The 62479-nt window shown below is 42.2% G+C and overlaps 1 protein-coding gene across 1 annotated transcript; it reads left to right on the top strand.

Moving 5' to 3' along the window:
• The first annotated feature begins 3185 nt into the window (after positions 1-3185).
• On the top strand, positions 3186-47660 carry LOC109204793 (ABC transporter G family member 23-like). The gene is made up of 8 exons (XM_019366596.2): positions 3186-3741; positions 3835-3917; positions 12068-12159; positions 12336-12401; positions 13368-13510; positions 39133-39292; positions 42687-42841; positions 47284-47660. Exons 3-8 carry the CDS (start codon positions 12118-12120, stop codon positions 47399-47401), a joined length of 684 nt encoding a protein of 227 aa, XP_019222141.1. The 5' UTR covers positions 3186-3741; positions 3835-3917; positions 12068-12117; the 3' UTR covers positions 47402-47660.
• Positions 47661-62479: the final 14819 nt, after the last annotated feature.

Raw genomic sequence — 62479 nt, 5'->3', positions numbered from 1 at the left:
TTGAAAATGAATTCATTTGCTTTGAAACTGCATTTTATCCTTTAAAAATTCAGCTCTCGAATAATTTCAGTTTCACTCTCACCATTCAGTTTCAGTTCTACAATTCAATTTCAGTTCCAAAATTCAGTTTTTTGGAACTTACATCCGGTCTGTCAGGGCCTTTCTGTTCTGATAGCAGAAAAACAAGGAGCCGAGGTCATAACTTAGGCGCCGTGTGAGAGGAAGAATGTGAATGTTTAGGCTTTTACGACTAGGTGGGGGTCACTAGAGGCTATAAGAGTTTGAGTAACCCTCCACCAGTTTGAGATTTGCTGTGACCCTCTGCATGTATGTCTCCCCATCCGGATGGTTTAAGCTCATAAAGTGTTGAATTGTATGGAAATAAATGATTGTTGATTGAGCATTTATACACCGAGTATTGTCCTTCCTTCAGCCCAAAGATTAAAAGAATTGGGAGAATTTAACACCTGTCAGAGCCCTGTATGCTTGCAGAGACCCCTACAGTAGGGAAACATGCAAAACAGTGTCCAAACCTTTGTATTTTAGCTTTATTTATGTCTTACACAGCATCCCAACTCTTTAGCTAACTTAATAACTTTAGCTAAAGTGAATAGTTAGTCTAATTCATTAGTGCAGCATTACTGGATCACCTCTGTTTGAAGTGATATGATATGATATACAACTATCACTGAAACAGCAAACTTTGTAAATAAAAACACTTCTCATTCTCTAAACGTTTGGCCACAGCTGTAGATTACACTATCAGTGCTTTTTCACTCTTGACAATAATTGCATTTCTAAATTCTCTTTGTGCATTTACAGGTAAACAATATCTAATATTTTATCTAAATGACTGCTTTGTCTTTGAAAAGGTGAAGAGCCTGAGGCCGGTGACAGTCCAGTTTTACTCTAAGTCGCGGCTCGCAAAATTTCAAAATCTCTGGTAGCCCTTCGGGCAGGCACTCTTCAGTTTTTGGTAGCCCAAAATAAATGTAAGTAGCCCGAATAAAAAAGAGAACAATTTTTTGATTGATGTTTTTTTTCCTTTACAATATTATATATTAAAGTATAATATTGTGAAGGGAACAAAACATCAATCAAAATATTGTTAAAATAGAAATTACAACAATTGTACAAAAATTACAATCATCACCTCAAATACTTGGTTCTAATTGAACAGAAATTTCTATGAACTTGTCAGAACTGTGTAGAACATGAATCAGTCTGTGTCAGATCCTCAGGTAAACAATATCTAATATTTTATCTAAATGACTGCTTTGTCTTTGAAAAGGTGAAGAGCCTGAGGTCGGTGACAGTCCAGTTCTACTCCAAGTACATCCTTACGGTGGCTCACAGGACAAGGCTACATTCCTGTCCTGCCAGAAGGGAAGAGAAACTTCAGAGTCTTCATGCAGTTCAACCACACCTGTCATATTCCATATGGTGTTCATGCAGTTTTCTACCCCACAGTTACAGCATGTCTGACTGCCTATATGAGTTTAAGCATGTGATGACAAAGGCCTTCCATTATGGTGTTTGTCATCACATGTCACAGACATCCGGATGATCATTTGGAATAAACTAAAAACTAAAAACTTGTTACTTCATCTTTTATCTTTATTATTATTATTGTTCTTATTTTACATTTTTCATTGTTAGGCATTAGGTTTATTTATAGTAGTCCTTTCCAACTTCTTTCCCTCTTCCATGTTACTGTGTCAGCATCTATTTGGGGTTGGGAGTGGAACAGAAAGTAAGGAAATCCAAAGTGCCATCAAAACCAGGAGAGGTTCTTATATTTCAGAAGAAGGGATTAATTCAAACGAAATGACCTCAATGCCATATTTTATTTAGGAACCCTAGAGAGCACTTTGCAAAATAACACATTCTTATAATTTCACCCTTAGATGAGCCAAGCTACGACTGTCAGGGAACGTGATGTAGGTACAGAGCATGTGAGAGTGGTTAAGTTGATGTCTCTTGTCTAGATGAAGGCACAAGAGGGATCAATGGCAAGGCGTAGAGATTCAGTATCTTCAGTCTTCAGTGGACACTCCATTTCTGGCACAAAACACCTGTAAAAGATGGTCGATTTAGGAGGTGACCCGACAACTTCAGCCTGTCAAACATAGCAATGGAGCAGTATGTTTAAAAAAACAACAACTAATTGAGCATGCACTCAGTACCCTAAGAATTAAACACAGTGATAGTCACATATCATATTACTTCAAACGGAGGTGATCCAGTAATGCTGCACTAATGAATTAGACAAACTATTCACTTTAGCTAAAGTTATTAAGTTAGCTAAAGAGTTGGGATGCTGTGTAAGACATAAATAAAGCTAAAATACAAAGGTTTGGACACTGTTTTGCATGTTTCCCTACTGTAGGGGTCTCTGCAAGCATACAGGGCTCTGACAGGGTACAAGATAACAACTTTGGAATTCTACTAGAAACAGTCGATCATGTTTGTTTGTCAAAGCTAAATCCAGGGCAAACTAGGCTAAATTAGCATTTTTAGCTAACAGCTACAATAAGCATAAAAGTTACTGTACGGCTATCAATTGTTAACATGACGCTTGTTCTTATACATGTAATACATTTATTACCAACCTGAGAGTTTATCCGCTGGTCATTCGACATGACGAATGACTTCTGAAGTCTTAATTCAGCTCAAGACGCTGTAGATTCCCGTCAGTAACACTTTTGGTCCGCTAGTAAAATGTAGTTCCATTAATCTGCGCTTGAACCGGAACCGGAAGTTCCAAAAAACTGAATTTTGGAACTGAAATTGAATTGTAGAACTGAAACTGAATGGTGAGAGTGAAACTGAAATTATTCGAGAGCTGAATTTTTAAAGGATAAAATGCAGTTTCAAAGCAAATGAATTCATTGTCAATATATAAAATTCAATTTCAATTTAGTGATGATCATTTTCAAACCATAAATTCAATTTCAAATTAGGCTAATTCAAATTCAGTTTTCAAAAGCATTTATTCAAGTTACAATTCAGATTCAATCTGAGCAATTCAAATTCAACTTATTCAAATTCAATCTGAGCAATTCAAATTCAAATTTGACTTATTCAAATTCAGTTTCTGATGGCACAGATTTCTGCCCATACTGACGTTCCTGCTTGAAAATGAAATGCGCCAAATGAATAGAGTACTTCTCTGCAATTACAAACTCTGTGTAAACAGCTTTATTTTGACACCCAGATTAACACTTGTGAGATTCCATCAGAGGTGTAAATATTACAGCAGATGTTACTGTCACGGTTGGAGGGTCCTCCCTGGACGACCTTGCTTGATTCTGTGTGTGTATGTTTGTTTGTTTCTCTCTCTCTCCCCTGCCCACGAAGCCATGTTTATGGAAGTGCGCGCCGTGGGGAAGGCGGAACCTGACTGCCTTCGTCAACGGAGGTCAACGGAGGTCGCTCCTCGCTGTCGCCTACCCACCTGCGTCTGATCACTTGACCAGCTGTTGTCAATCAACCTTCTCTGCTGGTCGGAGGTATTTAACCTGGGCTCACGGTGACAGTCGATGTGGGATTATTACTCCAAACTGGTAGAGTCTGCGTGAGAAGTGTGCATTCTGATATTCGGCTAGTGAGCTCGCTAATTGTGGACCTTTTGTGGAATTACTTCTTTCTCCTGGAGAGTCGGGTGGAGAGGAGAGTTGGGGAGCACACGCACGCACGGAGTCTCAGCACGGAGCCCACGGGGAGCAAAGGACAAGCACTGTTTGTAAACTGCACTCATTTATTGAATTGTTGGACTTGGACCTGTTGGACCTGTTTTTCTCACTGTAAATAAACACACTTTTGCCTTTGAAGAGAACCACGCCTGGATCCTCTTTTCACCTTCGTTTCCATGACAGTTACTATGTAAAAGTGACTTTTTCTGTGTTCCAGCCTCAGTAAGTAGATTTACTCCTCGCCTAATTTATTTTTTTTCAGCATATAATCCCTTTAAAAATATTCTTTAGTTCATATTTTAATCCAGAAAATTACTAATCAACACATAACATCATCTGTGAAAAGATTTATGCTTCTGAAGTAAAATAGTGAAAAATGACTGCACTTTTAACAAATAAATATTCAGGTGTTGTGCATTGCATCCAAATTTGGCACATATTTGACACCATTTCAGGGCTCTAGACTAACTTTTTGCCACAGTTGCACTAGTGCGACTAAGAAAGGCTTTTTCTCAGGTGCACCAGCACCAAAGTTAGGTGCACCCAAATTTTTCAACTGCATCGCTTAACACCGCAGCTTTACATGTTCACTTAAAAAAAAAAAAATTCTGTCCATGAAGACAGTATCGATTTGTAAATGAACAACTAACAATCTTGTCAACACAAAGTTCTTATTTGGAGCACAGTTCTACAAGAAAGATAAGTTACCATATTTTTTGGACCATAAAGATTACTTTTTTTTTTCTGGGAGCCACAGTTACAAAAGCTCTATCACCTATTGTTTTCAGCCTCGTGTGCTGGACAACCAGAAAGCCCTGATCACAGGACCTCAGGGACCTGCTGGGGATGTATGGATGTAAGAGATCTCTGATGTATGTTGGTGCTTGTCCATGCAGAGCCCTAAATGTCAGAGTCATAATCTTAAAGTGGATTCTGAATTTAATGGGGAGCCAATGCACCTGGATTACCACCTAACTAATAGGGTTGCAAACTCCCAGCAAAAAAAAAAAGCGAACCACCCCCCACCCTCCACCTCATGATGCTTAATCGACGTAATCAACTTTAATTTGATGCAGTGTGAAAAAAAAAAAATCCACAGAAATAAATTATTTTTCAAGAATAATTAAATAATTCCATCCATCCATCTTCATCCGCTTTATCCGAGGCCGGGTCGCGGGGGCAGCAGCCTAAGCAGAGAAGCCCACACCTCCCTCTCCCCAGCCACCTCCTCCAGCTTATCCGGGGGAACACCAAGGCGTTCCCAGGCCAGCCGAGAGATATAATCTCTCCAGCGTGTCCTGGGTCTGCCCCGGGGCCTCCTCCCGGTGGGACATGCCCGGAACACCTCACCCAGGAGGCGCCCAGGAGGCATCCTTGTCAGATGCCCGAACCACCTCAACTGGCTCCTTTCGATGTGGAGGAGCAGCGGCTCTACTCTGAGCCCCTCCCGGATGGCCGAACTTCTCACCCTATCTCTAAGGGAGAGGCCAGCCACCCTTCGGAGGAAGCTCATTTCTGCCGCTTGTATCCGCGATCTCGTTCTTTCGGTCACTACCCACAGCTCGTGGCCATAGGTGAGGGTAGGGACGTAGATCGACCGGTAAATTGAGAGCTTCGCTTTTACACTCAGCTCCCTCTTCACCACGACGGACCGGTGCAGCGTCCGCATCACTGCAGCTGCAGCACCAATCCGTCTGTCGATCTCCGGCTCCCTTCTCCCATCACTCGCGAACAAGACCCCGAGATACTTGAACTCCTCCATTTGGGGCAGGAACTCATCCCCGACCCGGAGTGGGCACTCCACCCTTTTCCGGCTGAGAACCATGGCCTCAGATTTGGAGGTGCTGATCCTCATTCCCGCTGCTTCACACTCGGCTGCGAACCGCTCCAGTGTGAGCTGGAGGCCTTCACCTGATGAAGCCAAGAGAACCACATCATCCGCTTTTTGCGGATGATGTGGTTAATTAAATAATTAAATAATTAAATAGATTCATCTTTCTTCAACAGAATTGCAGACTGCACAGATGGTATCTTTCCAAAGGAAAAAGTACTATAGCTTACTAGGGTATATTAGACTTAACAGTTACTATATACAGTAATGGACTTCTATACATTTTACATCAGATTAAAACTTTGGGTTTAAGATTCAGATAATTATTTATTAAAAGCTAGACATTTTAAATGAGAATAAGAAAGAAAAGTATGTCTTTGTGCCCCCTTTTCCCTGTTCATGCCCTATCGGCCCCCCTGGCTAAACTTTGCTAGATCCGCCCCTGCACAGTTACCAGCCGTCAGCTACGTAGAAAACGATCCTGGTGTAGAAAGTAATATTAAATACATTCTAACAACAGCTTATCAAGCTTAAACGTGCTGCTGTTGTTCAACCGCTGGTTTCCTCTTTCTGGTGCAAAGTGGGCCAAAAACAAAGAAGAGAGACGGACTCGTGACAGAAAAGCCAATCAGCTGATCAGTTTCACGATTGAAGTAGCAGCAGGAGAGGGAGAGAGAGAGAAGAGGGACTCGCTCCATATATCGGTTGTTAAGCTTAACGTGGGTGTGCTTTACAAACATTCAGAGATGAACTTACACACTTGCTTTACTTCTCGAGGCTAGCGAGGCTACAAATACACACAGCCGCTCTATCACGTGAGCACACTGCTCCGACGTGCTATGGTTATGAGCCGAGTTACGCCGTGTTGCAAGTTTTGTGAGGTGCTTTTTTGATATTTAATGGATCGGATCACATTTTTTATTTCTCTCCGATATCCGATCCAGTAATTTACTCCAGACAGCTGGGAAGCACAGCAACTGAGGGCCCTGGGACTGACACCATCAGGGCCAGCAGCTTTGCTGGAGTGAAATCTGCACAGTTCCCTTTTGATGTCATCTGCTGAGAGGGACAGAGTGAGGCAGGCTGAGGGGGCAGGAGAGGGGGGAGGAAAATGGAGAAGATGGGAAGAGCTAAGTGTGGGGACAGGAGACGCAGGACGGTTGAACCTATTGAAGTGCAAATTTAGGTTGTTTGCATATTGGACGTCCCCATCCATCCCAACACCTCTCTTTTGTCTCAGGCCAGTAATGGCTCGCATTCTCTTCCACACCTCCCTCCCACATAGCAAAACTAGTATGACCTGGATCTGGCCTACACAATGTGCTTACACATGGCCCTGCTAAGCCATCAATCATGGCCCACATACTGGTTTGCCAGATCTGGTTTGCCAGATCTGGGTCACCTTATGCTCTTCACCATATGCTCTTCCAGTATTGTTCCGTCTCCAGCCTTGGTGGTGCTGTTCTCATATTGTTCCCCTGCCAATGAGAGTACACCTTGGCTGGTTCTGTGGAGAACAGCTGGTTTATTCTCCTGCCTTCGATCTCTCTGGTGTATCTCTTCAAGCGGCTGGCCTCTCAGTGAGATGCTTGTCTACAAGTTGAACAGGCACAAGGGGCAGTACCCTCGTGGAGAAGGAGGCTAGAGGCTAAGATCAAGGTAGCACGGAGGGAGGTTAGCCAACTATCGGAGTTGCAGAAAGGTGCAATGAATAAGGTACCTAAGAAGTACAGCAAGCTGTCCATACCTGAGGCCTTGGAAACTGCCAAGCAACGACTCACGAGCCTTGGCCAGCCACTTGAAGAGATACACCAGAGAGATCGAAGGCAGGAGAATAAACCAGCTGTTCTCCACAAAACCAGTGGCAGGGAAACATTATGAGAATAGCACCACCAAGGCTGGAGACGCACCTTGAGGCTGTACACTAAGCGGAAGGAAGGCGGCCGGGGACTGGTGAGTGTCAGCGCCACGGTCCAGGATGAGACAACGAACATCCACGAATACATCATGAAGATGGCCCCAACTGACAGCATGCTCAGTGAATACCTCAGGCAGCAGAAACCCAAGAAAGAGGAGGAAGGCAAGGAACCATCATGGAAGGGCAGGCCCCTGCACGGTATGTACCATCGGCAGATAGCGGACGTGGCTGATATCCAGAAATCCTACCAGTGGCTGGACAAAGCTGGACTGAAAGACAGCACAGAGGCACTAATCATGGCAGCACAGGAACAAGCTCTGAGCACAAGATCCACAGAGGATGGGGTCTATCACACCAGGCAAGACCCCAGGTGCAGGCTGTGTAAAGATGCCCCTGAGACAATCCAGCACATAACAGCAGGGTGTAAGATGCTAGCAGGCAAGGCATACATGGAACGCCATAACCAAGTGGCCGGCATAGTATACAGGAACATCTGTGCCACATAACCTGGAAGTCCCGAGGTCAAAATGGGAGATGCCCCCAAGGGTGGTGGAGAATGACCGAGCTAAGATCCTGTGGAACTTCCAGACACAGATGGACAATATCAATTCTGCTTAGCGTTTATTAAAGGGTTAGGATCCGTTGATCGGCGGACAGAGGCGGTTTCTCGCAGCTTAAGTACAGTTTTTTGTTTTACGGCGGTTTTTCCCGAAGTCGCAAAAGTATTAAACAGTGACCAAACATTCTGATTGGTCATTTGCAATGTTGATCCTGGAACAACATTTACTATGTTGATCTGGGAACAACACCAACACGACGATATCAGATCGTGCCTCCAGCAGATCCCAGGAACAACATCGGAGATCTCTGTCCAGAAGAGCACAATCCTAGGAACAGCTAAGATACTGCACAGGACCCTCAAGCTCCCAGGCCTCTGGTAGAGGACCCGAGCTTGAAGGATAGACCGCCGCAGAGGCGAGCAGGGGATTTTTTTTTTTTTTATGTTGTATGTATTATGTTTTTTAAAATTTTCCCACTGAAATCATTGTGTCCAGTTGAATTCAATCACTTTTTTAAGGAGAGTTGTTAGATGCTGTGCTCATGAGGACAATGAGTTTTGACATCACAACACAAAGCTGCCATATTTGATCAAAGATCAAAACACCTAATTGAGCAGAATCAAGTCAAAATGTAATATCATCATATGATGACCAGTGTTGATCAAGTTACTTTAAAAAAGTAATCAGTAACTAATTACTGATTACTTCCCCCCAGAAGTAATCCTGTTACTTTACTGATTACTTATTTTCAAAATTAGTTACTTGGTTACTTTTTAAAAACATGATTTACAACCGGAATAGGTAATAAAGCAATAGATCTTTCAGCCCAATTCTACTTTTTCTGCATAATCCATCATATAAAATGTAATCAAATGAAAAAGTCTCTTTTTAAAACTAGTTTTATTAGTTTTAATCGTTTAACTTTATGCATCAAGCAAAAATTTAATTATATACAACATTCTCTGACTGGAAGAAATTTGTTTAACATTTAACCTATTTTCTGCATATTCCAGCATATAAAATAAAATATTTTTTTGCGTTTACACTCACTCTTTCAAATAGATGCAAGTAAAGCACAGCAGAAAATAAATCAAATCAAAGACTCAGCGGTCCTTTTGCTATATTTTCACCTGTTTAGCAAGAGTGGGGCAGGCGGAGGATTACCCTGGTGCAGGTGTGCCGCAGTGGTCATGTCAGTGGTGGAAGGATCCGGGAGTTTCTCTGTGAATTTCACATTCCCATACTCGGTGCTTACTCAGAAGATAAGGGGTTTTTTCACACTCGTTATATTATCCATTTTTGATCTGCACACAGCTGTTGCCACGAACATCGCACTCGCTTACGTCATTGTCATGAGACACTCTCGCAAACGAAATCACAGTTTAGTAACGCAGTAACGTATGGAGGACCACAAGAGCCACGCGCAGCGAAATAAAAAATTCTGTGTAACAGGCCTGTACAAAACGTAACAGGCCTCAGTGATGGTTCTAACAGTCTGAGCTGCTTCCAGCTTTATTTGTGAAGAGCACAGCAGCTTCCAAAACACGTAGCTAGCTCGTACAGCTGCGACATAAAATTTTCATAAGCTAAGATGACCTTAAAATAACGGGGCTACGTGCGGTGATGCTAGCGTTAGCCATGTTAGCACGTTACCTTCACAGGTGGTCAGACTGCGTAAACGGGCACTCAGTCAGAGGTTGCGCTCTCCGTTTCGCTGCAGGGTCCCTTCATTCTTCACATATCCGTGTCGAGCCGAGTGTAAATCCCGAGGCTGAACGGCCTTTGTACAAGCACACACACTTCTTAGCAGGGCGAAGCTATGAGCTAGAAAAATCCAGGCTGGCAGACAGCCTGTGTCTGACCAACCAATCAGAGAGCTCCTTACATCCCACGGTGTGGCTAATTTGAATAGCAGCAGGATTTTTAAAATGAAGTTGTTAATCCAACTGCTAATCCAACTGCTAATCCACATGTTAATCCCTGAGCGAACAGGAAAGGGAAATGGATTTTGAAATGCAGTTTATTAAAGTGCAATTCGAAAAAGGTTTTTGAAATTAAGTTTATTAAAGTGCAATTGAAAAAAGGTTTTTGAAATGCAGTTTATTAAAGTGCAATTCGAAAAAGGTTTTTGAAATGAAGTTTATTAAAGTGCAATTGAAAAAAAGGTTTTTGAAATGCAGTTTATTAAAGTGCAATTGTAAAAAGGATTTTTCAAATGCAGTTTATTCAAGTGCAATTCGAAAAAGATTTTTGAAATTAAGTTTATTAAAGTGGAATTCGAAAATATTTTTTGAAATTAAGTTTATTAAAGTGGAATTCGAAAATGTTTTTTGAAATGAAGACTTAAAAAGCATTTTAAAAATCAGTTTATTAAATTGGAATTCAAAAATGAATTTACAAATGCAGATTTTATTCTACAATTCATTAATTAAGCACAGAATTTTTTATTTCGATGTGCGTGGCTCTTGTGGTCCTCCATAGTAACGCAGCATGCTTACGGGAAAGTAACAGTAAAAGTAATCAGATTACAGTAACACGTTACGCCTTACTGCCAATCTCTGGTTGCACCAGGGACACATTTGCATGACACCTGCCCTCGAGGACTGGAGTGTGAGACCCCTGCCATACAGAATATGACAGGCGTGGTTGAACTGCATGAAGACTGAAGTTTCTCTTCTCTTCTGGCAGGACAGGAATGTGGCCTTGTCCTGTGAGCCATCGGATTACAGTAACACATTACTGCCCATCTCTGATGATGACACATCACACATGACCCAGCATTGCTTTAAGAATGCAAACTTTCTTGTTAGAAGTTTCCACAGTCGCCAGAAAGGGACAGATTTGTGGCTGATCTTAATCAGTGGTTGTAGCGTTTGTCACTCATCCAAAAAAGGTACATCCGGATGAACAGAATCAATGTTTTGGGTCAAATCAATAGTGTCACTGATCTCTGCTTAGACTGGAGACAATATAAGGAATAGGAGAACTGACAGCTATTATTTTCTTCACCCTGTCTCAACTCGGAGAATCATAAAGTGATTCTTGTAGTCCTCCATACATAACATCTTATTTTCAACAGCACAAAAAATTTGCATCAAAGCACGTAAACTTCAGAATGTTGATATGCTTGCTTCTCTTCGTTGCAGCCACCACATTCTCCTTTAAAGCTCACAGACACAAACTCACTCATTCAACTGAAGACTTAAACACACAGAAACACCTGTATGAAAACTCAAAGCCTTCCAAGAAGACGGGAAAGATATTTTTTTAGATTACATATTTATCTTATTTTATTTGACTTTGACTTTACTTGAGAGTATTTCTATTTTTCCATTTAAGAAAGTGTTTTCTTAAAAAAATAAAATGTAATTTGGCATGTAAATACAAAGGGTTTGTTGGGGGGGGGGGGTAAACAAAACCATTTCAATTTCAAAAAATGAAACCCAATGAGCCGTTCAATTTGAAAGACCTGTGATTGTTTTCTTCTGAATATTTATCATTGCTCATTAATAAGACAAAAACATTTCTTATCCAATTACTTGATTAATTGATGGAATAATCAATGGATTAATTGATTACTAGAATAATGAATAGCTTCAACCCTAATGTTTATCTATATTGTGGGTTTTGTCTGTGTTTTATTCTAATTCTTAAGATACAGGACTTTGGTCAAAACTTGTTTTTAAACACGTTTATAAATTAACTATATATAACACCGCAAATGTTAGCTAACATAGACTATGTCTATGATCACTAGATATTATTAGCTAATTTTAGGTTTCTGAGCCTTTAGTCTGTTGGTAGACTGCTGTGTTTTAATTGGGATTTATTGTTTGTTTACAGTAAATTTACAGACAATTAATTTAAATGTAGGAGTAAACCTTGATTTACTGGAAATGTCTTTTTTTCAGTATATAGATATGTGCCTAAATTATTTCACCTGTCAATGACCAGTGGCAGCCCACATTCAATTAAAATATTGTTATAGAAACTGATAAGTTAGTTTATGACTTTTATTGGGTGACACTGTAATTCTCTTTCATTGTTCATTTTTGCGTGATAGCACAAAGACTGAAAGAGGAAGATTGAGAGGTTTGAAGGAGAAAGAGCAGGATGAGGACAGCTAAAAGAAAAAGAGAGGGCAAAAAGAAGCAGGTAAGAGTAGACATATATAATCACTGTCACTGAAGATATCCTGTAAGTAAGCATGCATTTACTGTTATCAAATGTGGATCCTCAACCTGCGTTTAGAAAAACTTAATTGATTTTATGTTATGTTATGTTATTTTATATTTGTAGTTGATTACTATATGTTTTTGTGTGACTGTCAGTGCAAAGAAGTAGTGATGATGATGGAAAGAGAGAAGGAAGGAACCAGGAGGAGCGTGAGGAATGAGGTGAGCTGGAAAAACAATGAATGTTTAGCCAAAAGAAGAAATGTCACAAAATAATTTTACATGCATCTCATGGATGTTTTGTGTGCTTTAGAGTACGACATTTAAAAATGTGAGTGGAGATTCTACATAGAATATATTTATTGTTGCATTTAGAATGGTAGCTGTAGGAGTCATTTTTTGTGTTGTTACCTTATGTGTGCCGCTAAGGGTCACTTTTTGTATTTTTACGGTATGGTGTGTTTATAGGACTGTATTTAATACAGAGAGAAAATATATAATTATCGTCAGATGTTTTTGGTCGGAAGGAGCAAACGGTTTGTGACTGCTGCGCTGTTGTGATTTATGTTAAATGACGTTGGATACTAAGAGAACTGTTAATGTTAAACGGACAAGATAAGTACAGCTGGAGTAATTGGACTATGTCAAGTTTCAATCATAACAGTGGCACCATGTCACCCCTGCCATTGAGCACTTCAGTGGCTTCAAACATAGGCTTAGCTTCTGTAGTACCTTTTAACAGGATTCATATCACTCTAAACATGACTTGAACAGGATGATTGCCATTACACTGAAGTCACAGATAAATCTTTTCCCAACTTCTAGAATTTAGGTACCTGTTGCACTGTTTTGATTCTTAGCCATTCAAAAACTTTAAAATATAAAAGGAACACTCTTACTGTTTTGCTTCTTGTCCAGTTGTATGGAGTGACAATATGATTTTTTTATGTCTGTTCTGAATAATGTTACTATAATTGCTTAAAACCTCTATGTGGTTTTAAGAGACAGAAATAATATTGTGCATATTTTTCTTATCTGCTTTGCTACAAATTGATGTTTAATTTATTTTGAAAAACTCTGACATTGTTGTTGTCCTGTTAGGTCTGTAGTCAGTATGTTATTGCTGAAAGATGCACAATAGGATTGTTATTGGTATTTAACAAAGTGTGCTCTCTCTTCCAACTGAAGTCGGAGAATATCGGGGCTGATTTGGAGGTGCCTATACCAACTGGACAGGAAAACATTGCAGTCCGGTGTCATGATGTGTGCCGATCTTATGGCAAACTGAAGGCTCTCAGCAACATGAGCCTTGCTGTGCCACAGGGACAGATGTGAGTAAACAATACTGACTCAAACCAAGCTGTGATTTCAGATTGTTGTTTCACAGAATGCTTTAACTAGACAAGCCAAAAACCTTTAATCATAATAGTTATGTGGAAAAAAGCAAAATGCTTTGTAATTATGAACCTTTAAAATAGGGAAAAGCTGAAGGTAATTTAAAGCTTCAAGCCTTAGCTTTACATTAGCATTAACAATGACAGAATCGACTTTTCCTTTTCTTCTTGGTGAACCTATAATTTCTCAGCCTGAGATAGATGTTGAGACCTGAGTCATGCCAAATAATTTCATTTAACCTTTGTCATACATCTGCTAATGGATTAGCTGCTGAAATTTTAATTTGCTACAGGATATTTTGTTTTTTCTTTTAATTTTTTTTACATTGTTAGTAGTCTTAATGGGAAAATTGCAATAACCAAAAAGGCAATGAAAGTTTAGGATGATGCTTCAAAAAAATTTACAACATCAGCAGTTCAGTTCTAAGTGCACACTTTCTATTTCTCACATCCCTTGCCTTAAAAGTGTTAACAATGCATATAATACAATCCACAAGCATAAACTAAGATTTACAAATTGTACAATGATTTGTGTGGAATGTTTGAGGTCTCACAAATGCATGCCCCTATCCCCTATCCAAAGCAATTTGACCACACCTAAAACTATTTTATAAATGCTTACATTTAAACCTAAATAAAGTGATCATTTAGGCACAAATTATTAAGTTCAGCTTCACAAATCTGATAATTTTGTCTTTCAAAAACCATGTCTAAAACCTACACGTAACATCCCCTTTGCTCACTTACAATTCTTTAAATACACACCTGATAAAGACAGATCATGTCACATGGCTACATGTTATTTTTGTCACACTGCCAGCTTAAACTAGAAAAAGCTGCATTTTCTGCAAAAATGCAGTGTGAATGCCTTGTAGTGGAACCTGAAAACAGCAGAAGGGGAACTGTCTGCTGAAAACACTGTGTAGAAGCGGAACTCTTTGCTGAAAACTGCTTTATTTGAAAGGGTACACTGAACAGTGTCAATAAAGAAGAGTAGAAGGATGCCAGCAACCACAGGTAGAATTCGAACTTGCACCACCGGGTCTCACAGTGGCTGCTCATCTCACTGAGCCAAACTAGTTCTTGTCCTAACGAGAGATATGGTGAGAGAAAAAATATGCAGGGTGCCGAAGAAGCTGAATTGTGCTGAAAAGAGGTGAAGAAGCAGAACTGTATGCTAAAAACAGGTGAAAAAGCTGAAATTGTGCTGAAAAGAGATGAAAAAGCTGAAATTTTGCTGAAAGAGCAGAAGAGGCTGAAATTTTTCAGGTACTCATCTCACTGAGCCAAACTGGTTCTCAGGTAACTGAAAAAAGGTGAAAAAGATGAAAATTCTGTTGAAAATAGGTGAACTTTTTGAAATTTTGGCTGAAAAGAGATGAAGAAACAAAAAAATTTGTGCTGAGATGCTGAGCAGAAGAGGCTGAGATTTGTTCTGATAAGAGGTGAAAACGCTGAACTTTCTGCTAAAAAGAGGCAGAACAACCTGGTTCTGCACAATTTCAGTCCACCAATCAGAGGTACTGCTTCTGTCTGCTTCACCAGGCTGTGTACTTGTATGTATTTCTGGCATGGAGCATTAACAAGAATCTGAGGTCCATATTAGAAAAGCTGCTAAAATCATAAAACTTTGCAGAATGGTAATAAATTAGCACTATAGATCACTGGTTTGTCATAGTGTATTAATTTGTAGTGAAAAAAAAAGGGTTGAACAAGGTGGAATCAAACCTACGACGTTTGGGCTGCAGACCCGTGTCATTACCGATCGTGCCACTGGCAAAGAGAGGAAAACAGAGTGATGACCAGTCAGAATGCTGAAAAGAGGTGAAGAAAAGTGCTGAAAAGAGGTGAAGAAAATGGTAAATGACCTGTATTTGTATAGCGCTTTACTAGTCCCTAAGGAACCCAAAGCGCTTTAGACATTCAGTCATCCATCCATTCACACAGTGGTGACGGAAAGCTACATTGTAGACACATAGATACTGGTGCCACCGGGCCCTCTGACCACCACCAGTAGGTGGTGAAAACATGTTGCCATGAGCGAGATAGTAGGCAACGGGTGAAGTGCCTTGCCCAAGGACACTGATTTAGCAGAAATACTATGACTTAGCAGAAATACTATGCTTTGGCAGAAATACTATATTTTAGCACAAATACTATGATTTTGTTCAAGTACTATGATTTGGCAGAAATACTGCGGAGGCTGGGGTGATCGAGCCGTCCAACAGCCCATGGGTGGCACCCGTGGTCCTGGTGGGGAAGAAGGATGGCAGCCCGAGGTTCTGCGTGAATTTTCGCAGTCTCAATGCAGTCACCAAGAAGGACTCGTACCCGCTTCCACGGATCGACGAGGCCCTGGATTACGTTACCGGCTCCAGCTGGTTCAGCTCCCTCGACCTACGCAGCGGCTACTGGCAGGTGGAGCTAGCCCCCGAAGCAAGGCCTAAGACTGCATTCACCATTGGACAGGGGCTGTGGCAGTTCAGGGTCATGCCATTTGGGCTCTGCAATGCGCCAGCGACGTTTGAGAGGCTGATGGAGAGGGTGCTCGTGAACATCCCTCGTAGCCGCTGTGTTGTGTACCTGGATGACCTGTTGGTGCACGGTGGCGACTTCGACAGTGCACTGTCTCACCTGGGAGAGGGGGAGGGGGGTGGCTCCCACTGACAACGCAGCAGCTGAAGCGGGGAGCAGGAGGCCGACGCGACGTTGGTTCAGGTGGGGGCCTGGCTGGAGGTGACGCAACGCCCAGACTGGACGGGGGTGTCGGGTCAGGAGCCCGAGGTGAAGGCCTACTACTCCCAGCACAATAACCTGGAGACCCACGACGGCCTCCTGTACCAGAGATGGCGGGGCCCCGGTCAGGGCAGAGATCTCCTGCAGATGTTGGTGCCTCGGTCGCTGCGGTCGCAGGTGCTTGAGCTTGTCCACGGCTCGGTGGGGGCAGGCCACTATGGGAACGCCAAAACTCTCCGCCGCCTCAGGGAACGGTTCTACTGGCCTGGTTGTCGACGGGATGTGGAAATTCACGTGCACTGCTGTGACACCTGCACGGCGCAGAAGGGCTCCACTCAACGCTCCACTGCCCCCCTTCAGCAATACTTGGTGGGGGCCCTGATGGAGCGAGTGGGAGTGGACGTCCTAGGGCCTTTCCCCGTTACGGAGTAAGGAACCGGTACGTGCTGGTGGCGATGGACTATTTCACAAAGTGGCCGGAGGCCTAAGCGGTGCCGGACCAGAGTGCGACGACGACGGCAGAGAGGCTGGTGGAGGAGATGTTCGCCCGTTTTGGGGTCCCGGCTGAGCTCCACAGTGACCAGGGGCGCAACTTCGAATCGAAGGTCTTCGGGGAGATTTGTCGGCGGCTGGGTGTGGAGAAGACGAGAACCACACCGCTCCACCCGCAAAGCGACGGCTTGGTCGAGCGTTTTAACCGCACACTGGCTACCCAGCTCGCCATTCTCACCAGCCGCCACCAGCGGGATTAGGACCGACATCTTCCCCTGGTCCTTTGGTCGTATCGGACTGCGGTTCAAGAGTCCAGCCAGTGCACACCTGCCGCTTTGATGTTTGGGCGGGAGCTCCGGACGCCTGTGGATCTGGTGTTTGGGTCCCCCCCCGAGCCGGAGATTGACGGTGGGCCAGAGATGGACTACTACAAGAGGCTGAGGGAGCGGTCGCAGGTGGTTCACGATTACACCTGCCAGGCCCAGGCCAGCGCCGGAGTACGACAGAAAAGAGCCTACGACACCAGGTGCCGAGGGGGAGCTTTTGTGCCTGGCGACAAGGTTTGGGTGTACTGCCCGGTTCACAAGAGAGGAGTGTCCCCCAAACTGTGCAGACACTGGCAAGGGCCGGCGGAGGTCGTGGAGCGGCTAACGGAAGTGGTGTACTGTATCCGCATGCCGGGCCCGGGGCGCATGGTAGTGTTGCACCGGGACAGGCTTTCACCGTACCGACCGCTCGCTCCGGCAGACGCCGGGGCAGGGGATGCTGGTGACACCCCAAGTTCTGATCCGAGTGACTTTTCCCCCGCCGGTCGAGACCGGCCGGTGCGCCAAAAGAAGGCACCTGGACACTTACAGGACTTTGTGTGGGGTAATGGGGCTGTCGGGGACGACTGACCCCTTAGGTGGGGGCTATGTAGCGGGCCAGGGCTGTTTTGGGGTTCTGTTATTATAGTTCTGTTTCTGTTGTCATGTTGTTATGGTGATGAGTGACGCACTCTCTCGGCGACTGTGTTTTCTGGTGAGAGAGCGCCTTTTTTTGTTGTTGTGTTGTTGTTGCCGCGCTGAGGAGGGAGGTAGCGGCAGTGTTCTCGGCAGAGAATAATAAACGGGTGCTCCCAAGAAACCTCTGTCTCCTCCGTGTCTGAGCTCGCCACAATACTGTGATTTAGCCAAAATACTACAACATAGTAGAAATACTATGATTTAGCAAAAATACTATGACATAGCTAAATTATTTTGATTTTGCATAAATACTATGTTTTAGCACAAATACCATAATTTAGCAGAAATACTATAATTTGGCAGAAATACTGTGATTTAGCACAAATACTATGATTTGGAGCAAATACTATGATTTGGTACAAATCCTATCATTTGGCACAAATACTTTGATTTGGCAAAAATACTATGAGTTAGCAGAAATACTGTGATTTAGCTGAAATAATATGCTTTGGCACAAATTCTATGATTTGGTGGAAATACTGTAATTTAGTAGAAATAGTATGATTTAGCAGAAATACTATATGATAGCAGAAATGTGTGCTTGTATGTTTCTATTTCAGCTAAGTCATAGTATTTGTGCCAAATCATAGTATTTCTGCTAAATCATAGTATTTGTGCTAAAACATAGTTTTTCTGCCAAATCATAGTATTTGTGCTGAAACATAGTATTCCAGCGAAATCATAGCATTTCTGATCAATCATACTATTCGTGCTAAAACATATTGTTTGTGCTAAAACACAGAATTTTTGCTAAATCATAATATTTATGCTAAATCAAAGTATTTGTGCTTAAAGAAAACAACCTGAAATTCTTTGCATTGTCAAATACAATGAATTTGGAGAAATACTATGATTTAGCAGAAACACTGTGACTTGGTAGAAATACTAGGATTTACCTGAAATACTTTGACTTAGCAGAAATTCTGTGATTGAGCAGAATTACTATGAGTTAGCAGAAATACTATGATTTGGCACAAACACTATAATGTAGCACAAATATTATAACATAGCAGAATATGATTTGGCACAGATACTATAATTTGGCTCAAATACTATGATTTAGCAGTAATACTATGGTTTGGCACAAATTCTATGATTTAGCACAAATACTATATTTTAGCCCATATACTATGATTTGGCTCAAATACTATGATTTAGCAGTAATACAATGATTTGGCACAAACAGTATGCTTTGGCATAAATACTATTAAACTATGCTGAAATGTTAATATTTAGCTTAAGTAATAACTTAAGCAGAAATGTTGGAGAAGCAAAATGGCCAACTGAAAAAAGCTGAACTTTCCTCAAAACTACTTATTGTTCAACTGGGAAAAATTGGCAGAAACATTAGAAAACCTTTTGGTTGAAAGTACACTGAGAGAGGACTTTTTTATTAGTGATTTTAATAGTATTTTTTTTTTTCATATTAATGCAATTTTTTCATCTAATTGAATACAATCTATTTGTGTATGATTGTCAGTCCAAAGAGGGAGAGAGGAAAGAGGGGAACGTGAGGAGAAAGTGAAAGGTCAGGAAGAACCAGGTAAGAAAACAGACAGGGAACAGTGACGGGCAAAACAGAAACTGTTAAACTGACAAAGAAAAAAGAAACTAATTTTGCTCACACAATCTGGAAGTTGTGTCCTCCCTATATAAAAGCTGCTATACAGAATCTGCTAAACAAACTGAGTTGAAACATTTTTGACCCTCTTTAACAACATTCCAACATAACATTATCATTGTTTTGGGAGATTAAAATTAATGATATATTTTTATGTGGTTCAGCCAGAACTCTACTAAACCTCAGCCAGTAATAGGTAGGCCAACTTTTCAACCATCTAGTTGTCTGTATGACTGCCGCAGTACGTGCACCACCCGTACTGTGTGGAATAAGGAGCTGTAGAGAGAAGCAGAGTGCTCTGTTTATATTCTAAAAATGTTTTAAGCTAGCTTGTTTCAAAGATTCTGTACAGCAGCTTTAAATGTTTTCCAAAAGCACACATACACTTATCAGTGTTTCTCAAACTTTTTACAGTGTGTACCATCTGAGAAAATGTCAAGCTCTCCAAAGTACCACTATGAATGTATGAAACTCATAAATCTTACAAGACAAAATTCCAATCTGTTACTAAAATGAAAAGTCACATTAAAAAGTAAGCGCATTAAGTCAGAATGAGCAGCCGAAGAACGTGAAAATGTAGCAGGCTGACACTGAAACAAGAAGAAAAGGGAAGACAATGCTAAGGATATTTGAAATATGAATTTAGTATACTTTATGTATTTTAATTCAAAGTTTTGTACTTTTTTTGATCGAATTGTACATGTTTGAAGTATTTTTATTTTCAAAAATTATTTATGACTTTCCTCCAAGTACCACAATGGGGAGTTCATGTACCACTGGCAGTTTGAGAATCATGACCTTATATCATTAGCAGTGTTGGGTAAGTTACTTTAAATTAGTAACTTAGTTACATTACTAGTTACTTCTCTAAAAAAGTAACTCAGTTACTTCAAGTTACTCGTTACTTTCAAAGTAACTAGTTACTAGGGAAAGTAACTTTGGTTTTACTCAGAATTCTCTTGTTAATGTGTTGCTTCCGTAACTGGATACCCAGCAAGACTGCCAGTCTTCTAGCTTGCTTACTTGCCACAAGTGCACTGTGCCACCTACCAATAGAAAGGAAAAAATAATGTGCACATTTCCACGAGAGAAATCCCACGCCTGGACCGTCGTTGACCGCCGCCATGATTCTAGCCTGCTTTTTACATCCAACACAAAAACTGCAGTCGTGGTGCTTTTGATTGTACTCAGAACTTGGAAATTCTGCCTTCTGAATAGGAAGATGGGGGTAACACCAGACTGCAGATGAGCTGCATACAGAGCTGGACTGGGACAAAAAAAATTGTCCCGGGCATTTTGACTAGAGACCGGCCCACCATTATAGGAAAAATCATAAAGCCTTTGAATGAAAATAAACACTGTTGTGACAGTGATGTACACTGTTCTGATGGTATATATGTATCAATCTATCAACTGTTTGTTGTAAGACTCAGATAATTATTTTTTTTAAAGCGAGACATTTTAAATGAGAATAATAAGGAAAAGTATTTCCTTGTGCCCCCCTTCCCCTGTTAATGCCCTACATGGACCCCTGGCAACACTTTGCTAGACCCGCCCCTGCACAGTTATCAGCTGTCAGCTACGTAGAAAAGGATGCTGGTGTTATTTGTCTCTCAGAAACAGCTCATAACTTCCCTTCAACTCATTCATGTCACCTAAAAGGTAAACTTGTTTCTCCATCACCTGTTCAGCTCTGATGATTCAGTAAGAACATCTCCTGGTTTCATCTGCATGTTTCCCTCTCACCAGATAACCAAACCGATATCATAACCAGCAGCTTTACAGCTGTGGCTCCAGCAAACATCAGCTGATACTAGCAATTAATATTAAATAAATTCTAACAACAGCTGATCAAGCTTAAACGTGCTGCTGTTGTTTAACGCGACATCCGCTGGTTTCCTCTTTCTGGCGCAAAGTGGGCGACAAATAAAGAAGAGAGAAAAGCCGATCAGCTGATCATTGATCAGTTTCGTGATTGAAGTAGAAACGGGAGAGGAGAGAATGAGAGAAGAAGAGGCAGCTGTGCAGCTTCAGCTTTGTGTCTTTTTCATTGTAGCTGAAGTCCGGGACAAACTGTGTTCCTTTTCACCTCAATACGAAACGCGTAATATTTTCTCTGAATACCAGACGATTCTGTTTTTTACGGGACGGTTGGCAACTCTAATAATTAACCGTATGAACAAAATAAAGTTCAACATCAGTAACATAGCACCCACCCAGCTGTATAGAAACTCCGTCATGCTAGCTAGCACGCAGTACGAAAATGTCAGCATACCGAAAATAAACTGCACCTAAACTTGGTTTATATCTGACCCAGATAGACTGCAGGTCATAACTTCTTACCTGAAGTTCAGTTCACCTGACACGCGGACCGGCGGCCGCTTCGGGTCTCTCCTCTTGCCTCCCTTTTCCTTCATCCACCTGCTGGCCTCCACCACTTGCTAATGTTATTGAATCTGTGGAAGCTCCGCGATATCCACCACACGAAGTAACGAGTAACGAGCCTATCTAAATCCCAGTAACGAGTAACGCGTTCCTGGTTTTGGCATAATAACTAGTTACCGTGCTTGTTACCACAATAATAACGTAGTTACTGTAACGCGTTACTTAATAACGCGTTAGTCCCAACACTGATCATTAGACTTCATTCTGAACAGGACACCTTCATTACATTTTCCTAATTGTCTATATGATTTACTGTTTGGTTAATTTCATTACACAAGGAGGAGAAGAACAGGGAGAGACTCTGAAAGAGAAGACCAGGGAATGAGATGAGGAGAGGCAGACAGAACCAAACAGGGAACGAGATGAGGAGAGGCAGACAGAACCAAACAGGGAACGAGATGAGGAGAGGCAGGCAGAGCAGCATTCCAGTCAGCAATCCAAAGGAGTTCAAGATATGGCTCTTGATTTAGGGGATAAGACTACTGGTCCTAAACAGTTGAAACTGTCCCAGTACCCTCTCACTCAATTTGGAACACAAAAAAGATCCTTCCAAGAAAACTGGTTCAAAAGCTTTAAATGGTTAGAATATTCTTCCCAAAAAAATGCTGCTTTCTGCTTCGCTTGTCGAGTCTTTGGCAAAAGTCTTAGGTATGACACATTAGTGAATGATGGAGTCAGTAACTGGCAAACAGCACTGAGCAAGTTTCAAAAACATGAAGCCACCCAGTCACACAAGGACAGTGTAGTTTGTTGGAACAGCTACAAAGCAAGGCAATATTGTTGAACATATAGAGGCAGCAAGTGCCACTGAAGTAAGTGAAAGAAGGGAGTACCTGGAACGTATTGTGGTAGTGACCTGCTTTTTGGGGAAGCAAGGAATATCATTTCGAGGTCATGACAAGACAGAAGAGAGTGACAATAAAGGGAATTTCCACAAGTGCATTAAAAAATTTTGGAAAAATTTGATCCATTCTTGCAGAGATACACCCCCCCATCAAACACCACATACATCTCTTGTAGTAGTCAGAATGAGATGATTGAATGTTGTTCACAAGAAGTAACTGCAGCTATTGTTCGTGAGATGAAGGAATCACAGATGTATGCCATTATGGCTGATGAGGCTAGAGATGGAAGAAAAGAACAGTTGGCACTCTGTGTGAGGTATGTGTCTGTGGAAGGTGTAGTTAAAGAGAGGTTCCTAGCCCTGACAGAAATGCCAAAGTTTGATGCTGCATCGGTAAATACTGCTATTGAGAATCAGCTGCAAGAGAAGGGAATTGAGCGGTTGAAATGTGTGGCACAGACCTATGATGGAGCAGCTGTCATGAGCGGAACAGTTGGAGGTGTGCAAGCCCATTTTCAAAAGAAGCACCCTGAGGCCATATATGTTCATTGCTATGCACATGAGTTAAATCTCATCCTATGTCACACATGCAGAGCTGTTACCGAAAACATAGAGTTCTTTAACATGCTTGAAAGTCTCCATTCCTTCTTTAGTGCTTCTCTTGTAAACCATCATAAGTTCATGGACACTCAGAAGAAATTAGGATTGGAGCAAAGTGAACTTGCGCAGTTGTCAAACACACGCTGGGCATGCCAGGTTCGTTCAGTAACCGCTGTGCTTAACAATTTCCCTGCCATCATTGAGTGCCTCTCCTCTATCAACACACCTATTGCAGTGGGATTGAAGGCAAAACTCAGTAAATTCTCCTCAGTGTATTTGCTGATTGTTTTAAAGGATCTACTGTCTGTAACTGAATCTTTACACAGATACCTACTAGGGGTGCAACGATACACAAAATTCACGGTTCGGTTCGGTTCGATACTTTGGTGTCACGGTTCGATATTTTTTCGATACAAAAAAATGTTCATGCCTTTTTAATTTGTCATTTATTAAAATTATAAATATATATTTTAACTCAGAAGTACAGTTTTTAAATTTAATGTTGCTGAAACAACAAAATAATTTAAAAAATAAATCTATCTGATCGAGAAATCACTCATCTTTGGAAAAGAGAGTTTATTATAGAGAAATGGCTCTTTCCAAAATAAAAGCTATACTATACCCTTCTTCTGGGTTATATTCTCAGCAGCATATTAAACATATCAGGCCCCAATAAGGAGAATCATGTGCTGACGGCTGTCTAAATGACACGGGTAAAGTTTGTAGCATGCATGCTTGTTGTTTTTGTCTGTTTCCACTTGTCTTTGCACTAGGATGATGTTGGCGTAAATGTGCAGTCATATTCGTTGTGTTCCCACTAGTGCTGTCAGCGTTGATCTCGTTAAAATGACATTAACGCCATAACGTGGCAAATCTCCGTTAACGAGTTACCACGGATCGCCCCGTGCGTGGGGCTGGACGGTGTCAAAACGTTAACAAGCTAACTGCGCTAACGCACTAGTTCCCACCAATTGAGCATTGCGTGGCACATCCGACATACTGTTTTACTTTTGTCCATGACGCCATCAGGGTCATGCTTCACATGAAAACCAAGATAGTTCCAAACGCCAGATCTGAATGAGGGTGGGGGAGGCTCAATTGCCATGTTGCAACGAGCTTAGCTTCTGTCTTGCTAGCTTGTGCTGCGCTCAGTGGATCTGCACTCGAGAGTGCAGCCTAGGCGGAGTAGTCGAACGCAGATCCACTGAGCGCTCAACACAGACAGCATCGTCAGAAGAAAAGTTGACAAAATAAATTAAACATTTTGTATTGTTCGATACATATGCAATATCGATACGAGTATTGTTGCACCCAAATACCTACAGAAGGAGACCATAGATATTGCCCAGGCACAGACATACAAAGATGCGGTGGTTGAGACACTGAAGCAGAAGCGCAGTGATGCCACTGCTATAGATCTTCATGCAAGAACAAAGGCTATGTGTGAGGCAAACCAGATAGCTGTTTTGGAGCAGTCTTCTGGACAGAGGCAGAAAAAAAAGAGAATGGATGGATTTGTTGTTGAGTCAACCTGTGGGGCAGGCAGTGAAGTCTGTGGCTCTTCTGTGTCAGAAGAGCTTAAAAGGAAATTGTTGTTTCCTTGTCTGGACAGAATGATCACTGAACTTGAGAAGCATTTTTCTGGTATTAGTCAGGAATTGCTGAATGGGATTCAGGCGTGTAGTCCAACCTCAAACCACTTCTTTTCTGAGCCTCATTTGTCAGCCCTGGCACTGCATTACCATATTGAATTTCAGTCAGAGGAAGTCATGGTTGCCAAAAACTTTTTGAAGCTCAAGAGTGAGGCTGGTGCCATTCCAGATATGTTAACAGTGTATAATCTTCTGGATAATGAGATCTTCCCCACACTGAAAACGGTTATTCAGGTTGCCCTAACAATCCCAGTTAGCAGCTGTAGCTGTGAGAGGTCATTTAGTGTCTTGCGTCGGCTTCATACCTGGCTGAGAAGGACCATGGGTCAAAGCAGACTCCAGCACCTGGCTGTGATGTCAGCTGAGAAAGAGATGCTCGAGAGAGTTGATCACCAAAAAGTGATTGACAGATTTGCCAACCTCAAGGTGAGGCGACAGCCATAGGATTATCTGCAATAAAGATCTTTTTAATTAATATTTTGTACATTTGTACATTTCAAGGACTGTTCTATTTTTGGAGTGATTTTATTTTTATATATCTGTGTTATATTATACATACACATTAAAAGTGAATCTCTGTTCAAAAAATGCACTCAGTTTACTTTTTACTTAATATGAGCATCATTCATTATTCTCCCCCAGTAATTAAGGTTTGGATATGTATTTTTTTTATTCCAATCCATTCTTCTTTTGCAGCATTTAAACAACCTTTATTAGATTTGATTTGATGGTTTTGTTACAAACTTTTCAAAAAGGTGTTTTGGTATTCTTTCACAAATATGGGGATTAAATTGTGTTAAAATGTACAAAACAGTGATGTCATGTTTTGTGACAAGTACCCAGGCACAGAGAAACTTGATGAATTTAAGAGTTGTATGATTTAATAAAGAAATTTGCAGACTTGCACAGAGATGGTAAAATTATGATGACTGATAACGGAGATGAACAGATGACGAGGACAGTGAGGAACAGGGGTTTAAATGCACCAAGGAGACAGTCAGAGAGAACTCGGGACAACTGGAGGCATTTAGGGATGCAGGGACTGACAGAGACAGAGAAGAAGGCTCATCGTTACGAGTAAAGTTTATCTTGCCTGGCTGGGAAGCTCTCTGGGTGCTTAGCACCCCCGAAGCTCTGATCCTAGAATCGCCCCTGGCTCAGTCTGAATCCAATAATAAGATGCTGCGCCCCAAAGACTAAAAATTTAGTCTCACACACACACACGCACACACACACACAGGGCGTCATGGTGTATTAATTTGTAGCTTAAACAAGAAGCTGAGGTCCATATTGGAAAAGCTGCTAAAATCATAAAACTTCGCAGAATTGGAATAAATTAGCAATATAGATTACTGGTCTGTGATAGTGTATTAATTTGTAATGGAAAAAAATAAGTTGAACAAGGTGGAATCGAACCCACGGTGCTTTGGTTGCAGATCCCTTTCATTACTAATCGCACCACTGGCAAGGGGGAGGGGCGTCTGGAAAACAGACTGATGAGCAGTCAGAATCAGATCGTGGTGAGAGGCGAAAACCACCGTTTTTTGGTGTCACAAAACGTCGTGTAACTCAAAAAGTAGATGGAATAGAAGCATAATTCTTGTACTGGGTGTATCAGCAGACTTTGGTGTACTTGCACTGCGATTTTCAGGGCTGTATGTACCTCCGTCGCGGAGATATGACGAGAGAAGGACAAATTTCCACCCCTCAAACAAACGTAATTTATGGCTCAACGGTAAGATGACTGTAAAAACTGCTTCCACTGTGAGTGTCAGCAGTGTCTGAAGATGAATTGGCACAAGCCTCGTGCCTCTTCATTGCACGGTTAAGGTGATATGACGATTTGAAAATGCCTGTCATTACAGAATTTCAGCTCTGAGTTTCACAACCTCCCCATAGACTTTGAATGGGGAGTTTTCAGACCTTGTGTCACTTTGAGGCAAATTGCAAAAAATACACAAGTCACACATAATGATAGTGACACTGTCTTAAAGCCAACAAAAATACCTACGTTTTGATGTATAATTTGTGTGGGTTCAGCGAAAATTGAGTAAGCAACAGGAGTTTGTTCGTACATGAAGAAGGGTTTAAGAGTGCACGCACTCTAACATTCAGTCCATAGCAACGATAGCAACCCATGCAAATCCTGATAATTAAATAATTATTAAAATTTAAAAAGTTAAAAATTAATTCAAGGGAAATGGTAGAGCTTATGGAAAAGCTGAATTAGACAGTAATGGCCTGTATTTATATAGCGCTTTTCTGGTCCCTAAGGACCCCAAAGCGCTTTACATATCCAGTCATCCACCCATTCACACACTGGTGATGACGGGTCACGAGTAGTAGCAGAAGGACAGGAGAACAGTTTAAAGGTGGAATGGTGGTTCTGGGTCAAAGTATGTGGAAGTAGTTAAGCTTCAAAAACATGCCACTTAGAGCGTTTTATGGGATGTCTGCCATTCACTTTAATGGGAGCAGAAATTGCATGAAAAAATTAATATAGCAAAAAATATAACAGTTACAACCACCAAAAGATATAGCTGGAAAGAGCAGAATTGACAGAAACTGTACAAATTTGAATGGTGATAATGGCATAAAAACTGAGGGACTAGTTAAGCAGGAAAAAACGTATGGAAGCAACTAGAAAAATAAAAATAAAGAATAAAGAGAAACAGGATCTCAAGGCATTCACACAATAAATGGAACAGCTAGTCACCCCTCCACTAGAAAACAGATTTACCAAATATAGACACTACACATTATCCTATTGTAACCCTAGTCAGGACTCGCAACACTTGCTCTGTCATTCGAACCACTGCTGGGCTGCTTTCCAGCTGACTCCACCAATTCAATTTTATTTATACAGCGCCAAATCACAAAAACAGTCGCCTCAAAGTACCACTCTCCTCTCCCTGGTTACTAACATCACTCCAAAAGGTTGAGAGCATGATTACCAAATGAGGTGCAGCTGCCCTGCCAGCCTCCCTGGCACTGGGGCGATCGTGGCTCAAGAGTTGGGAGTTCGCCTTGTAATCAGAAGGTTGCCGGTCCGAGCCCCGGCTTGGACAGTCTCGGTTGTTGTGTCCTTGGGCAAGACACTTCACCCATTGCCTACTGGTGGTGGTCAGAGGGCCCGGTGGCGCCAGTGTCCGGCAGCCTCGCCTCTGTCAGTGCGCCCTAGGGTGGCTGTGGCTACAATGTAGCTTGCCATCACCAGTGTGTGAATTAGTGGTGGGCGGATCGATCCAAATATCGATAGTATCGATCCCAAGTCGGGATCGGTATCGGATCGATACTAGCCTGGTTAGATCGATTCTTTACTTTGAGTTCTGCTTGCTTGCTACGCTGTGCTTTCGGCAAAAACGAAACAGCCAGGTCGCTGGACTCGCCGCTCCTGTGACAGCGGAGAGCAGGCACACTTTGCTTTCCCCCCCCTCTTATGTTTCGGTGTTGCGCTGACACGTCACGTGACTTAGACACTTTGGGGATTGTTAAGTTGTTTAGATATTAATAATATATATTGTTTTTGTTGTTGAGAATTTTAATTGTCATTTTTGTATTATAGTTTATCAACAGTATTTGTTTTAATTTGTTTACTGGTTTGTGTGCACTTAAGATTTAGAAAAAAAAAAAAAAAAAAGATCGCCACCACGGCAGACCCGATGGCATTTTCATGCTTCGCGCATCATTTATTCTTACAATAATCCCACGGTTGCTGTAATAGTACATTCAACGGCTGCAGCTCTCCCGCTGGCAGCCGTACACATCACCACCACCAAACCTGCAGCGGCATCGCAGAACACGCCCTGCCACATACCCCCTTGCCAGCTTCACCCCACCCCGCGAGCAGGCGAAGGAATCGGCCCAGACCGTAGGCGCCCCATTCCCCAGCCCAGCGACGGGGAAGTGTCCACTCTGGCGGTCGCCCGCGCCTCCAGTGGAAGCCCGGGAGCTGGCCTGATGGCCACCCATATGGCAAGCAGAGGCGGCGGAGCAGGAGTGGAAGTGAGCCGGGGCTCAGAGGCAGCTGGGCAGACGGCCGAAGCGGACAGCATGCCGCCCTCAGGCAGGACCCCCGCGCACCTCGACCTCCATCTCCAGCTTGGCAGGTCCCGCTGGCGCGCCAGCCTCCGGCTCACCCCGAGCCGCGCGCTGTCCACCCTTACAGTGATCACACGGTTGCTGTAACAGTAGCCTACATTAAACGGCTGCAGCCCTCCTGCTGCCAGCTATACACATCAACACCAAAAACAACAACAGCACAAGCAGCGCACAATTTTCTCCGAACATCCCTCCATTCACTTCTGCTTATCTATTTCAGGGTCGCTGGAGCCTATCCCAGCTGTCTTAGGGCGAGAGGCAGGGTACACCCTGGACAGGTCGCCAGTCTGTCGCAGGCCCAACATATAGACAGGAGACAACCAATTGCACTCACAGTCAGACCTACCCACATAGCAAAATTGGTATGGCCCGGATCTGGCACAAACAATGTGTTTACACATGGCCCACATACCGCAAAGAATGATGGCTCTTTGATGGCCCAGATTTGGTTTGCCAGATGTGGCCCACACATGGGCCAGCACAAGGCCAGTTGCAGACACACTGGTGGTCCTGTGCTTCTGAGGACTTCCATTCCCTCAGTATTAGTCTCTTGGCAACAATCAAACCTAGTTCCAGTGGCCCCTGCAGTTTAACCAGGAGTAGCTCTGACGTCGGAGAACATCCAAAAATTACAAGTTCAGGTTCAGGCTGTAAAAGTTTCATATATGAAGTCAAATATTTTAAACCAAAAGCCTCTAAATGAGGGACAAGACCAAAAGGCATGAAACAACGTACCTTCTGCCCGTCTGCACCTGTCACACATTGGGGAGATAGAAGGATAAATCTTGTGCAGTCCGACCTTAGAATAGTGTAACCGGTGGAGGATTTTAAATTGAATTAATTTCAGCCCTGGCGCAGGGGGCCTCTGGTGCATCGACCTAACTGGGGGACTCTTCAACTGGCAGGGAGGTTGTTCCATCCTTGCAGAAGTCCACTCTGCAGGTGGGGGAGAGACACAGGAGAGGTGGAGAATAAACCTAACCTGGGTGTCTGTTGTCTTGTGTAGTCTGGAGATGATTGAATGTTGGGGTGGGTATAGTTTCCTCTGCGGTGGGGTGGGGTGGGCTTCCCCAGGTCCTGTGGGGCTTAGCGGTGCTGCTGCCATAGGCCCCGATCTGGATGGGCCTGGGCTCCCTTGCCTTGGTGGGTACTAGAGGACGGGGTGCCTACTGGGGTCAGCCGGGGAGCTGGCCCTAAGGAGGGGCATCTTGCCCCTCCCTTCTTTTCCTCCCCATCCCCGGCTGCCTCCCTCTTCCCGCTCCACCACACCCACCCACACAGGTAGGGCCTTGGGGTGCGGGTGTGTCACCAGGGTGCAGGGGAGGCATTCCCCCCCCCCTCTGTCCCCTTCTGGCCACCTGTGCCTCAATTTTATTTCACAACTTAGACATCCACATCCACACTCTCATAACACACACACACATATATATATATATAGGGCCTTGAGGGTGACCACGTTAATGGCGTCCAGAGGACGGTCTGTGTATTCAACCCTACCTCTGGCGCCGGTGCCCACCTCTCAATTTTAAATCCATGTAGACATTGAGGGTTCTCGGGAGGGGCCGTGCTAACACCTGCTGCTCTCTGGCAGCAGCACCATGCCCTCCCTTGTTTTAAATGCACTTTAGAACAACACGCAGCAACACTACACATGAGCGGGAGGAGGGAGGTATGGGGTCTTCACACACCCCCGTTCTCTACTAGCCATCGGGGCAGGGGGCTGGGAGGAGGTGTTGGCTGTCCGATTGGCCTCCCTGCTGCTGCGGAGCCTGGGGCGGTCTGCTTGCCTCCACCCCGGGGGAAAGGGTCACATCTCTTGGGTCTGGGTGCCGTTTCCCCCTCTGGGGGCGAGGGTACCTGGACCCAGGGCATAGAGTATGTTTGGGGAGTATGATTGTGTGTACATGTATGTCTATCCCTACGTTGGGTGAGTGCTGAGTGTTTGTATATGTGTGCATGAGGGTGGGAAAGCATGTTTATGTCTGTGTGTGCCTGTTTGTCTGTGTCTATATGTCAGGTCGGGTCTTAGACTCCACCTCCCTGGGTACTCCCAGGCCCTCCAAGTGTGGAGGCCTATCTCCCCTCACCACACTCCCTGCTGGTAACTGATGCCCTCAGGGGTTGGTGCATTGGTGGTTCTTGGTGTCCGGGGCTGGGCGCTCAGGTATGCACCAGCTCACTCCCGGTGGCTACTTGGCGGGGCCTGGTGCCTGTCGCTCGGTCAGGCCTCTTCCGGGGCAAAAGGGGGCCCTCGGGCCTCCGGCCTCGGGGCCTGCAACTCGGTTCACTCTGGCACAGCTGGCTGCCGGCAGAGCCGGCGGGCACGCCGGTGCAGCCCCTCTGGCTTCTGCTCCGTGGCTACTGGGTGACCCCCTCGTCTGGGGATCTCCTCAGCCCTTCCCAGGAAGGTGGCACGGATGCCCCTCTGGTGGTACTCCTTGGGCTCTCGCACTCTGGGGCCTCTGGATGTCTGGAGCCTGGATCTCCTCCATGCCTGCTTCATGCCCTGGGGGACGGGGCTATGGGCCTCCACACCCTCTAGCAGACCGTTACATGGGGAAACCTTTTGTATACAAGCGCGTTGATCCACACAGGTGTGCACACGGGTGTTCACTGTTCGTAGACATAAACTACACCTTTCTTAGCTGCTACTTCAAAGCACATTGTGCGCTGTCTGTCCTGCGTGCTGCACAGCAACTTTCAATATTTAGTATTTACTGCTGTTCACACTCAGCTAGATTAACGTGATGGTGTTGTGTTTAGTATGTTGCTTTGTTTTTGTTTGGGTTTTTTTTGCTTGTCTTCTCTTCTTTTTCTCTCAACAGGTGATCCAGGAGATTTTTTTTTTTTCTTTCTCTTTGTCTTTGTAAGTGCCCTTTCTCACTGTCCCTTTTCCCTTCTGTTTTTCTTTTCCTTCCTCTCTTTCTTTCTCCCTTTCCTATCCCCCCGTCATGTCTGTCCCATCTGTAACAACTGAAAATAAAATAAATAATAACAACAAAGTTTGATAAAAAAAATAAATAAATAAAAAAATAAATAAATTGAATTAATTGATGTCTACTGTTTATAGAGCAGGAATGGAATTTGGACAGACACTTACTCCACATTGATCCAAACGTCACAAATCTCTCACATCTCAAAGTTTGCGCTCTCTCTCTCTCTTTTTCTGCTGTCTTTCTTTCTTTCTCTGTCTCTCACCATCACCACTAAAACTTCCCCCTCTTCCTAAACAACCAAATGTCATGTTGCCATATAATTTTTTTTATTGGTCGACATGGTGCATTTTTCCACCAACACTAAAGGGGTGGGGGTTTTTTTGGGGGGGAGGGTTATCATAAGCAGAGAGTGCTTGCCAGCACTGTCCTTAGACAGACGTGATGAAACTATTGAGGAAAAAACGCCGCGTAGATATTGTTTATCATGACTCTGGTTTTACGTGGCCTCGCAACACAGTTTAAAAACTGGTATATATCACCTTGTTGCTTTGTCATCTTGAAGTGGTCATGTCATTGGCTTACCACGACTACTTTGTTCTTCCTCAGTCAAACAGCAGCACTCATGCGATTGTTTTGCCCCCTTAGCTCCAGGTGTTGTGCCAAAAAGTGATCGTCTGGCAGAAAGTGATTGCCACCCGCGGGAGCACGCGCAGCTGCTTAAAGCTGTAGTGCCCAGATTACTTACAGTTACTTCCATTCAAGTGATATAAAATGCGGTAAGCTGAAGATAGCTTCAACCGTTTGTTTGTTGAAAAATAGTAACGCGACCGCACCGCATTTTCTTGTTAGTAACGGTAATGGCGTTGTAATGATAGGAATAGTAAGTAGTTAGATTACTCGTTACCAGAGATGAGCAGTAACGCATTACTGTAATCCGATTACTTTTTTCAAGTAACGAGTAAAGTAAGGGATTACTATTGCAAAAAAGGTAATTAGATTACTTTTACTTTCCTGTAAGCACGCTGCGTTACTGCGTTACTAAAACTGTAATTTTTTTACGAGTGTCTCATGACAATGATGTAAGCGAGTGCGATGTTCGTGGCAACAGCTGTGTGCAGATTAGGGCTGCTCAATTAATCGAATTTTAAACTCGATTACGATCTGGGTTTTCAACGATCATTAAAAATGACTGAGCCGATTATTAGCACCTCCCTTGTGCTTTACTCTCGCGCTGCTCCGTGTGGCAAATCGAGCGCACCTCTCTGCGTTTCGAACACGCATCACAACAATTAAGAGGACCCGAGGGAAGCTCGGAAACCTAAACAGAAGTTATTTGGAGAGGAGAGGATAATGGCTGCTGAAGAAAGAATGCCGTTGGTTGAAAAGAGAGGTAAAACGACTTCAGTGGTGTGGAAACCAATGTTCCCTCTAAGCTGCGCACGTGCGCAATTGCGCACTGCTGGCACGGTCTCTGCGCACAGAAAATCTGCGTTGCGCACAAAAAAAATCTAACCTGAATTGAAATTAAAATTAAAACTTAACAATTCTGTTTTGCAGTGTTAGTAAGTGACTGGCTGCTCCTAGGGATGGGTATTGATAAGATTTTAACGATTCCGATTCCATTTTCGATTCTGTTTAACGATTCGATTCTTTATCGATTCTCTTATCGATTCTTGTTTTTAAAAAGGAGAACACTAAGGTCGATTAGCTTAGAACTGTTTTATATCTTCTCTTTCAACAAGATAGAAATTTAGGAGTAACATGGCCTTACAAACCCAACAGTGAGATCTTAAGAGATCCACAGCCTACGGCTCTTCAATGGGGTGTCACAGGGTCCCCCGGGAAAATTGTAAACGTAAAATAATAAAATAAATATTCTTCTGTAGCAATAACAAAGTATAACATAAATTATTCTCTAGCAATTACACAAGAATATCCAGTAATGTCCCTGCCTACAATTAAACACATTCACTTACCATCTGCTGTGGCAAATGGCTGCAAGGTTTTGACCACAAACTAGTCACTGCTCGGTGACATTCGGGCCTGAAAAGAGACGCTACCGGTGGACTGCAGCGACAACTGCCAGCGAGCGCCAGCCAGACTCTGTCTGTCTCTCTCATCACGGTCACCTAAATGCACAGTAATGGCAGGTTTTGTAATAAAGCAGATCGCGCTAACATAATATGCACTGTTAGTTGATTATTTACCTGCCGCATTAACGGGAGATGACGTGCAAACGTTACCGCTGCTGCTGCTGGGTTGAGATTCAAGAGTCCGGAGCGGAATTAAAGACATTTATGCAGCAAATGCTTTTGCATATTCGTAGTGTTTCCTCCTTTAATGAAATATCTACTTTGCAAGTATTGCAAGTTGCCCTGAACGGATGACAATCCGTTCTCGTAAAGTATAAACAAACTTTTAAGCGTTTGAGCCGCTTAGGCGCCGTGTTTCCTGCCAGGTACGCTCCGACGCTCCGCAACGTGGTGACATCATTCGGGGCGACTAGAATCGATAAGGGAATCGTTTGCAAAAATGGCAAACGATTCCAAGGAATTGAAACAGTGGGAACCGGTTCTCAACAAGAACCGGTTTTCGATACCCATCCCTAGCTGCTCCTATATGGGATTAGAACGATGCCACCTTATCCTATAGTCCAGCCAATAATGCGATTCACATTCATATATACGCAGCCAATCAACGTCGTTGACAGGCTACGACAGCGTCCTTATGTGCCGACACCGGTGTTTTAGCAAGCAAAGCGGCGTGGCTGATGTGGAGTGAAGCCACGTTAATGACAACGTGTACAACCATTGGAGATGTGAGCAGGACAGACAGAACAATTGATGGAAAAAGTGTGGACTTTATACCAGTTTTTAAATTGTGTTGATAGGCCACGTAAAACCAGAGTTATGATAAAAATATATGCAGTGTTTGGTTTTCTTCCTGAATACTATCGTTGTTTATATTTACTGCGGGAAGAAACGGTAAAAACTGCGTTTTATAAGGAAAACGCTCGAAAGCACTCTCCGCCTGTGAGCAAAAACAAAACCAAAAACCCCCCACCCTTTCCTATTGGTCGAAAAAAGTACCGTGTCGACCAATCAAAAAATGATATGGCAACGTGGCATCTAGTTGTTAAGAAACGGGAGGAAGTTTTAGGAGTGACGGCGGTGTTCTGAGATGTGAGAGATTTGAGACGTTTAGCGCAAATCTTGTGTAGCTAGTGTGTAGTGTAGTCAATAGTTTTGTTGGTGTGTCAGAACAATGAGGCGAGTACTGAATGTTACAGGTGTTACAGGAGTGATACATTTCCTGTTGTCACGCCTGCAGGTATCAGGCTGTTGTTCTCCTTTATCTCATAGTGGACAGAAATTATTTTTTGGAGTGGCACAAATAATTTGTGTGGCATCAAATTTGATGCAGAACAGCTGTTCTGTAAATAGTTTGAAATGTTTATTTAAAAACGCCTTGGCTGCATTTTTAAAAAAAAATAGCTGCAAAAAACTTTGTTGTTTGCCAAACTGAGTTACTTTTTTGAAGAAGTAACTATATAATTAATTGCCCAACATTGGTCATTATATACTATATTTGGCAGACAGAGTTACAGGACTCACTCCCAGACCACAGACTCATAATACAAGTCAGAGCTTTATGAAAAAAAAAAGAAAAGAAAGAAAGTTGTGTTTTCAAAATTGGAGTTAAAGTTATTTTTACTTCCAATAGTGTTAACATACTACACAGGTCATGAACAGGATTTTTTACATTTTCATTGTAAGTGAGCTAAAGCAGTTAATTAAAAGTAGTCTAACATAAATGTAAATGCTGTAATTTGATTATTTTAATAAAATAAAAAATCAGGGAGTTCGTGTGTTCGCTCAGACACATGAAAAATTTGAGGGAACATTGGTGGAAACATTATGGGTTCGCGGAGTCAAACGTAGATCAAATATTGTGCAGTATTTTGAAGTTCACTAAACATAGATGTTTACATTTTTTATTTATTTTTTATATTGCAAACATTTGCACTGTAATCAGTATTTGCACACTATTTTATATTATTTTTTGACAATCTTTAAAGCCATTATTCAATACATTGTTATTGTTAAATAAATATCGTCAAATAATCGAGATCTCAATTTCAGTGAAAATAATCGTGATTATCATTTTTGCCATAATCGAGCAGACCCTAGTGCAGATCAACAATGGATAATATATCGAGTGCGGGAGAGAGTATGAGCGTGCAGTGTTTAAAGCGTGGAAGTGTTAGGATGCCTGGGTCGTTGACCCAGGGTTTTGAGTTTATTATATTATTTACCATTTCTAGTCTTTGGTTTCTTGGTCTGTGTTTTGTCTTTTGGTTTATGTCTCGGTGTGATCCTTAGTTGCTGTCTCCCCTGTCTGCTGTATCCCCACGTCCAGTCAGTGTCTGTCCTGGTCCCACGTCTCTGTTCCCTCTGGTGTAGTGCCTGCATGTGAGTCTGTGTCTTTTGTTCGGTCTGTGTTATATGCTTCCTGTTTTACTTTGATGGTCTCTGTCTTATCTCAGTGTGTTCAGTTTACGCTTCCTTGTCTCGTCAGTTCTGATTTGCCCCAGCTGTGTTTCCCTCCTGTTACCCATTCCCTGATTGCTCCCTCTGTGTATTTAAGCCCTGTGTTTCTCTATGTCCGTGTCGCGATCTACCGTTCATTTTGCTGTGTGTTCTGCCTGCCTGCCTGCCTGCCTGCCTAAGTTTATTTTGTATTTTCGGGGATTTTTTTGTTACTTTTTGCCTTCCAGCATTAAAGCTGAGCTTTGAAATACACTTTTGCCTCCGAGCGTCTGCACTTTGGGTCCTCCTTACCACCACTCCTGCCTGCACACAGCCCTAACCTGACAGGAAGTACTGACCTTACTTTGAGTTTGATTTCGTAAAAAGTGACAAAAACATTAGCGTCCGCTGTTCACTGCGTGGGAAGAAAACTTCTTTTTACAGCGAAAAAACCCTTAACTTCCGAGCAAGCACCGAGTACGCTACCACGGTATGGGAGATTCACAGACAAACTCGCGGGATCTTCCACTGACCGGTGCGGCACACCTGCACCAGGGCAAACATCCGCCTGCTATACAGGTGAAAATAGAGCAACAGGACCGCTGAGTCTTTAATATTATTTATTTTCTGCTGTGTTTCACTTGCATTTATTTGCAAGAGTGAGTGCAAACACAAAAAATATTTTATTTTATGTGCTGGAATGTGCAGAAAATAGGTTTAAATGTTAAACAAATTTCTTCCAGTCAGAGAATGTTGCATATAATTAAATTTTTGCTTGATGCATAAAGTTAAAAGATTAAAACAAATAAAACAAGTTTTAAAAAGAGACTTTTCCATTCGATTACATTTTGTATGATGGATTATACAGAAAAAGTAGAATTGGGCTGAAAGATCTATTGCTTTCTTACCTATTCCGGTTGAAAATTGTGTTTTTAAAAAAGTAACTAAGTAATTAATTACCTTTGAAAATAAGTAATCAGTAAAGTAACGGGATTACTTTTGGGGGGAAGTAATCAGTAATTAGTTACTGATTACTTTTCTCAAGTAACTTGACCAACACTGCTCGTTACTGAAAAAAGTAACGCCGTTAGTAACGCTGTTATTCCCATCACTGCAAGTCATACGTATATACCAACAAGACAGTATACATCACTGTCACAACAGTGTTTGTTTTAGTTCAAAGGCTTTAAGGTTTTTCCTGTAATACATGGTGGTGTAGTTGGCCGATTTTTTTTTTTTGTCAGTTCAGCCTTATATATTATGTTTAACCTGAGTGACCACCCAGTCAGCTAGTGTGTAACAGGCATCTCCAAAAATGTTAGAGCACTTATGCAAATATGTGATGTCTTGATAAATCGAGCAGATATTTGAAGTTTACACAGCACCATTCGCATGAAAATATCTTAAAAGTTTATTTTGTGACCCAGAAAGAGTAATATTTCAAACTCCGCCACTCTGCGTTCCTCCGCCACTGCCTCGTTTGAGTTTTGGACGAAATGCGTTCTGGGATATTGCATTTCGTCATTTTGAGCTGATTGGAGACCAAAACAGCCAATCAGATTTTTTTGCATCCAAGTCTGTGATTGGCTGGTTTTGTGGCACAAATATAACTGTGTACAGAAAGAGTTGAAGGCGCACGGGCAGAAGTGTTGAGAGCGCAAGCAACACATTGCGAGCAAGCGCAAATGCAAAAACTGAGCGAGAGGGGCTGCTATTGTGTGTGTATGGATAAAAGCAAACACTGAAATACATTTTTTGCACGCAGCAATGAATTTTGTTCACTCAAATTTAGCTTTTCTTCTCTCAAAATAAATTTCTCCTCAAAATGCAACACTTCCACCTGCAATTTTTTTTTTTACATGCGCTCAGAATAGTGGCACAAAAATAACGCCATAGTACTCTTGCTGCAGCATTTTTGATAAACTGAAGGCTTTTCAGGGAGTTAGGGCATTCTGACAATAACGAATTACAGTAGTCAAGCCTAGAAGTAATAAATGCATGAAGTAGATGCATCACCAACAACTGCATCAAGGTCCTGGGTGCATTAAGGTCTGGCATCTTAATAAGATTTTATTAAGATGTTGGTGGCATTGTCTCTTTCCTTCACATTTTCACTACTTTGGAGAAGGGGACCCCTTTTCCGATTAGAAAACACAGATAGGAAACGTCATATTTTGAATCTGAAGGTTAAGGCATTAATTTACATTTCTCTTTATGGCATACAAATGCCTATCCCTTCTCTTTTCCTTTTCCTTTGGCATACTACTTATGTGGTCAGTCTCTTGCCACATACATAAAACATAATTAGTTGAAAGTGACATGTCCTCCCACTGTATTCAAATATAGTGGGGGAACATGGCGGCTTCCATCTGAGAGTCTTCTAGCCCTCCAGTTGTGCTCCCACGCCTTACTTTAATGTTCCGGTCAGTATTGACCAGTCTGTCGTAAGGCACTTTTTCTAGCATGGTAAATCAGTTTACTTTGAGTGAACTTGAAGTCATGTACTCGTCACATGCTTTGCACTACACAGACATTTCCCTCTGCAAAACTAACGAAGACACTTTAAGTTTGATCTGAAATTCTTGTAACTGTTTTGCAGTTATGGCCTTTTGGGACCCAGCGGATGTGGGAAGACCACACTTCTGAAATGCATTGTGGGAACCCTGAAAATCTCACAGGGTCACATTACTGTTTTAGGGAAGCCGCCTAAATTTCCAGGTCACAACGTTCCAGGAAAGAAAGTCGGATACATGCCCCAGGTAAACATGACACTGTATCTCTTGGAGATTATGTATCTGAATTTCAGGAGCAGGACCACGCCTCCAAACGCGCTCCTTCCAGCTGTCATCTATATAGGTTCCCCCAGTTCTGCAAGCTGTTCATTCTCGTTTACGTGCCCCACCCTCCCTCCCCCCTTGTTCTCCATTCTTTAACTTCTTCACTTCTATTTAGTACATGGGGATCTGCCTGGCCCAGGAGCCATCGCCAATCCCCTTCGAGGCCTTCCCCAAACCGCAGCTCAATTCATGTAAAAGCATTTACTTTTACCTACTAAAACGCTATTAAACCTAAAATGAGGATGTGGGCCCAGCTAGTGAATTCATGTTAAAAGGTGTCCTCCTGCTCTTGTTTGGATTTGTTGAAATTCTCATGTGCCCCGAAATCCTTCAAATCTTTGATAAAAGTTTGTGACACAAAGGCAACACTTCCTTGTTTCGTTAATCTGTATCTGTTGGTTGCCAAAGAGTACTCAAATAGGCTACAGACTATCTACAGTCAGAAGAGACACCTCGACGGGACAAGACTCAGCTGTTCATCTGCATCTAAGGACAAAGGTCACTCTTTCAAGGATATCAATGCTCACATTTTGGACAGAGAAGACAGATGGTTTGAAAGAGGAGTGAAAGAAGTCCACTATGTCCACTGCGAACGACCATCTTTGAACAGAGGCGGTGGCTTACGACACCAACTGTCTGCAATGTATAATCCAGTTTTGAGATCCCTTCCCAGACACCTTAACGCCAACTCACATCCTGGGCCATTTGACCCCAGTAAATCACATGATAGGGTGGGGCTAGGTCTCACAATGGGTTCACCCGAAACCTTGGCTGATTGTGACCCACAGCCGTTTTCACACCTTGGCTTGTTTGATTAGGTAGAGGATCAATAAAGAGTCCATGACCCTCTGGGGTACACTTCCATAGGGCTTAAAATCTGGGACTCTCCACAAATTACTTTTAGAACTGAAGAAGGTTCTCGGATGAGAGGTGAAACGTCTTCAAGAAACTTTAAACAAGTCCAGATGCTTTTCTTTCCAAGCTCCTTAGATTACGATGATCGGGATGACTGAGAACCTTCGCAAACACCATCTACAATCAAATTCTTTCCAACTATTTGTCTGTGGAAGGTCTGAGCATGATTGCTCTATCCAGAAAATAATCACCCTAACTTCCACATCAGCTCCTCATGAAATTGTATTAAGTGCCTTGCTGTAAGGCTTCTGTAATTTAGCCTTTGCTGCATTGAGCCACCTGTACCTGAGTGAGCCTCATTTCTATCAGACTAGTATGAAGTAGATAACACAACATGGTATTGGTCTTCCTGTGTGTTGCTCTGAACATTGCATTCATTGATGCAGGAAGCAAGCTGGAACCCGGAGTGGGAGGAATGTGTTCTTTTGCTACAACGTGGACGGCTCTGGCTTTAACCTAGGAATGGTGAGAGGTGCCAAACGCCGGTACCACGAGCGCGTGGAGTCTCGCTTCCACCTGAGCAACACACGGAGTATGTGGCATGGACTACGCACCATTACAGACTACAAAGCCAGGGACACTGCACTGATCAACGCCGACTCTGCATTCGCCAACGAGCTGAACCAGTTCTACGCCTGTTTCGAGGTTAGCCAGGCGGCTAATGCTAACTACCATCAGTGAGAGACTGGTGATCAGCATCGCGGAGCACAACGTCCGAGCGGCACTGAGGAGAGTGAACACAAGGAAAGTGGCGGGGCCAGACGGCATCACCCGCCGTCTGCTGTGCTGACCAGCTAGCAGGTGTGTTCACTTCCATCTTCAACAAGTCCCTGGTGAAGTCTGTGGTCCCCACATGCTTAAAAAGATCCACCATTATCCCTGTGCCCAAGAACAGCAAACCCTCATCCCTGAACGATTACCGGCCAGTTGCACTGACCTCGGTAGTAATGAAGGTGTTCGAGAGGCTGCTGAAAAACATCATCTCCTCCTCCATCCCAGACACCACAGATCCACTCCAGTTTGCCTACCAACCCAAAAGATCCACAGAAGACGCCATCACCCATGTCCTGCACACCACCCTCAGCCACGTGGACAAGAAAAAGGGTAACTATGTGAGAATGCTGTTTGTTGATTACAGTTCAGCGTTTAACACAATAGTGCCCAGCAGACTGTTCACAAAGCTGAGGGATCTAGGACTCAACAGCCGTCTGTGTGCATGGGTGTTGGACTTCCTCACTGGCAGAACTCAGGTGGTGAGGGTGGGTAGATGCGTCTCTAACAGCATCACCATCAACACAGGAGCACCACAGGGTTGTGTCCTCTGCCACTGCTCTACTCCCACTACACTTCAGACTGTGTGGCCACCCACGGCTCCAACACCATTGTGAAGTTTGCTGACAACACAGTGGTGTTGGGCGCCATCTCCAACAACGATGAGGTGGCCTACATGGATGAAGTGAAGAATCTGGCATCATGGTGCCAGGATAACCATCTCCAGCTGAACGTTGGCAAGACCAAGGAGCTGGTGGTGGACTTCAGAAGGAGTCAGCACAGAGACTACAAGCCCATTATCATCAATGGAGCTCCAGTGGAGAGGGTGCAGTCCTTCAAGTATCTTGGTGTCCACATCTCCTCAGACCTGGCATGGTCTGCCCACATTCAGGTCCAGACCAAAAAGGCCAGGCAGCGCCTGTATTACTTCCGACAACTGAGGAAGTTCAGGGACTCGCCAGAGATCCTAAAGACTTTCTAGGCAGATGCTGTGGAGAGCATCCTCACACAGAACATCACATCCTGGTTTGGGAACAGCTGTGTTAAGGACCAAAAAGCTCTTCAGAGAGTGATCTGTACAGCAGAACGCTGCTGCAGGATTGCTCTCACCCCGCTTCAGGACACCTACACCAGGGGATGCCGGACTAGAGCAGCGCAGATACTGAAGGACCCGTCCCATCCTGGCAACAAACTGTTCCAACTTCTGCAATCCGGCAGAAGGTTCCACAACATCCGGGCAAGGACAGAGAGACTCAAGAGGAGCTTCTATCCCCAAGCCATCCGGGCCCTAAACCATAATACCCCCCCTCCACACACACACACACACACACACACACACACACACACACAAAATATGTTCATATTGTCTATTTTGTAAAATGTTCAGATTGTCTATTCTTATTTAATTCACTTAATATACAGAATTCACCTGCTTGCTGCATACAATGCTACTACTGCACATTCACCTAATGTATATAATATATAATGTTCTTCCTCTCTCCCCCCTTTTGCGCAAGTCTTCTGCATACTCTGACAAAAGTCATGCATATGATGAATTTCCTTGAAAAAAAAAACCCAATCAGAGCATCAAATATTAGTTTCATGTCTTGTTTGCATTTGTGTTGCACAGAAATTGGCGCTGTACAATGAGTTTACCATCAGTGACACCCTGACCTTCTTTGGCCGAATTCATGGCCTGGCATCTAAGGAAATCCAGGAACGCATGAAACATCTCATTGGCTTCCTAGATCTGCCTGAGAAAAACAGCCTTGTTCAAAATCTCAGGTAAAAGCCTCATAAAATGCAGCACTTTACAGATAAAATTATTTTAAAGTCCAATGAGCTAAAGCTTATCTTTAGTTTTGTGAGAACAATAATACTGAAAGCAAGACTCAAGTAAAGAGAAATGTACAGTTACATCAGTGACATTCACCTTTTTGATTATCAGTGTTCTTGATCACAACCATGAGTAATCCTGCTGAGTTTTCAGCTAATTCCTTGTAAGAGAACCAAAAACCTTTAAACCTAATTATATTGTTTGAGCAACTGGACACCAAACAAGCTGCAGCTAAGGGCACATTTAAGCTGTTACAGAAGATGGATGCTTTGTCCAAATATTTGTCAAGCATTCAGTCATAGCCTTTTATGTGCAACTCTTTATTAAGTTGACAGCAATAATCATCTACTGACCCACTAACTTCATGCCTTGGTACCCTGAACAATTGGGAGCTTTTCAAGCACCAAAGACTAGGATATTGTTAGTGGTGATAGACATTTGGTTAATCCAGTCACTTTTCATCTGCTTTTTGAAAGTAATTTTTAGAGCATTCAGTTTGTAACAATTAGCAATGTTTTAATAACTGTTGGCTGATTAGTCCATTGCTACTACTGATGTGTTGTTTGTAAAGGAAACACCTCTAAAGCCCAACCTCCATAAGTAAGATCCTAATCTTCAGTTACTCATCCATGCAAGCAGGGGCGGGACTTTGATTTGATGGCATACCGTGTGGCCAGTCACATGCTAAGAGAGACCATAGGAGATCATACCATTTGTGAAAGGAGAAGCGGGCAGATGTTCCGAAGACAGCAAGTGTAGTTATACTGTCCAGGTACACAGAGCAACAGAGAGATTGATTTTAATGCAAGAGATGGATTTTAGAGATGGATTTAATCCATGAGTTGGGAAAAGTGAAGAAACAAGCGCAAAAAGACAGAACAGGAGCACACTCTGGCTACATTTCAGTGATAATGCAGTGCTGAGTGCAGAATTTGTAAATGAGGAGATGGCTAAAACGATACCCATTTTTATTTTCAGCCATTTCCACTGTGGAACACAAAGATTTCAAACTTTTGTCCAGGCCTTAAACCCCATGTATGTTCTCTCTACTAGCAGTAATTAATAAAAATAAGGCTTTTATAAAAACACTGAATAAAAAAAATGTTACCAAACACACAAAGCATTCAAAATTGCTAAATTAGGCTAAAATAGAAGGCTCTGAATGAAGAGTCATTTGGAGCCTTAAGAGCTGGCGTTTATAAGGGAACCAACCTTTGAAAGAGCTAAGTGCTAAGTGTAGTTAGCAGACTGATCCATTTATCTTCTGTGACATCCAATATTCTCCCATAGCTGTTAGTAATGGGAAATCACAATAAGCTGTTTACCCATGAAAAACTTACCAAATCTTTTTTGCCAATGCCAAAACCCACATACTCAACTCTGCAGCTCACCCACAAATGCATTTTCCCAAACATACATACAATGCAATTAATTGAACGAAAAGGTCTACCACTGTGTTTAAAATGAAAGGGCAACATGGCATCTACCACAAATTGGTGCCTGCTACTATATTTTTAATGGCTTAATTTTATGTTTATGAGAATGCATCGGCTTGTTAGAAGATGTAATTACAAAGTAATCAATTTTTATGTTTTTTTTTTTAAATGTTTTATTAGTACAGCATCCATTTCCTGGAAATAACTTCAAAAAATATTGGGACTAATTTAATTATAATTTAATTTAACACTGCCCTCACTCTGACTATATAAGATACAATCTCTAAGGCACTGACAGATATGGAACGCCAGGACTGCCATAATGAATTAATTAAATACACCATTAATAATTAATTAAATGTGGCAATAAGTAATTAAATGAGAAATAATTAATAAAAAATTTGTTTTACACATTTAATTAATTATTGACACATTTAACTAATTATTTATCTATTTCGCAGTTTAATTAATTATTTCCACATTTAAATAATTATTTAATGGTGTATTTAATTCATTCATTTTGGCACAGTTGACTCCTTCAACGTCAAACATAGACTCAGTCTGCGTTCACATTTGATATGAGGTCAGCACGTATAGTGGCTGTGTCCTGTTTCAAGATCATATGTAAAATTGTTGTCTGACCTGCGTCGATCCAGCCGCTCAGAGTCCGTGGTTACCATGGTTACTGCATAAGCAGCTGTAATTTAAACAGCTGGCACAGCGGAAACCTACCGGCGACATGACTGTTTATGCTTGTCATTGCAAAAGAACTCTCTGAATGGTTAACTGAGTTAACTTGGATAAATTATAGTTAAGGAGTATCACAGATAACACCCACGGAGCAGTGTGACTGTTCACCACTACACTGAAATAAGTAGGCTATTACTGAAGTACACATGCTATATCATAAACTATGATATAAATAGGGAGGTCCTATTAACATGTTTAGTTTTAAAGGACACCTTCTGCCTTTAGTCTCATTCATGAGCAGTATTAGTTTTCTTCTAACATCCAGAAGTCTGCACGATGTGTTTCATACTTTGTAACAAGCCTTTGACAGTTAAACATAACATGACCGAAAAAGCAAAAAAAAAAAAAAAAAAAAAAAAAAAAAAAAGCGACAAAAAAAAAAATATGTTAACCTCGTTTATTTTTAGTTAAGTAAACTCTAAAAATTCTAACAGATAGCTGGTGCTTAGAATAGAGTTGAATAACTATTAAAAAACATGATATAATATTTCTGTTCAGGTTGCAGTCTTCATGATGAACATGCTGCAAACTCTGCTCCTCTCGGTGGAAATGCGCCTTCTCTTTCCTCTTTGTATAAACATTTAAAGTCAGTTTAATCTCAAATTCACTGTTAAATCCAAACACACCAGATAAAGAAAAGCGAATGGTTCAGTCTAACACATGTGCCAGTGAACCATTAAACTTCACTAAAACTATGCAGTTATGAAACGTAACTTTAACCTCAGCCAAACCGATTTGCTCAGTTGTAAATAAAACAGCGAAGTAAACGTGACCCGACAAATCACGCCATGACATTCGCGGCTCAAACACTGTTAAAAGTGTAGTTGGTGACAGAAAAACGGGGTATTTTAAAACTTACACCACCACCATTGCTGCCTGTGATTTGAAATGCATTCTGGGATACCTGGCTGCCCAAGTCCACACAAGCAATCGATTATCTAGGATCGACCTGTCTTGACTTACTTTGCACGGCAACCAATCAAATGCTAGAGAGCTGCAGTGGCAGGGTTAACCCAGCCCACTTAGTTGATGGGTGAGGCTGACAGATAAAATGATTTCAAGTTGAGACATGAAGGGGAGAAAAGTGCTGATGCATTAAATAAATAAATAAATCATTAAATAATTAATTAAAACTGTCGATAATTATTTAAATTTGTTATTAATTATTAAATGTGTCGATAATTAATTAAACGTGTCGTGATATTTATTTAATTAATTATTTCCAATTTTAATGAATTATGTCACATTTAATTCATTATTTAATGGTGTATTTAATTAATTCATTATGGCAGTCCTGGCGTTCCATAGACAGAGATCATGTGACAGATACTTTAATGGAAGGGCCATAAAGTCATCACTGTCATGGTGTGCTGTGTGAGGCAGGGAAGAGGACCAACGCTGGACTTGGTAAACGGAAAAAGGCAGCTTTATTGCGCTGTGCAGAAACTCCAAACATAACTCAAATAACAACCCTAACTGAAAACACAAAGCTACTAACAAACACTTGGAATCGGGAGACAAAGATGGGAACACGGAGACAAAACACACAGCTTGTTGAGGGTACGACACGACAAAGAGCACAGGAAAACACAGGGCCTATATACACAGGGAAGTAATCAGGGAATGAGAAACAGGAGGGAGACACAGCTGGAGGGTTTGGGCTAACGAGACACGGGGAGCAAAGCTAGACACACTGACATGAGACAACCCTTCACAATAAAACAGGAAACAAGAAACAGACACAGACTTGACACTGAACCTATACTAAACACGAGACGCAACCTAAGAACTAATCCCTCACTAAGAATAACAGAAACATAGAATACTAATAAACAAAGCATAACAAAAGCATCGGGATACAAACCATAATACAAAGTAATATAAGAACTGAAAATGCTGGTCAAAATGACCGAGAACCGTAACAATCACTATCTTTAACAAACAGCCTTCTGTTCTCCAAGACGCCCTCACACCAGTTTCATAAGAAGCTGAATTAATACTGATTTTGTTTGTGGTTTAACTTGTAGCTTGTCATAATACTGGGCTGCAACTTCTAGGTAGAAATCTTTTATGCTGGTCATCATATTTAACTGTTGTAGTAAAGACTTTGCAACAGGCTGTTGACCCTCTAACTCTGCTTGTTATGCACCAGCCTTATGTAACTGACAAACTGCTTAAAGTGTCCACTCCCACTTGTGTTCCAGTGGGGGTCAGCAGCGAAGAGTGTCTCTCGGAGCGGCTCTGCTACAGAATCCAGAGCTACTCATCTTGGATGAACCAACAGTTGGAGTAGACCCTGTTCTCAGATCAAAGTATGTATGACCAGTATGCTTTGTCCTGTATCACACAGCACACATGTATAGTTGTTTTCCAGCTGATGCCACTGGAGATTTTCCTGCATAAAGAAATCATTTAGGTGCCAGAGCCAAAAGAAAATTGCTACAGTGTTATATGAATTAGTTACACTTCTTCCACTATTTCCCTAATTTTAGTATGCCCCTAAAACCCCTAAATGTAATTTTGCACTCAGCTTAATACATTACCTTTAAAACAATGTATCTAAAGGTAAACCCATATACAGGGAGTGCAGAATTATTAGGCAAATGAGTATTTTGTCCACATCATCCTCTTCATGCATGTTGCTTACTCCAAGCTGTATAGGCTCGAAAGCCTACTACCAATTAAGCATATTAGGTGATGTGCATCTCTGTAATGAGAAGGGGTGTGGTCTAATGACATCAACACCCTATAGGGCTTTGGAGTGAGTCACTGGAGGTGGGCCACGCCCCTTTCCGCCATGACAGTAGGCCAGACACAGGATACAGCTTCAGCTATGGTTCGTACGTGTTGTGTTGTCAGTTGCAACGTTAGATCACACGATCGTGAAGGCAAGAAGCTGGATAATGGGCTCTCTTTTCATCGTTTTTCAACCTGGAGGCAACGTGAGGGATCCCATGTATCCGATATTACTAAACAAAGACGTCAGGCTTGCATTGCAGCGGTGAGACGAGCGGATCGAGTTCTGTGCAATCCCCAGCTTTTTGTTGGTTTGGTCTCCGCATCTTCTTTCCGGTGAGTTCTAAATTAATTCATATCACTATTAAAATGCTTTTAGTGTTATTTTCAATGTGCTGAGGTCATAGATAATGAGATAAAACATGCTAATGTGTGATGCTGCAGAACCACGTCATGTCATCATGTCGATTGAGTAGCTTATGATTTAGCATTATTGCAGGCAAACCAGCATATGAAATGGATGTAACAAATCCAGACTGGGCACCAACACTGCTCATGGGCCTCTAAAAACATACTAAATTGCTCTCATTGTACACTAATCCGCACATAACTTCCAGATGAATCACACACCTGTCATGTGCACTAATTTTATCTTACAGGCTTTTATTATGCAGCTGCAGATTTCTGAAGGTTCTTATTAATAATAATAAGCATAATTCTTAAATCCCTGGAGGCCCACATCCAATTCACGAACGGCTGGGTGCAAGATTTGTCCATCTTTATGCCTCCACGCTGCGACAACTGTACGTTGTCGTTAAGACAAAGGTAAGTCGGTTTGAACATGATAACTTTCTAAACAACTTCCTTGTTACAGTTTTTGATTTGCACGTACAGCCAAACCATCTATATTAGCCTTGGTTCATTACAGACATTTTATTAAAAGTGGTTTTTGTGTGTTTCAGGTACTGCACTCACAACGACTGAATGAAACTGCACTGTGACCTCGTTGTGTGGACACAGAGAGACCTTCTGTCATACGCATCTTCCCTGATGTGGATTTCTGGGAACCACGTTTAAAGCAAGCACAAGACTTCTTTCTTAAAGTGTGTCTTCCTGAACTTGTTGGGAAATACTTCTCCAAACAATGTGCTGCTCTAAATAGCCTGTAATGTTTCATTTTGTGGTTCAAGATTGATGCCAGCTGTGTGTTGCCATGTAAATAGTTTGCATTTCATTTCTATGTACTTGCTAAGTACATGTGATATGATCAAGAATAAAAAAAAAAACATGTATACTATTCTTTTCTGTTTTATTGAAACTACTTCACACAAAGTACAATTATTTACAATGAACTACACATGCAACACAACAGCTTTATGAATACTCAACAAGAGCAAGTTTCATTTGGTGCTGGTTTGACAACCACACATTGGGGCACATATTCACCAAAACACAGCAAACCTTAACAATCTTATCAAGCAGTGTTGTGTTTATTTCTGCTCTGCCCTGTTCATTGCACACACAGTGCTTCGTCTGCCCTTTAGCTTCTGTGATGCTGTCTGTCCGATCACCACTGTCCACATTTACAGGTGGTACCTCAACCTCCACTTGTCCAACACAACTGCTGTCCACAGCTATGACATTGTAATTTTGTTGTTGTTCTTCTGTCAAATCTTCATCGATTACTTCTGCACGGGGCACACCTTCAGACTCTGCAGCTGCATAAAAGCCTGTAAGATAAAATTAGTGCACATGACAGGTGTGTGATTCATCTGGAAGTTATGTGCGGATTAGTGTACAATGAGAGCAATTTAGTATGTTTTTAGAGGCCCATGTGCAGTGTTGGTGCCCAGTCTGGATTTGTTACATCCATTTCATATGCTGGTTTGCCTGCAATAATGCTAAATCATAAGCTACTCAGTCGACATGATGACATGACGTGGTTCTGCAGCATCACACATTAGCATGTTTTATCTCATTATCTATGACCTCAGCACATTGAAAATAACACTAAAAGCATTTTAATAGTGATATGAATTAATTTAGAACTCACCGGGAAGAAAATGCGGAGACCAAACCAACAAAAAGCTGGGGATTGCACAGAACTCGATCCGCTCGTCTCACCGCTGCAATGCAAGCCTGACGTCTTTGTTTAGTAATATCGGATACATGGGATCCCTCACGTTGCCTCCAGGTTGAAAAACGATGAAAAGAGAGCCCATTATCCAGTTTGTTGCCTTCACGATCGTGTGATCAAACGTTGCAACTGATAACACAACACGTACGAACCATAGCTGAAGCTGTATCCTGTGTCTAGCCTACTGTCATGGCGGAAGGGGGCGTGGCCCACCTCCAGTGACATCACGCTCCAAAGCCCTATTGATCCAACACAAACTATCAAACACATTGGCTCACAGTCAGATTGGCTTTGTATGGATGGTGTAACAGGGGCTGGGAAAGGATGCTGAAAGCTGAATATAATACAGAACAATAACAGGACATATAATCATGTAGCAAACATGATCTTCAACAGGCACACTTCTATTATTCATGATCACAAACACAAAGAACTTGTGCAGCCCTGATATCAGCCCTAATATATGAGTGTGTTTGCCCAAAGACTGAAACAGCATCAACATGACAGCTGTAAGAAATCTTCTCTCAGCCTTGTTTGGCAGAAGATCCCTGCAACAAAGATTGTAGCTGAAAGATGACGTGTGTAAAGTTTGTCTTTGGGAGGGTTGAGGCTGTTTTTAGACCTTTGATAGTTTCCAATCCAGTTCTGAAAGACAGAAATAAAAACAACATCATTAAGATCAGATCATGGAGCTGTTTCCTGCCTTGTTTCTAGCTTCACATTACAAGACTTTACTACAATAAAGATGCTAACATGTATCTGTAGCAACAACATCATTGAATCTATAACAACTGGAGCCAAACCAGTGGCTCTGCTGGGATCACTGGTGACCAACACTTCGTTGTTGATGCAGATTTCAGGGCTTCCTTTTGCTCCTCCGTTATAACTGTTCTCTCTTCTCAACACATGATGACACAAAGGAATCAGCAGTGACGAAGATGATGCTGAAGCACACATTTCACACATATAACAGAGCAGTCCAGTTACACACACCTCTGCTTGACATTAGGCCTCAAACAAAGACACAAAACACTAACTTGACTCTAAATAGAAGAAACTGGCAGCTTTTTCTGTTCTGTGCTTATTTATATTTGACACACATGCTTCTCTTTGTGCAAACACACATCGCACTATAAGGGTAACCTAGCACACAATGATTGGACAGCACAGTGATGATGCTGGGAGATCCTATACGAAGCAACACAGAAACACTGAGAACTTTAAACATTGATTATATTGAGATAAGCAGCCGACCCAGTCTAGATAAAGGCGAGCAGCTGGGACCGCTGCTGCACCAAAAACAGGTTTCAGTGTTTCCATGTGTGTGTGTGTGATGTCTTTACTTATACTGGTCAATAGACTTTAGTCAACACATGATTGAAAGGTGTTACACATGAAATAAAAACAGTGTTTCATCTTTATTCCTCTGAAGCAGCTGCATTATAACCAATCTGCTCCTTTGTGGCCTTTAAAACAGCTTAAATAACTGTTGTTATATTTGTTTCTGCTCCTCTTGGACAGACGACTCTTGAAAAGACATTTTTGAATTTCAATGTGACTTTAACTGGATAAATATGGGATATATAAACGTCCCTCTGCAACAAACTGATTCCAGCTTCTACCTCATGATAGGAATGTTTTTGTGGCTCAAGATGACCTGATATCTTTCATGATGGAGACATTTGACACATGTTTCACATATTATAGACCAACAAGTTATTCATAGCAGTTTAAATACGGGGAGTCACTTTTGGGCCCAGCAGGTAAAACAGAGCCAATATTTCCTTCTTTATTTAAGTGACGTGTGTCACAGATGTGACCTAGTAAAGTGTAACTGAACATTAGTAACGTTATTAACACTCTCAGCTGGTCCTTGTTCCAGACCTGAAGATCCTCTTCTTTCATTCAGCAGCAGCTTCAGGTCTCTGATGGTCCAGGGCTTGTTGTTGGGAAACAGCCCTGCTGGGATGATGGTGTCCTCACAGAAACAGTCAGTGATGCTGTTGATCTCCATCACAGAGCACGTCCCAGTCTGCAGTCTCAGTCCTGCAGGGCCTCGCTGGCTTCCTGACTCCACCCAGTAAACAACAGGAAGTGTTTGAAGTGCAGGAACAAACTGAGGCTGTGGTCAAACAGGAGTTTTTATCTCCTGGCTCTGACTCTCACTGCGGCCCCGCTGCTGTGTCAACATGTGTTTGTGCTAAACAATGATGGAAAGTGTTATAAATGACTTGTTGGCCTCTGATCTGTCACAAACAGCTGAAACGTGTCTCTCATGAGTCACATGAAGGTTTCTGACAGAAAGGACAAAAAGTAGCTGCAGTCAGTTTGTGTCATTTTTATATTTATTCATCTGGGAGAAAAATCTGAGGGACATTAAAATGTGTTTTTCACCAGAGACAAGAACATAAATATAACAGAACAGGTAAATGAACATATTTCAGGTAAACAGCTGGACTGATCAGGTCCAAACACAGAGTGATAAACAAACAGCTGTCATATCTTTATATATAAGCTCTTTATAAATCCTGTTCACTGCAGTCTGTTTACTAATAATGTCAAACTGTTAGAAACACAGAAACATCAGAATCGTCTTTGTTCACATAAACCTGTCTGGGATCCTTTGTTGTTCTTTTGATGCAGAGTTACATTATAAATATAAAGAGTTATTTCAGAGTCTCATCAGTTTTCCTGCATGTCTTTATTGAACACATCAGCAGGGCTGAAGCTCTCATGTTAAACACACACTGATCTATGGACACGTTCATGTGTTTCTAACAGCATCATAACCAGGCTGTTATCAGCCTGCACTAACATGATGTCACACACACTGAATGTAACAGTGACAGTTTACATCATCACACAATCAGCTGTGATTGTTTCACTGTCATCAAACTAGTCAACAGGAAGTAGAATCAATAGAAACCAATCATTTACTGACAGCATGTCTGATTGAAATACGTGCAGATTATGTATGAAGTATAACTGCACACAGTAACTGTGTTACAATAAGGACTTAACAGCGCCCTCTGCTGGAGTGTTTCAGTACTGCGTTAACTAGAATACACCACCTCCTCCTCCTCCTCACACCACCTGCTACAGCTCTACTCTTCTATGACTACAGTCATCCACAGCACTGATGTGAGGTCACATGGTTCATATGTAAGGAGCACAGAGACGTCCTAGCAGCTGACCTCAGGTCAGTTTAATGACTGTGAGCAGCAGCTGTGTTCTTGTCACTGTGACAGGGAGAGACTCTCAGACACAGCGCTCATGTCAGCTTGTTCTCATGCAGGAGGATCAGGAGCTCCATGTTTGTCTTTCTGTTTGAATCATGATGTGTTTGTGCCATCAGAGTCTGTCATGAGTACTCAGGGTTTCACAGCAGCTCTTCTGGATGCTGACGAGGACTCCAACCTCATGTTTCACCTCTCTGAGCTTCTGATGTCTGTGAACACTCGTGTTTCTTCTCTGGGCTCATCTGGACAAAAACACCTTTCTGTGTTTGGCTCCAGCCTCATTCTGACTGACAGGAAGTGTGTTATCCATGAGCTGCACTTCTTTGTTTCCTGCTGTGTTTTCTGTCTGTGGACACACACGAGTGTTTCAGCTGAGGACTTGGTTCCTTCCACCTGTCCATACAGGACATCACGCTGTCTTTTCTCTTTAAATGCAGCTCCAGGTCCTTCCACGTGCTGCTCTGTATTTGTGCAGTTTGTAGTGTGTCCTGGGAAACGTAGCACACATGGTGTTCTTCTGGTGTTTCCTCCTTTCACTGAGTGTGAAACACTGACGCTGTGCTGTTGTTCACAGAGGGGAGCAGATTCTAGCTGCAGCTGGACTCTGTCATCTAACTGAATGTGTTGGTGCTGATCACGGGGCTCTGAGGGGGGAGCAGCAGGAGGACTCTGGATACTGACGTCAGTGTATCTGTGGAAGCTCACACAGCGTCTCTGTCATTCAATATTGTGCTATATATTGTATCTATGCAAAGATGAACAGACTGTGTGTTCACTGGTCTCTGTGCTGCTGACTGCTGCAGCTCTGATGTCATCATCACTCCCTCCTCCACCCTCAGGAGTCCCAGCATGCTGCTGTGGTGCACCCCACCCTCACTCTACACCTGAGCCATAGACCACACCCTCCACCTCAATATACACCACAGTTTTCTCTGCTATGGAAATGAGATCAGGAGGAAATCATTGTTATTATTATTTAATAAATGCTCACATTAATGTGGGCTTATTTGTTTCATATTAGAAACATTAGTTGAGTGTTTTTAGTATAAAATGGTGAAAGTCCCTCTTTTTGCTCCTCCCCTCACCTGTGGATGGACGGTGCTGTTACCGTGGTGACAGCTGTGAGCTTGGATGTGTTTCAGTCCTGCCTGGTTATCACTGCAGGAATCTTTACTTTCACATTTATTACAGGTAATAACTCTGATTTTTCTGTGTATTATGAACTAAATGTATCCTGATACACACAGAGATGGATGAGCAGAGGTCACATGATGAAAGAAAAAACATGGAGTCTTTGATTTATTTAGATATTTATTGATGAATGCAAACAAACCCTGACACTGAACCATCGTCCAGCTTTCACAGAACAAACCTGATCACATGACCTGCTGACCCAAACAGTGAAAAGCTCCATGGCAACAACAACAAACAGCCTCACATATGTTTACAGAGGCTGTTAGAAGCACAGAGTCTTTACAGTCTTTCTCCTGTTTGTACACAGATCTCTGCACATCTTCATCACAGTTACTCACAGACGTGCAGAGTGTGTGGATATCAAAGCTAAGTTTCCACCATGTTTGTAGTCTGTACTGGGACTCATGGAGCATCTCTCTATGAGCACTCAGTGCTTTAAACAGTGAGTCCCAGTTTAATCAGCAGCCTTCACACCACACATCACACAGACATGGAAACTTCAAACCCTCAGACTGAAGTCACTGGCAGTCTCTGGCACCAGCGACTGTGCTAACAAACATACAGCAAACAGTGAAGGTTTGGTAGAGAAAGCTGGTTGGGTAATACCAAGTATGTGGTGAAGGAGGCGGGGTTACATTACTAGATGATTAAACATGAAACTATTTTGCTGATAATAATTGAAATGATTAAATAAAATCAACAAGCTATTTATGCAAGATAATTGATCATTTTATAAACTGGAATGATGAAATTATATTGGCTGGATCTGATTATTGGGGGGTCATGACCCCCGTAACCCCCCTGGAAATGACGCGCCTGGTCCTGAGGTCAAATCCACCATCTTTGTTTCAGTGCTGAGCTTCATGTTCTTCCTCCCGTGTTTGTGTGCGTCCTCTCCGGTACTCCGGCTTCCTCCCACAGTCCAAACACATGCAGTTAGTGGGGTCAGGTTAACTGTGAGTGGTTGTGTGTCTCTGTGTTATTACACCTTAATAAATGACTTCCTGTTAGCATTAAGTGCTTCTGTAGGACTGATGTCATTTTCATGGTTGGATCATTTAAATGAAGCTGGACTCAGATGCAGTAAATAAGTTGATTGATCATTAATGAATAAAGCTGGTCAAATACATCATGTGGACACATGTGATTGTATATTGCTCACTGATCAGGTGACTTCTTCAGTCTCAGCTGACTGCAGCTTTACAATCTTACAAACAGCACATTTGCACAATGACTGAAACCAGCAGCAGCAGCACCTGATATATATGATACTAATATAATACATATACATTTATAATCCATACTAATGATGACGGAACTGAGCTCACAGTCCATTGTTCATTCAGTGAACTACTCAGTTTATTTTGGGCCTCAGAAATGCTTACTCTGTTTGTACATCACTGTCAGCAATAGACTCATTCTGCTGTGTGGACAGGAACACATGTGACATCACTTCCTGTTTGTTTGTGACTGAAGAGGAAGAGTTTTACAAGGAATCATTTAGAAGAGTTTCAAACATCAACTGATTGAATCCATGAATCTGAAAACGTGTTTGTGAGTGAAAGAGACAGACATGTACAGACTGAACTATCTGTTCAACAGTCAGAGTGTTTCTCTAACAGGAGACACTCTTTACACTCCACTCAGCACAGGGACACTAACGAACCACGAGACCAGAACCTAAACCCAGGATAAAGAGTTTGAGTGAATATGGTGTTGAAGGTGTGGAGGTGGATCAGAGTGTCAGAGGAGACTCTGTAGAAGGACAGAGTGCCAGCAGGACAGTCCACATACACTGCTGCTCTGTTAGAGACAGAGGAGGAGGCGGAGGAGATGGATGCTAGTCTGTTATTGTGACAGACAGACTGAGGACCATCATCAGAGCACCTCAGACTCCAGGACTGATCATTGTATCCAAACAAACAGTCACTGACTCCTTTCCTTCTGATGCTTCTGTAACTCACTGATATATAAACGTCTCCTCTCCACTCGACCTCCCAGTAACAGCGACCAGTCAGACCATTTCTACACAGCAGCTGATAAACATAACCATCAAATCTGTCTGGATGATCAGGATATGACTGAACCTCCTTCACGTGTGTCACCTTCCTGTTGTTGTCAGACAGTTGGAGGTTTGTGTTCACTGTGTTTGTGTCGATTGTGAGTTGACAGGAATCTGATGGAGAGAACAAACACAATCCAGCTGCAGTTATTGATCCATCATCTGTTCATTGATTGACACTTTGATGATGACTCCTGACATGATGAAGATGGTTGAATGCGTGCTGCTTTGTTTTCATGAATCCCATTAAAAACACACTTACACTTCCTCAGACCTGGTCTCAACCATCGGACTCCAGCAGGCTCCACCCTGAAAGGAGGAGGGGTCAGAGCAGTCAGCATGCACACATGGACATTACATGGCTCTCATACACACACTGTTACACACTGAGCTCAAAGCTCGGCTCCACTGTTTGATTCAAAGAAATCTACATTTATTTATCAGCACATTTAAAAGCAGGTTGAGCCAAAGTGCTGCACAGAGTAGAGATAAAATAGGAAACATACACAGTAATTACTATAAACACTCATCAGAATTGAAAGCTACAGAGTACAAATTGTTTCCAACCGGGTTTTAAAAATGTCGAGTGTTGGTGAAGACCTGATGTGAAGGCCGACTGTTCCAGAGTTTGGCTGCAGCGATCAATAAAGCTCACCTCTGTTTTTACGGCTAGTTCTGGTCAGAAGCTACTTATCTGCAGACCTGAGGGCTCTGCTTGGATTATTTTTGTTAAAGAGAGATAAGATGGAGCCAATCCAAAGTCAAAGTCAGTTTTATTTGTCAATTTCTTCAGATGTACTTGCCATACAAAGGAATTGAAATTACGTTTCACACTGTCCCATGCGTAGACATAGACAACAATAAAGTGCAGATGCACAACATTTAGATAACATACAGGATATAACAAGACAGGACCTAACATATAATAAATTCAGACATTCAAACACAACAAGATCTGGAAGTTGATTCTACAACGTACTGGTAACCAGTGGAAAAAGCTGGAAAAAGCTGGTGTTGGGTCGTCTAGCACAGAGCCACCGCTGGAACCAGACAATTCTAGTACAACAGCAAAAAGCACCAAGAAGAGCTCTTTGAGCTCATGCACGAGATTAAACTATGATCTCGAGATCATAGTTTGATCTCATGCACAAGATCAAACTATTATCTCGAGATCATAGTTTGAGAGAGAAGTGTGACAGTGCCGTTCCTTCGCTTGACCTCAGTCGCTCTCGTCTGCTCCCTCGTAACACTGCTCTTTATTGAGGTTACATGAATATGCATAAGTTCATTAACATATGACGTATTTCACAGGTATGAACAAAGAGTACCAGTCTGTGCATAGTGTAGGTATGTGTGTGTGTTTTCCAGATGTGACCCTATGACCCTAAAGCTGGTGCTAAGAGTCCAGCGGTCCCCCTAACAAAGGGCTCTTATACTTAACCAGATTGTCAATATAAAATTGTACTTAGTAGTCAGTATAATTTTTTAATAATATAAGTTTACTTTTGGTAGAAGAAAAAGGATTCAGCGAGATAATCCGATCTAAAATTCTTCTTTTTCTTTTTAAAATGACTTAAATTTGCTGAGAGTGGAAACGAAACGCGACCATAGGTTCCACTATCAGCAAAGAAAGAATGAATAAATGCATGAATGAATGAGTGAAAATAAAAACGGGAAACTGACTGACTGGTAAAAGCTGACAGAAGCTGACAGACTGACTGATATCACTGTGCGAAGTTACCCCCCACCTGATAAAGGTACGGATGAATCTACGTGTGTTTCTTTTTACAGGAGCAGAAAGATGACAGCAACATTTGAGGTTGCATGATGATTTAACCTTTTAAATGCCACTTTCTGTGTCTATGCATCCACCAAGGGTGTTATTCATGGGCTTGTGTTGCTCACAGAGATCACTGTGAGAAAATGTGTATACACTTGCGCAGCGCTAACATTTGCATTTTCTTTTCTACAGCATTACAGTTCTTCACATGAGTTGATCATGTGATTTATACCAGGACAACTGGTTGATGTTTTTCTACTACATGAGTTCTGGGTTTATGTGTGAATGACATCTGAGACATTTCCTGTGTTGAAACTAGTGTCACTTCTTTCCACATGGATGGCTAACTTTATGGTCTTTTTATAGTACCTCTGGAACCTGTGAACTTTTGCCTGACCCCAAGGATTGTCCATGTGTGTTGCTAATGTTTGTTTTTTCTAAGAGTACATGTAGAGGATTCAGCAGAGACGGACAAGTAACATGAGAAAGCAAATAAGAGATGCAGTGTTTATGGAATAGTTTAATATGGGGCTCATTAGCTGGCCACTACTGAGCTCCTAGTGTTAAATACATGGAGTGACTTTGCTTAAGGGAAGTCACCGATTACATTAATGTTACCTGAGTACATGGGATGATCCATGTCTGAGGCAAATTGTGGAAATAATTGTAGTTTACTGATTTGAGAAAACCTGCACATGATACTTGTCCTGTTGATGCTGAGTGCTTTATTACTCTTATGATACAATTGTTTATAAGTGTGAACTTTGATTTCACTTCCAGATCTTGTTTTCCAGGCCATGATGGTATGTATGCAGGCTCCTGGTGGAGCATGGTTTTAAGCAAATTTAATATGCAAAACACACTAACATCTTTTATTGCACGGTCACGGAGCTGCTCCAGAGGAGGTGACACCCTGATGTTGCCTGGGACGTGATCTAGCTAACCTTTTTTTTTAAGACAGGGATCTGGTTTTGATGGGTTGACTCATGGGAGTGTCCATGTGTCAAGAGGAGGGGTCCATAATTACATGAATTACATGAAATTATGTTTTCTATGTTTTCTAAACTGTTTTTATGATTGTTGCGGTGATTTGTGTGATTAACAGTTCATTAATGGGTATTAAACCTATGCAAGTGGTGCATCCATGTTCAGATGAGGCTTTGATGGCCTATAAGTGAAGTTCACCGAACTAAAGAATGTGGTTTGATGATGGTTTACATGCTTTCCAAATAGAAGTTTTTCCTCCTAGCAAGGAAATACAGGTGCAACATTCAGAGTGTTGCTGAAAGGAATCTCCTGAGAAATCTTCAGAGGCCCAGTGAGAAGCAAGAACCATTCCAGGCATAGCTGACAGCCCAGGCAGTGGTTGAGGTCAAAGGTCAAGCTGTTTGGGGCCCATCATGAGATCAGATTTCGGAGCCACAGCAAGGACCATAAAGCAGCGTTGAAATGAGAGCTGTGCCAAGGGGGCTTTCCAGAGGCCAACAGAGGAGATTGTGGACGACAGACGGGCACCTGGAGGATGAGGGGAGCGTGCCAAGCTCCATCGACAGTGCAGGGGGAGTTCGAGGAAGAAAAAAAAGCAGCACCATCAAAAGAACAAAAGCAATGGCTAAAACACAGAGCAGTACTAGACACTGATGACTTAATGAAAATAGTAGGAAAACCCCTTATTTCCAAATCATTACACAAAACAGCCGCTCTAGTGAGCCATGGTTTGAGCCATGTCTCAACGGGAGGGATAATCTTTAATAAACCAACATTTCTAATTCTACACTATAAATTTTGAAACTTCAGCAAAAGAATATGTGAGAACATGTATGACCTGCAAAAAACACAATACCCAAGGTAACTTAAGACCACATCCACCCGTGGATGAACAATGCCTGGTACCATTATATCCATGACAGGACCAGGAAACCGGAAAAAACATGCTGAGTATTGAAACTGTGGACTACCGTTTTGGACTCTTTTTGAACGCTTCGTGCAAGATCAACGAACAGCAGAACCAGGAAATTGATGCATTACGGATTGCAGTGATGCAACATCGAGTAGCTCTGGACACGATACTAGCAGAGAAACGGGGACTTTGTGTCCTCTTCAACAACAGCTGCTGCACTTACATACCAGACAATGTCCACTAATCAAACATGACTGGCACCTTGAATGCTTTGAGAGAGATCCAGCAGGCCCCAAATCAGTACTATGTAAGTGATACAAGTGACTGGTTTTCTTGGCTTTACACTGGCTCCTGGTTACAGGTGCTAAAAAAACTACTCATTGGAGTGGGAGTATTTTTACTTTTATTTTGTGTCTTTGTAACATGTATCCTGCCATGTCTAAAACTCATGATTAACCGCATAATATTTTCCACTGTTGCTGCATACATAGCCGTGACAAATGATGATAATGACTCCGACCTGTTGGAACATAAAGACTTTGTGTGATTAATGACGATGTGACGGAAAATGTACAACAAGACGTTACATACTGATATCTCACTTAAAAGAGAAAGGGACATACCTTCTTTTATTTTTTTATGATAGGATAAACGTATCTATGTCTGTTTTACTCAAGTGCCTTTTGTTTAGATGAACTGCTGGACTTCCAGACCAGCAGGTTAAAGGAAGTTTTCATGGGGTCACACTCTGACCCCCCCCCCCACACACACACACACACACACACACACACACACATATACAAATCCACATCCCAATGTAAGGAACAAACGCACCCACTGGTGTATATAATAAAGACCAGGACAATGGAAAAGCGGACTCTTGGAGCCCTCGCTTCCGTGCGAGTGCTCTGAGAGCTCCCCTTGCTTGCAAGTAAGTTCTGCAGTGTGTGTGTCTAGAGTCTCTGACTCTCAGCTGAAGAAGTGTTATTTAGAATAAATCTGTTGACACAGATACAGAGTCCTCCTATACCACGGCTCAGCAACCTTTAATACCGAAAGAGCCATTTGGACGCGATTTCGACGTAAAAGAAAACCCTGGGAGCCACAAATACTTTTTGACATCTAAAATGAAGTTAACACTGTATATATTGTTTTTTACCTTTATGCTTTGTGTGAACAACTAAGGTGTGTTGCTTATGAAATCCATGAAGTGCTACAGAGAAAATTTTATTTATGTATTTAACACATTTTGAACTCTTAAAGAAATATAACAAAAGCAAAGACACCCAGCTGAACTAAAATGATCCATGTAGCAAACAAAAACTGTTCTGAGCCGCCACCTTTATATCGCCTTTGGGATTTTGGATGCTGAAAAGCATGTTCATGCAAACATCGTAGGGTCTGCCGTGATATGTTTACAATGGGACTTCTGCTCCTGAACCTCTGTGCACAGCGTCTGCAAATCGGGGCTGTACGAAGTCACTTTCATCTTTACACAGGACTGTAAGATGTCATCTATGAAGTGTGAGCGTGTTTGTTTTTAACATAGTTCACGGAGAACAGCTGCTGACATAATGTGGATCCAAAGATCCATAATTGGCCTACCTGGGGTTGAAAGTCTTGATAAATGCACAGTGTTTAGGCGGGTATATCAGCTTCCGCGAGTGCGACTCTTATTATGAGCGATCAAAAAATAATAGAATATAATTTTATATTTAAATTTCAATATCACAATGATCTTCCAATTTCGAAATAGAAGTTAAAAAAGAACTAACATAAATAAAATACACTTCGGCTAATTACTTAAAAAAAACTAATTTATTTTCCCAAACCACGCGGAGCCGCACTAAAAGGACTAAAGAGCCGCAGGTTGCCGAGCCCTGTCCTATACCATAAATGAGTAAGAGAAGGTACGACGTCTCTCATGACCCCAAGTTGTGTGTGCATGCCAGAGCACTGGAAAAAGCTAGACGACCCAACATCACTCCATTATCCAATATCCACACATTATTGGATAATGCTAACTCAATGTTTTCTCTTACTTATTAAAAATGATAGTAGCTAATACTAATACTCTTTTCTGTTGGGTAACAATGAAGTGAGGAGTTAATGCTAAGTAGGCTGCTTTTAGCGGCTTATTCTAATTAGGGGTGAATAATTATTAGCAGCTAATGCTAATACCGTTTTCTCTTTCCTTATAACAATATGAGCAGCTAATGCTAATTTGATGTAAATTAGCATTAAATTAGTAAGGGGTTAATGCTAAGTAGGCTGCCATTAGCAGCTAAAGGTAATTTGGGGTGAATAAGCACCAGTAGCTAATGCTAATACCCTTTTCTCTTGCGTTATAAT

Source organism: Oreochromis niloticus, linkage group LG13 (genome assembly GCF_001858045.2).
Source record: "Oreochromis niloticus isolate F11D_XX linkage group LG13, O_niloticus_UMD_NMBU, whole genome shotgun sequence".
Taxonomy (NCBI): Eukaryota; Metazoa; Chordata; class Actinopteri; order Cichliformes; family Cichlidae; genus Oreochromis; species Oreochromis niloticus.
Note: the sequence above shows the minus strand (reverse complement) of the source record. Positions and strands in the feature narration are given on the sequence as shown.

Bases quoted from the DNA above. Each gene is read 5' to 3' on its own strand.
- LOC109204793 (XM_019366596.2), top strand. From the start codon at position 12,118: ATGAGGACAGCTAAAAGAAAAAGAGAGGGCAAAAAGAAGCAG. The intron at 12,402-13,367 runs GTGAGCTGGAAA...TTCCAACTGAAG, and splicing joins GGAGGAGCGTGAGGAATGAG to TCGGAGAATATCGGGGCTGA. The intron at 13,511-39,132 runs GTGAGTAAACAA...ACTGTTTTGCAG, and splicing joins GCTGTGCCACAGGGACAGAT to TTATGGCCTTTTGGGACCCA.